Source organism: Molossus molossus, unplaced genomic scaffold (genome assembly GCF_014108415.1).
Source record: "Molossus molossus isolate mMolMol1 unplaced genomic scaffold, mMolMol1.p scaffold_m16_p_4, whole genome shotgun sequence".
Classification (NCBI taxonomy): domain Eukaryota; kingdom Metazoa; phylum Chordata; class Mammalia; order Chiroptera; family Molossidae; genus Molossus; species Molossus molossus.
Window position 1 is genome coordinate 126,080,739 of NW_023425377.1, and position 60,948 is coordinate 126,141,686.

Sequence of the window (60,948 nt, forward strand, 5' to 3'; positions counted from 1 at the left end):
GGGGGCCTGAGAGGTGGACCATGAGTAGGCGGCACAGACTCCGACAGCCTGGACGGAATCAGAGGGGCCAGGAGAGAGAAGTCCTCTGAATGGGGCTGACGTTGCGCTCGAGTCCACAAAGTCCAGTCCCCAACCCTCTACCGTGAGTCTAAGGTGAGCGCTGGGATGGGACTGAGGCCCAGCTAACCCTGTCACCTGGGGTACTGTGCCACAGAGGGGAAGGGACAACCTTCTGATGGTGCTGGGGTGGGACTGAGGCCCAGCTAATCCTGTCACCTGGGGTACTGTCCCACAGAAGGGAAGGAGCGACCTTCTGACGGTGCTGGGGTGGGACTGAGGCCCCGCTAACCCTGTCACCTGGGGAACTGTCCCACAGAAGGGAAGGAGCGACCTTCTGACGGTGCTGGGGTTTGGAGAGATCACTCTTCATCCTTCCTTTCTTCACAGCGATCAGAAACACAAAACAAGAGTCCCCACAACTGAAAGACCGGAGCTGCTCTACCTGAAGAACTAGCTCAGACGCGTTTTCTCCAGCCAGCCTACCTTCAGAAAGGGACAGCGAGGAAAGACTGACCACGCTGGCTTTGCTTGGGCCCTGCAGGCAGACAGGGGGACTGATGTGACAAGTCTTCCCTTCTGCTGGCTTCTCAAGGGCTCAGCGTCTAGCCAGTGCCATCCCGTCCTTGTCGCCAAACCTGGGGTGAGGAAATACCCCCTTCCCACACTGCCCGTGTGGCAGTAAAACTGATTCCACGGATTGACCTCCAGCTGTAGGACATCCCTGCTGGTTCCTGCCTGTGTATGCAGTGGGTGGGCCGAGTGCCATCCAACCAGACGGGACGGCGCCACAACAGCGAGGAGACGTTGACAACTCAGACCATTCCTCTTTCGTATCCTCTAGGGACCGACCCAGACCAAGGAACCACTTCCCTGCAGAAACTCTGGGGTACTTACCAATATTTCATTCCCTGTACCACCCCAGTCCTCAGGGCAAACAACCTAAAAATCTAGGCATCCAAAGACTTTAGGAAACTGTCAAGAAACTGGACTTAATGTCCAGAAACATTCCCGATGGCCCTTACAGAAACCTGGACCGCTCCCGTAGAAGCATGGTTAAGCCGTTTGGAAAAGCGTTTGGCTGCCCTGTGCCTACTGGCGTCTCAACCTCCCCTTCTTGGGTTCAGTGAACAATGCAGGGACTTAACGTCATATACAACCAGCTACATACAGGAATACTGGTATACCTGGAGGGTAGCAACAAGAGGTAAAACGGGCATGGCCTCGCTCCCCCACAGGCCTTGCCATCCCTCAGACCAGCAGACGGACGGACGTCAGTGTTTGTGGAGGAAAGCACACGCTGTGGTCTCGCTCAGAAGGCCCTGATGAGATGCTAACCCCACACAGTGCCATCAAGATAAAAATTACTTTGGATTCACAGGAGCCGCACCAAGTGAGACCCAGATCGCTACTCCCAGGGTGACTGGAAGACCCACCCTAAGGTGACCATAAATAAGGACCCCCTGGGCCAAGTCCCAGGCCCAGAAGCCACTGCAGTCACGAAGCAGACAGCTTTACCCAAGATCACAGGTCAGGAAACTTCACTTCCACCTCCTTTCTCCCCCTACTGGGTCTCCCTATGCTCAGAGGGAAATAAAAGAGGGGAAACCTTCCTTCTACCAGCCCTTCCATTCAGTAAAGGCTGACTACAGCCTGCTGTCTCCGTCAGGTCCAGAGAATGGATGTATGACAGGGTGTGGCATCCTGGACCAAGGAAAGAGCATCACTCTTTGTCTCCTTTAGGTGAATCAGTTGGACCCAAAAAGATGTCTTTAGGAGCTCAAGGGTTGTCTCTGCTCAGGCAGCCATTAGAAGGGACTGTCCCCTGCACTAAACACAGGTGCGGGCCGGGGCCTTTCCTAGGTGCTTCCAAGGCGATGCTTAAACCACACCTTGTGGTTTGATTCCACAGGGAGCATCCTCAAGTCTCTCACAAAGGTCATAGCACAAACCCTTATGGTATGGACACTTGCCAAATCACTAGGTGTTACATCTGGCTCACAAACCACTCTTGTGTAACCGTGGGTAGCTCAGTGGCTCCCTAATTGATTGCCAAAGACTAAACATTACATATGAGTCAACCAAAAATCCAGACTGAGTCAGGTAACCAAACCAAGCCTGCTAGCTGCTAAGGCCTAACTGCAAGGCGTAGAGTCCCCCCCATGGCGGGTGTTTCACAATCTGTACAGTTCCTACACACTGACAGGCATACAAGGAAGACGAAGATATGCAGATGCCAACTCAACAGGCGACAAGATGCACCAGTCCCCAACCTGGTGGGTCACAGGTTCCTTTCTGATCTTATCCACAAACAATACTGGCCTTTTCATCCCATGTGATGATAAGGTATATAAAGGGTTCCCACCTGGGAGGTCAGGACACTCAGATTCCTGACACCCTGTCATCAGGTACTCCGCCTTAATGCCAGCCAAACCACAAACCTGGGCTCCTTTGTTCTTACAGCAGTGCCACATAAACACACCAGGCAAGATGCTACAGGGAGCTGCTTGTGTGTCACAATCCTAAGTCCTTTTCAGTATCGAGGTCCCTTGGCCCAGGCTTGGGAGCTTATCAGTTGGAAAAGGCAATTCTAAGTCTTTCCAGAGGAACAGAACACAAGTTCGATATCACCGTGCAGACCCTGGGAGCCCTTCAATCGGAAGTAAACAGTGTATCCTCTGCTGTACTCCAGCATTGCCCCACCTGGACACGGGGACAGCCTGAGGAGGAGGAAGCAGGGGGAGGAATGCTGTCTCTACGTTCATCTCCCGGGACAGAGTGCTAATCTGCACCCTGCACCCTCTGAAGGACAAGATAAATACTCTCCATCCGATAAATGAGCCCAGCCATTCTACTGCACTGACCTGTTCCCAGGATGGAAGATGGATTTCACAGGATATGGGGAAATGTGCTCAGATGTGTGGTTTTCTGTTTACTCATTCTCATTCTCAACTATGTTCTTCTCTCCCTTTGCAGATCCTTGGCCACTCGGCCACTAACACAATCCTCTGTCCACAGACACCAATGCAGCTGTTATGTGAAGCGTCTGGGGAAGTTTCAGGCAAGGGAAATGAAGGAGTTCAGAGCATTTCACTCCAATCCATGCCATGCTGGCAGACTGACTAGTTTGAGTTCAACTAGGGAAACAGCAGGTGCACGGCAGGCACACTGACCTTTCTTTCTCTTCCTGAAATGAGGAGATGAGGAGATGAAGTGCCCTCCTTGGACCAGGAGGCACGGAAACATTCTTATCACCAGGGTTGAGGAATCAAGATGAGAGATCTGTACAAACCAAGCTTGTGAAACAAACCATCTCGTTCCACAATGTACCACTAGCAGCCCAAGGCCCTGGGTCTTGCTTGTTTGCCTATAGCCCAGAAGAATGTAAGCTTTCTGCTCAGGTCATCTCTTTGGGTCTGAGCGCTCTGGGGAAGGTTCCCACGTACATGTCAATGATAAACCAACTCACATGCTCTTCTGTTCGCCAGTCTCCTGTCGTTTTAATTCTGGGGACCCAAACAGGGTGGTGGGGTTTCTGCGGCCTACAGTGGCTAAGCCCTTTGTTTCTGGATACGCTTGCCCTCCTGGGGTCAGGTGGCCAACTCCAGGCCTACTCTCCAATCCAGGAGCAAAGGTCTGTCCTCTGCCCCTTCGAAGCTTGAGCAATTGCACCTCTTTAAAAAACCATGAAACAGCCCTGGCCGGTTTGGCTCAGCGGTTAGAGTGTTGGCCTGCGGTCCGGAGAGACCCGGGTTCGGTTCCCGCTAAGGGCACGTACTTCGGTTGCAGTTTGTCCCCGGCCCTGGTTGGTCGTGCGGGTGGCAGCCACTCGATGTGTCCCTTCACGTCGATGTTTCTCTATCTCTCTCTCTCTCTCCCTCCCACTCTATCTGAACAAAAAAATGGAAAAAAAAATGTCCTCGGGTGAGGATAAAAAACAAACAAACAAAAAAAAAAAAACCATGAAACAGGGTGAGGGCTGGGTGAGCGGGTCAGCTGTGGAGGAGCTTCTCCACCAGGAGCTGGCCTGGCTCTGGCGCAGGCACTGTGGCCTTGGGGTGAGGCGCCTCCCCTGGTGAATTCCTCTTAAGCCCCCTCGGTGTGGCTGCCACTCGGTTGCTCTACCGTGCTCCATCACCTTCTCCACACTTGCACACTGAAGAATGCAACGTCCTAACAAACTTACTTGAGGAATGTCACAAAAACCACAGCATTCTGAAATTTTGGGGGCATTGCAATCATCTTGATCGGAATATAAGAAAATGCTTGAAGAATGAGAACGTGGAAAAGAGGACCAAGAGCAGGCAGTGTGCCGATGCAATGAGAAAGAGACTTCATAATCCTCCAGAGCAGTGGTTCTCAACCTTCCTAATGCCACGAACCTTAATAATGTTCCTCAAGTTGTGGTGACCCCCAACCATAAAATTATTTTTGTTGCTACTTCATAACTGTAAATTTTGCTAGTTATGAATTATAATGTAAATATCTGACATGCAGGATGTATTTTCATTGTTACAAATTGAACAGAATTAGAGCACTAATCACAAAAACAATATGTAATTATATATTGTGAAATATTTATTTCTAACTACAAATAAATGAAATTTTATCTTGAAGCATGGTGTGACATGGGTAACAGTATTAATATAAAAACAGTAAACAGTAAGTTTGCGACAGTATGCATAAAAAGCCAACATCAGTGTGAAGGTTGAAATTGCTTCTTTCTCACCAGATCAGAAATTCTTAGGGCAGTCTTTGCAAGGGCACAACAAAGATCATCTTCCACAACAAGTCTACTTCTGCATTTAGACTTGATTACCAACAAGCTGGAAAACCCTGTTTCACAAAGATATGTTGTTGGAAATGGAAGAAGCTGCAACACAGGCTCAGACAGAACAGGCTATGACTGCAAACACTTGATCCAGAATTTTGTAACTGGCATTGTAGAGAAATCAGTTCTCGCCGTATCGCTGTTAATAAGTTCAATGAACTCCTCTTGTGCTGTCTCAGAAACATCTTCAACTTTGACTGTGAATGGGCTTCTGGCGAGTGCAAGTGGGGTGTCAGGTAGATTTGGAAAGTACAGTGAAATTTCGTCTGCAAGCATGTGCAAGTGTTCTTTCACAAAAATTATCATTGTCATCCTTTTCTCTGGTTCAATGTCATGTTCCTCAAAGAAAGCAGATAAGGTAGGCAACATGTAAATTTTATTTTCATCCAATTATTTTTGCCAAAGCTGAAGTTTCATTTGGAATGATCGGATCTTTTCAGACAAATCGAGGCATGTTGCATTTGGTCCTTGCAGTGATAAATTTAACTCATTCAAGATGGCAAAGATGTCAACCAAGTAAGCTATTTTCTGCAGTTCACTTTTATCGCTGAAAAGTGCTTCGAACTGCGGTCTTGCTTTCTAATTTAAAAACATTTTGAGTTCATCACGAAGCTCAAAAACACGTTTTAAAACTTTTCCTGTCAACAACCATCTCACTTCAGTGTGAAATAGCAGAGCATTGTTCGGCGCATCCAACTCGTTGCACAGTTGCGAAAACAGTCAACTGTTTAAAGTGTTTGCCTTTACAAAATTGACAGAATTTATGACGCTTTTCATAACTTCTTGTAACTCTTGTGGCAGTGTCTTCATTGCTAATATTTGCTGATGAATCATACAGTGAGTTCCGATAACTTTTGGTGACTCATTCAGTACCAAACGTTGAAATGCAGATCCACATCCTAGCATAGCTGGAGCACCATCTGTGCAAACACCACAAACCTTTTCCCAAGAGATCTTATGCTCTTTCAGAAATGAACCAACTGTGTCAAATACATCATGTGCAGTAGTAGTTGTTTCAAGAGGTTTGCAAAAAAGAAACTCATTGTGCAGTAGTAGTTGTTTCAAGAGGTTTGCAAAAAAGAAACTCATCTTTAAAGTCGCCATCATTGATATACCTCACGTAAACCAGTAACTGTGGACAGTTTGCAATGTCTGTAGATTCATCAAGCTGGATGCTAAATATTGGAAGTGGAGTAGATTTAATTTCCTGGATTACCTGATCAAGAATATCAGCAGACATGTCATCTATTCTTCTGCGGACAGTGTCGTTAGATAAGGAAATTGCACTCAATTTCGTAACAAATTCGTCTCCGATCATAACTCGAACAATGTCTTTGGCTGCAGGCTGGTGATTCTAAGTGCCACCAAATATGAAGCATCAACGGCTGCTACGTTTTGTTTGTGGTACTTGACACCAGTGTCATGTCTGGCTTTCTTGAGTCCATCAGCTTTGCTTCTAAAATAGTTGGTATCCTTGACGGCAAAGCTTGGATGCTTGCTATCAAAATGGCGTTTTAGTTTGTTTGGCTTCATAGATTCAGCTGATAGAACTTCACAACAAATAACACATTGCGGTTTCTCAATTCCTGATGCAATTATTGAGGTAAATTCACATCAACCACAGCTGAATATAAAAAGACCGGATCAGCATCCAGATTAAGTTTCCATGGTACAGATATAATTTTTTTTTTTTTTTGCAGTAGTTGATTTTACAGTACGTGATTTTACATTTACCCAGTAATTATAATTCATGACGTGTGGTTTTACCTCCAATACTGCTGCTTTCAACACCGTAGCTGCTTTTAACAGAGAAGCTGCTTTCTACACAGTAACTGCTCTCTACACATATGTGACTGGTCCACATAAATACATTATGGTGCCAACCCTGTCACATACACCTGTATTTGTACCAGGTGGATGTGATGTGGTTGGCGCGATGATGTCATCATGCCGGGTACTTGTGTGTGGGTGTATCTGTATGTGGGCAGACCCACCTGGAGACAGACAGAGGATAAGTGTCTCGGTTCCTAAGACCATCCGAAATGTGTTTTCAGAAATATGGGTTTTCCCATGGTCTTAGGTGACCCCTGTGAAAGGGTGGAACCACCCCAAAGGGGTCGCTACCCACAGGTTGAGAACCACTGCTCTAGAGGAATCTGAAACATAATTCAGTTTTCACTGGATGCCTTGGTTAACAGAAAGGGTCCTATCTCCCTTGGTCTCCAGAATCTTTTGACTAGCCAGGGACCCCGAGAAACCGAGCGGCGGGGAAGCAGGAAACCCCGGACGGAGAATACTTGCCGGGCAGGGCCTGCAGGATTCGGTTCCTTTAGCAACACACCTGGCTTTCAGCAGGTTTCTTTCCTCTGCCTCCAACCAGTTAACATTCGAGTAACCTGACTCCCTCAATAAAACAACTATTAAAATGTATAATAAAAACAAAACAAACAAAAACTACCATCAAACAGGTGCGACCTGCCCACAGCGCTGAACCGTCCTGAACCCCAGGCACCGAGCCCGGAGCGCCGGCTGGGGGAGGGGAGGCGCCGGGCGGCCAGAAGGGGCGTGACGGCGACTTCCGGGCCGGCCAGAGCACGTCTTCCAGGGATACCTGAGCGGGCAGCTCCCCGCCCCGAGGCCGCACGCGGACGGGCGGACCCGCTGGCCGGGTAGCTGGGTGGCGGCCGCCGAGCCCGTCGCGCTACCTGTCGGCGGTCACGGAGGCAGCGGGCAGGGGCGGCGCCTGCGCGCGGGCGGGGGCGGGACGGGCCCAGCCCACTTCCGGGGCGGGGCACGCGCATGCGTAGGCGGCGGCCTGAGTCCGCTTTCTGGCCGCGGGAAGGCGGAAGTGCGCGACCTGCGGCGTCTCCAGCAGCCGGAGCTGGTGCGCGATGGAGCCGGGCGCGGCGGCGGGCGGCGGCCCGGACGGACCCCGGGCGCGGCGAGGCCTGGGCGACGCCGAGAGGCCGCAGCAGAACCACCAGGTGCGGCCGCAGGCCGCGGCGGACCGGCTGCCCAAGCACTCGTACTGGCTGGACCTCTGGCTGTTCGTGCTGGTGGACCTGGTGCTGTTCCTGCTCGTGTACCTGTGGCCGTGGTGAGCGCTCCTCCCGGCGCCGGGCCGTCGGCGCCTGGGGCTCTGCCTCCGGGGACCCGCCGCGGGAAGGGAGGGAGGGAGCTCGGGCGGGCAGGAGAGGGCCGCGGGACGGAGGCGAACCGGGGACCCTGGAGCAGAGAAGCGGGGAGCCAAGGAGGCGCCTGTGGAAGAAGAGCGTGCGCTCATGTAGAAATCCACCTGCTCCCTGGACTTGGGTCTTCTCTCCGTCACCCCTTAGGAATTGGCTGGCACTCCCCACCCACCGTTGCCCACGTTTTGGCAAAGATTTTGGCGTAAGGTCCTACCGGTGGCCCCTTTGTCTCTGGTTTCTTGGTTCTGTGGCACCTTGGAAGGGAGAGGGGTGAGTGGGCAAATGGAAGAGTTGGGTATTTTGATAAAATCCTCCGTGGTATCATTTGTAAACAGAGAGTTTCCACTGTTCTCCACTTCCCCTTCTTTTTTGGTAAAGAAATAACTCAAGTATAGTGATTTATTGATTTTTTTTTTTTTTTTTTTTGGTAATGACCTGAATTTTCAGCTCTGGGTAGAAAACAAGCTTTTTGATGAATAGTGCAGGCTGTTTTGTTGTTGTTGTTCTTATCAATGTCAGTTGTTAGGAATAGGCAAGTCACTGAGATCTTCAATTTCAGAAGTTGGTGTCAAGTGATATTATAGGAAGAAGAAGGAAACACTGCTGACAAATACTCGGTTTTTACAGATGGACTGCCTGATGCCTACATTAAGAAGTTGGCTTATGGACTGGATTCTGAACGTGAATACTTCTTGAACAAAGAAGATAGACAGGATTGTTCCACAGAAGAATTTCAAACTCTAAAGGACCTTCTTTCCTTTTACACATTCGTTACTCTTTTGGGGACTAGATTAAATGGGTAATGATCTCACCCATTCACAGCTAAGTTCTTAAAACTAGACTCTTTGATTCATGTGTAAAATCTTTTTCAAACAGCTGATGGCTTCACAGGAGCTGAATTAAAATATTTATACAGAAAAGTTTAGTGTATTCATTAAGAACTACAGTAATGTCTTTCCTTTAATATTTTAACGGTTGGTCAGAGTTTAGTGTGATGCATATAATATGGTGAATCAATAAGGTGAAGTTTCTAAAATTAAATTACTCAAAAGCAAGGGAAGGATTTTGAGAAAAGGACTGAAAAGTTATACAGAAAATGCAGGTCTACAAAGTAGAATCCAATTTACTTTTTAGACGAAGAGGGTCTCTGCGGCTGCCAGGTTCATAGGGTCTTGGGGAAGTGTACAGTATCCAGTATTGTATTGTTACTGGGGCTGCCTTAAGAATACTTGTGGCCAAAATACGTTTATTTTTATAATTTCTATAACTTAAACTGCTTCAGCAAAGTCAGCATATTGACTCATTCCACAAATATTTGAGCACTTTTTCATGAAGCTTGCCACCTGGTTTTGCATGTAAATATGTTAACAAGGTCTGACATTCCAGGAGTGCTCGGTTGGCAGTGAGTCACTAGGTCACACTCCCAGAGTGGCTGCCATCAGCCCTTCAGGAGCTATTCCTTTTATAGAACAGATATTCCTTTATATAAAATGTTAGAAACGGCCTTTGTCAAAATTGGTAACATTTGCTATATGTGAATTGCCTACGTATTTTGGGGATACCCCCCCCCCCCCGTGAATCAGGGCAGAGATCTGGCAAACTGTGTGTCCTCTACCTTTCAGAATGGCACTTAGGGTTATAGTGGAATCTGGGACTGATTTTGGACATTTTTGCTGTCGACTAAGGGAAACAATCATGCCTTCAGGGTACTGTTGCATCTGTCTTAAGAAAACCTTTTGGCAAAGGTTGGAGCATCTAGAGAAACACAACTGGGATTTCCTTGAATATCCAAACATTGTATGAACTGTTTTTGTGCTGCTGGCTAATAATTTTGTCCAATAAAGGTTTATTGTATAGCTAAATTTGGTCTGATTTGCACTTGCGGTTGGGACAGGATTAACAGTTCTCAGATAGCTTTCTTAATGTTAAGTCACACACAGAGACTTATCCATACTACCTTTCTGAGCCTAAAACCAGCCTATGACCGACCACAACCGCGGGATAGTCTGAGCACTTCTGGCGCAGGGAAGACGGGGGGCTGTGTTCAGGCTGTGAACACAAATGTGGCAGTTGGGGGCTGACGCCCCTGGGTGCCGAATGAAAAACTGCACTTGCCACGGAGCTGCCCCTCGCACGGTGACTGCTCACAGTGCCCACACTGGTAAATGGGACACCAGGAAAAGCCGGCACACTTGCTGTGACAAAAACAAAGACACCAAAAGAGTAACAGCGATGTGATTTTAACCTGGTAGATGTCACAAGCTTTATTTCTTATAGGTAAAGTGAGTGTTGTAAGAATCATTTGAAAAGAACTGGCTGAGTAGCAATTGTGAGGAAGTCTAGTGGGGTCTTTTTTAAGATGTCAAGCCTGGGGGGTCTGTTTTAAGATGTCAAGTACTCCATGACCCCAGCCCCCAACTGGCACAGGACTCCGTTCAGGGGCCACGGGATGTTTAGCGTCAGTAAGGGTGCTCCGTGTAGACAAGGCTCTGAACAAAAGTCATCAAATATGGCTAAAAGGCCAAATCTGGCCCATGGCCTCTCTTTATAAGGCCTGTGAGCTAAGAATTATTTTTACATCTTAAGATGATGGAAAAGAGATTGACTATTTCCTGACATATAAAAATGGTATGAAATCTCGTTTCAATGTCGGGCCGTTTACCTGGCGCACACACCGACCGCCCTGGCAGAGCTGAGCAGCTGTTTCTAGAGACCCTGCGGTCCACGGCCTGCATTACTGACTATCCGGCTCCTCACGGACACTGCCAGCTCCTCTGGGCACTGGGGTTGAACTCTTCAGAGCCTCCTGTGACAGTCTTATGATCAGTGATATTCCAGGTACCCCTGAGCTTTAAACTGGCTTATATTCCTCATAAAATACATAATCCACGTTGGGGGAGAGAAAGCCACAGTTCATGATTGCAAAGAAAAGTCCAACCATATCAACTTAAAGATCAGTTTAATCTAAAAAAAAAAATTTTTTTTGAACAGGAGGAATTGATTTCACATGAAAATAGAACATCTGGAAGACAAGTATTTTGAACATTGCAATTGGTTGCATTATTTCAAAAGTTACCGTAATAAGCTTATAATCAAGAAAACACCTATAAAAATAAATAGGCACCCTAAAAATAAAAACTTTACATGTGAATTATTAGTTACTAAATATGCATTCAAACTATATTCAGAGTATTGGGTCAACAGAAAAGCAATTGGTCAGTTTCTAGTTGTTAGAGCACTGTCACATGACTCGGTGTCTCCACTGCAGAGGACTTGAGCGACAGCCCAACGGGGACATTTCTAGTTGACGTTTGCAGCTCAGTTGTGAGTTGAAAATACAAATGCATGAGACTGCTGTTAAATATCAGGAATTAGTTTAAGTATTTCAAATGATACATTTCAACTGGACATCTTGGCCAAATAGAATAAACAACAAGAAACCTACACAAAGGTCTTTGAAAGCTACTAAAAATACCCAACGCCCATTTTCTAGTATTTTACAATGTTATAAAAGCAGTATTTCTATACACTGGCATTCCAAATACAATTTTACAAAGTTTACAATATTTACAAATGTTTCATACTAAAAGTTATGTTAAAAAATAAGCTTTCTTAAAAGATGAAATTTAATTTAGTTGACATTCAAGTATTTCTAAATTAAGTGAGTAATAATTACTGTTATAGTTTAAAAAGGCTATTAAAAACTTATCTTGGTGGAAGACAACTCTGACTAAGATTTGATAATAGGTGAAGTTAGACTTTTATAAACAATTACTTTGTATTTGTCCAGAAGTATTTTTAATCATTTACATTTAGAATATTTTAATTTATGGAATTGGTCAAAATACTAAATTTAATAGTTTATAGAATTATTAGGTTATAATCTATAAACTATCCATTGATAAATGCAAGAAAAATGTTAATTCTGTAATTGTTAATTCTCCGGCATGGACAAGATAAACGAGCCACAGTTAGTTGACTCGCTCAGCACAGAATGAAGTGACAAGTGATGAAGAAAGGCAGTTAGAGTAACTCATTTCCACACTTGTAAGGTCATCATAATAATGGAAGATCCCTTTACTTTTATTTAAAATAAAGTCCTCTCCATGAACACAGTGAGAAAGGATATTTCATTAAAATCAAACCTTCTAAATGAAAGACAGAAATTTTATCTGGAAACCCAGAAAGATTTTCAGAGCCAAGAATCAGAAAGTCAACAAAATGGGTCGCCAACCTATAGACAGGGAAGAGGCGGGCAGTCAGTGAGGCCACAGTGAGGTTCCCAGGGGGGCACCAGGTCAGTTCCTGACCCTGGATATCAGCAGCCCAACGTAAACAAACCAAAATAAAAACCATTCACATTGCATATAAAATGGGGCGGGGGGGATGTAACAAGACAGAAGCATTATTGTAAAACTACTTTAATTACGTTTGGCTTACCGGGCTGTAGTAGCGTTCATCACTACAACAGTCAAAGGCCGGCTCCACGCTGACAGGCGTTCTGAAGACGAGCAAAACTGAGCTGCTTCTGTTCTGAACTGCAGAAGTGAATTTTAAATCTCTTATCGTTAAGGCTTTCCCCCAAATGCTATCAATCCCATGGGTCGGTGCCTTCTAAGACACTGGAGACCACAGGAAGCTGGCGTTCACAGAAGCCAGAGCGCCACGGCGAAGCGTCCCTGCGTCCCCCACCGCAAAGTGCTTCTTCAGCCCGTCCCGCGTGGCCTGCTCAAACCACACCTCCCTGGCATCGCCCGCTAGCAGTTCACCATCCACACACGAGGGCCACCAGCCACAAGGGACGGCGACAGAGTCCATGTGTATCCAGCTGCAGCACACCCCTCATGTTCTGTTTTTCGAGATATGCCAAGACTACTCAAAGGGATTTCTAAAACATTCAGGAAGTTGATTGTCATGAAATAAAAAATATAGACAGTTAAACTGATGACTTTTAAGATACCATGGCTTGAACTGCATGTGTCACTAGGTTCGGTCAGTCGATTCCTACTGTTTAATGGCCTCTGGGAATGTAAGGTTCCTGGTGTGGTCCTTTACCTGTCACAATGTATACTAGGCTTGTGTCTTTGCTCAGAAGGGCGGTTTGAACCAAGACTGCTGTGCGACACAGGTCCTAGCCCCCTCTCGCTCTGAGATACCGAATTCTCATCACAGGGGCCGGTGCTCTCCGGACAACAGAGCTTGGGCCGCTGATGGTATTTCAGCCTGTACGTGTCAGTCATGCAGCTGTCGACAGAAAAGTAGGTAGTGAGCGAGACTGGACAGGGAGCACCGGGGTCTACCTCTGGTTGGCACAACACAGCGACCACTGAGCCCGCGCCGGCCTGGAGCCCGCTGGCCACTGCGCTGGCCGGGCAGTCCCGGGTGGCACCCACGGGCTCTCTCCCCGGGGGCGTCCCCCGGAGCCCCTGGTCCTCCTTCCGAGCGGCCGCTGCTGCACCCGGCTCGGGGGCGCCCGCACCCTGCTTCGGAAGGTCAGCAGAGGTGGCCCCGGGCGGCTCTGGCAGCCCCACACCAGCTGCCGGGCCGCGGTTCCCGGCCTGTGGCACGCTGCCCCTGGCGTACTGTTTTGGTGGCAGAGGGGGCGGGAGGTCCTGGCAAACGGGCTTCGGCAGCTGACCACCGTCGGCCCTGCCCGGGGCCCGCGCCCCACGCTCGCTGGGCGGCGAGCTCTCGGGGTAACACTGTTCCACGGCAGGGCGCGGCGGGGGGCGGGGGGCGGTGCTGGGCTTCACCCCCCTAGTTCTCACGTGTGGGGGCCACACTGAGGCTGGCGAGGCGACATCATCACTGTTCGGTCTCATTCCAGGGGCAGAACCATCATCCGCGTGGAAAAGTAAAGCTGTTCTCTCAGAATTTCCCACACTCGCCCTCTCAGAGGATTTGCATCCGCTTGAGTTTTCAGGTTTCTGTCCATCGGACTGGTGGGCCTGCTCCCCAGCCGTGCGGTCCCTGAGCACTGGCGGCCTGGGCACAGGGAGTGCCTTTCCACTGGGGTCCCGTCCATGGCACCTGGAGGAGGCAACGGAACAACGCTGCAGCCCGCGTGCAGACGGGCACAACTGGGGGATACCCCGGGCTCCCCCTCGACCCCCCCAATGTGCAGGTTAGGCTGTTCTGCTGACATGACAACAGGAACGCAGTAGGTGGGTCATTAGCATCACACTCCCCTCTCCCACCCTCACGCAGAACACAGGCCTGCTTCCCAGACCACCGTCACCAATGCAAGTGTGGTTAGGAAAACAAAGTTCAACCAGCAAACCCGGAAATTACAGTCATTTGTGATCAAATGTAGCACAGACTTCAGCAAACACTTGAAAACATGTCCCAACTGACATGACCAAGTTCACAGTAACGGAGGTACTTTGATTTTGACACATAAGGATGCTATCCTCATTTAAGATCAAGTAGTTAACCAAGATTACAGCCCTGGCCAGTTTGGCTCAGCTGTTGGAGCGTCAGCATGCGGACCAGAGAGTCCTGGGTTCCCGGGTTTGGTTCCCACTAGGGGCACATACCAAAAAAAAAAAAAAACAAGAAAAAGATTACATCTGTTTAGGTAATAGTGAACCTCTAAGGTGAGGATAAAAGCTATCCCATGGCAAAGTTCCTCCTCGTCTGCTGACTGTCACCATGGGACTTGCCCAGAACCCCTTAGACTGGAGGGAAGGGACTGAGCTTTGCTAGAGACAAGACCAATTTCAGGTTTCAGCTCCATTGCTGCGGCCAAATCACTTCATCTCAGTCCCCGCTTCTCCTTTGGTAAAACGCCATCTACTTGGTGCGACCGCTGCGGCAGACCCTCTCCCGGGCCAGCCTCCCCCAGCCTCCCCCAGCGGCCCCAGCGGAGGGGCCCCAGTGCCCTGCAGACCCTGCTCCAAGAGTCATGTGTATCTGGGCCATTCTGGTAAACAAAGAATTCCTCTAGTGTGTGCATTTAAGAGAAAATATTTTAATATTTCCAAACATCTTGTATTACCTTTTAGTCAAAGCATTTTTTATTTGTAGATGTGGTTCTGGGCAGAACTCAGGAGATTCACAGCCCACTTCCAAGTTCTTAACTTCTTTTCTACAGCCTGAGCAGAGGAGGGAGAAAAACAGTTATTTCCGTTCTCCCGATGAACAAACACACACTAACCCTTCAAGACTCAGAGGCCCTGTCCTGACCTTCATGCAGAACGCAGGCCCTTCCCCGGCTGCTGCACCTGCAAGAGTACGGCTCCCGGATAATGCCGCTCCCGGGCCTGGGTCCCCTTAGAGGAGCCACAGGCTGAGGAAGCAGCCGGCAGCCTGCCCTTGAAGACAGAGGGCTCAGTGAAGCCCGGGGTCACTACCGATTGGCTGGTAACTTTAGCAAGACTCTGACCCCTTTCGATGTCCGCTTCCACGCTTGGTGATGAGGAAACGCCTGCTCCCCCCCCCCGCAGGCGCGCTGGGAGCAGCCCCTGGATCATGACGTGCAGAATGTGACGCCACCGCTGCCCAGCCGCCGTCCACTGACTGCGACTCACGGAGTAAGAAGTGGAAAATCATTCTACTTAATCTCCGCAGCGGAACACCATTTGTACTCGAAAAGGTGGTGAACTTTGGTTATTCAGACTTGGTTATTTGGCAGAAATTTTCTTGAAAATTAAAGAAGAGAACACGCGACTTCAAGAAAAACAGCCGGCCCTGTTCAGCACCAATGAAGAAATTCAAGCCTTCAGATGAAAGTGAGAATTTCGGAATACTTGTATCCACCACGACGAGTTCTGCAGCTTCCCAATAATTATAAAGACTTTCTGCTTAAGTCTGTGGTGACATTAACAAACAGTATTTTTAAAAAGATATGTAAAGTCTTCCAACAACTGGAAGACTTACATAATTTAGCAAACCAGCATTTCCCAGATGAGGATGCGTGGATGTTATAAAATCACGCGTGAGTGAAGCACATCTTCTTTAAATGAATAAGTATTTCCGTTTTAATGCCTAACACAGCAAACAGGGATAGATGCTGCTACAGAGACAAAAGGTTCGAGCTCCTCAACACTCTCTACTAGTGTGGTGATAGGTTAAAATGGTTGACACCACTGTTCTCGCTGATTAAACAATGGCCTTCTTCCTCAAGTCTCTGCCGCAGCTTCTGTGACACAGGCCCGTCTCGATGCCCAAGGGAGGCAGGGGACCTGGCCGTGCACACAGCTGGCAGGTGACAGCAGTCACACCAAGCGGGCTCCACTCTGAGGGCAGGGCTCCCCCACCTCCCGAGTCTCAGCCCCTGACCTAAGGTCACCACACGGCGCCCCGACGAGGCTGGGCACGGGTCTGAACACCAGGCCCCACGGTGCACTGTGATGGGCTGATGCCCACAGCAGGTGACACAGTACACGGCATGGCTTCACTTTTCAATGACTCGCCTATGTCTGTGCAGTTCTAGTGCGTTTTCGTGTGTTCTCCGTACGTTAGAGGACCTCGCCATCATTCATGTGTCTGTCTCCGCTCATTCTCCTGCACACCAAATCGAATTGAAGATTGAAAAAAAACAACCAAAGGTGTTAAAGCAGTAACTTTATTATTTTAAGCAGTAACAGGGAACTCTATTGTAGATGCCCTTTATCCCTTTATCTTCTGGAGAATATATATATGTGTTTCATACCACACATATATATACTTAATATGTTTTTGTTGATTTTTAGAGAGAGAGGAAGGGAGAGGGAAGAGACAAACATCGATGGGAGAGAAACATCGATGGGAGAGAAACATCGATGGGACAGAAACATGGATGGGCTGCCTCAAAGCAGGAGCCCAGGCATGTGCTGACTGGGAATCAAACTGGTGGCCTCTCCCTGCATGGGACGACGCTCAATCCACTAAGCCACACCGGCTGGGCCCTTCTGGGTATGTTTTTAAACACTACCCTGTCACTCAAAATTCAAGTGGAATCCATAGTTGATCAAAACAGCTACCCTACCAATTAAGTTGATCAAAACAGCTAAATATTACCCTACCAATTAAGTTGATCAAAACAGCTAAATATTACCCTACCAATAAAAATCCGCATTTGATTTTGATCAGGTTCTGCAGGTTCAGGTTCTGCAGGTTCAATCTGAAGCAATTTCCGAGAGAGAACTGTTTAACACACACGAGAACTTCACCCTGGGGAAGCCCAGCGGGGCACCACAGCCCAGCGCCCACTCGCTGAGGATGAACGTACGCGCCCTGGACCGCAGCGAGCGCTCCGCGGTGTGCTGGGCTCCGCTCCCCCACAGCCCGGCGCAGCACCTCACACACAGGACAGTCAGGACAGTCTGCAGAGTGGAAACAACTGCGTGAAAAACAAACCGTTCTCCTTCGTCAACGTCAAGCACCCCCACCTCCGTCCAGATCACGGATCCAGGGCCAGGTAAGTGGAACTGAGACAGATTCCTCTTACCTTCCCACCTATTCCGTCCCCGAGTGCCATGCTAACAGTCTCAAATAAACGGCAGGACAATGGGCCCGACCCGGTCTTAGCTGCTCATCAGCATGACACACTGCCTGAGGCTTAAAAACGAAGCCCCTCTCTTGACAGTTACTTTATGACTAAAAAAAAAAGAAAAATGTAATGTCAAAAAGAACCTTGATAATTTTCCAATCTTTAAAGCCTGAAAAATTGGTAAGTTGAAATTACATTATAATGTTCCAACCACTTTGATTTTAACTTCAGAATATTTTACTTTTTAACCTACCCATAATTTCAGACGTACTATACCCACAAACACAAGAAAAAAAGACTGAATTCGTCAAGACTCCTCCCCTCTCGTTGCAGCACCCACACGACGGGCAGCAGGGGGCAGCAGAAGCCCTGAGTGCGTCTGGGACGCAAGGCGACGGCGACCGCAGGCCTTCAGCCCAGTGGTTCTGCTTCGGAATTCCAGCGGACTTAAAATAGATGTGTTACTTTGCTCTTCTGCTGACACAGACATCCAAGTGTCTTTACGGGAATTTTGGCTCCAGGGTCTTTGCAAATCTAAAATAGGCTTCTTTTAACACTTGGCACAGAAGATACCTCAACGTCAAGGTAGGAAGCTTTAATTAATAATTTGCATGTTGTATATGAAAAAAAACCCAACAGTCAAAAATTAAAATATATACTTCATCTGAAAAGATGACCTAGGTTTCAAACAGACTTAAGGAGCAATACCACCGAGACAGTGGTGGAGACAATGTAACCCTCACTCTGTCGGGCAGGGAGACTTCAGAAGGTAAGAGTGACACTACAATTACAAAGCCTGAACACTCAAGGGCAATGCTATAATTAGCGATCAGACTTATAATAAGACATGTAAATAAAATCTGAATACTAGAAAAATCACAGAACTTTCGCTGGGTAACTATTTCTGGCTAAATCTACCAAGCACCAGAAGGACTGTATACTTCAACCATACTCCAAGGTAACTAAATTCCTTATGATACGAAACAAAAAGACAGGAATCATTAACTCTTCTCACTGGAATTGCAATTTAAAGAAAAAGCAATGATGCTATTTTGCTACAAATTAAATTTCAATACTGAAAGCTTATGGTTTTAAAAAACTATGTAGGTGCCTGGCTGGTGTGGCTCAGTGGATTGAGCACCATCCCATGGACTGAGGGGTCTCGGTTCAATTCCCAGTCAGGGCACATGCCTGGGTTGCAGGCTCGATCCCCAGTAGGGGGTGTGCAGGAGGCAGCTGATCGATGTTTTTCTCTCACATCAATGTTTCTATCTCTCTCCCTAAAAAAAAAAATCAATTAAAACGTATTGTTAAAAAAACACAGAACTACATAGGTGACCCTGTGGCGTGGGCCACAGCAACAGAGGAGAAAGTGTCAGCGCACCGAGCTGTCTGTGAAACTCGGAGAAAATGAATTCAGTGCACACAGGAAGAAATCAGCTGCTAAAAGTGCCTCTTTCAATAGATACACTATAATTTTAAATGAATCCACTCTGCAGTTTGCCAAAAAAAAAAAACCCCAAAAAACCAAGAACCTTGGAGAAAATAAACAGGGACATTCACAAACTCGACCAACTAAATGTTTCCATTCACTAAGTCTAGGATTTAACAATATTAAGGGTAGCCTATTTCACTCAACGAAGTGGAGATACAGACTGTGTGGCAAGAACTTCAGGGAGTGGACAGACTTTCTGATTGACCTCTCACTCCTACATTCCGAGCTCCGGTTCCCGGCTTGACCGAGTCCTGACGCCCACCGGCAGCTGAGGCTGGGCCACACACTGCATAGCCCCCAAAGCAATGGCAAACGCTTTGAAGACCTAACAGCCTTCTGTGAGGTGTGATGTATAAGGTGGGACATCCTGACATGCGGAGCTCAGCAGATAACCTCAGCTCACAGAGAGCCCACCCAGTGCGGACGCTGCACGAGCACAGCCCCCCGGGAAGGAGGCCCGCACCTGGGTCCCTCCCGAGCCCGTCTCTGTCCGGTTTCTTCTCCCTCTCCCTCCAGACCTCGCTCCGCAGTCCTGGCCCTGCCTCTCCCGCCCCCTCCGGCCGGCACACTTCCTCCCCCAGGACACAGACGCAAACCCAGCCTGGCTTCCTTCCCTCCTCTGGGCGCTGCCCTTGGCCAACTGCAGCAAAGGCTGGGGACGAGCTGAACCCATGTCTCCCTTCCCTTCCCTTCCCTTCTGTTCTACTGTGAGACAAATCAGCTTTTATTTGAAAACAGTTTTAGAAAGTTCAGGAAAGCTGGAAGACTGAAACTAGCGTTTATACAGTTCTTTGGAAAACCTGTCCTTTCCCAGTTCACCTGCGAGGAACCCTCCTCCTGTGGGTTTCCCGAGCCACGCGAGTCAGGCCGAGCAACCCTCCGAGCTCACCCCGTGTCCCCTGGCTTCCCCCGTGTCCCCCAACACTGCCCTTCCTGTTTCCTAACTGGCACTTCTTAGTCCTGCTTCGGCGTAACCTGTGACCGCGTCCTCCTGGAAGCTCCCACGTTCTGCGTCCCCGTGACCCCCTCGCCCGCTGTTTCCTCAGCCTTCCCAGCTGCCCCTGGTGCCTGCCCGGCGTGGCTCCTTCTCCCTGTCCGGGCTCCGTCAGCAAACCCATGTTCCTGCCTTTGTCTACGTTTTGCCCTGAAATCTCTGGTTCTCCCGAGTGATACGGTTCAGTCTCTGTCATTCAATTCCCATGGATGCTGATGATTTGCAAATACATGATCTCTCCTGAGCTCTCAACATACCTCCCCCACCGCCTAACAAGCCCACGGCCCTGGCCCGGGGGAGGGGCACACACCACAGATCAGGAACACGGACGAGGGCAGAGACAGGTAGGCCGACGGTGGGCCCCGAGTGTATTAAATAAGAAATGGCTGTAACAGGTGCAATCTATGTGGGTAAATAGAAGGTGGGTTACAGAAAACCACAGCAACATTGCTCTTCACACCCACCAGGACGGCAATGACAAGAAACCTGGAGGACAGTAGTGCTGGGAGAGCACCGGGTCGGGCGGACGCGTAGCCGCGCCCTGCGGGTGGTGCTGCGAACCGTGCAGCTGCCCTGCCGGTTTCTCAGGAGGTCGACAGAACGGCCACAGGAACCAGCCGCTGCGCTGGCGGGGAAATGCTCAGAACTGAAGCAGGGATTCTCAGGTGCTGCCCCCAATGTTCACAGGAGCACTGTTCCCAGGCCCAAAGGTGCAAATGCCCCCACACCCCGGGGCTGGATGGATAAACAAAACACATCGCACAAGGAATACTATTCAGCCTTCCAGTGTGCTCGGGGGTAAGCCAGCTGCAAAGCCACGGCTCGTTCGACTCCACTTAGCGGAAGTCCCGAGACGAGTCAAGTCCGGAGACAGAAAGCGCGAGGCTGGCTGAGAGGGCTGGGGTGTGATGGGACAGCTTCGGGAGGGGTGAAGAGACGGGATGGCGGTGGGCACGGCCGCACAGCAGTGCGAGTGTGCTAGATGCCACCGAGCTGTCACTCAGAAGCGATTGGAATGGCACACTGGACGTGTATCTTCCCACCATGAGAATCATTTTAGGTGGGCCGCCTTCCAAGGGGAGCGCACCACGACTCCCGCGCACGCAGCGCTGGCCACGGGTCCCCGCGGCCCTGTGTTTGTGGCTCTCAGGAAGCCAGATCATTGCGCCGAGCCCTGAACTTGCAGCCATTGTTCAAGCTCACCAACCTCTGCCGCTGGTCGGAGGCCAGCCCTTCCCTGCTTCCTGTGATACTTGCTTACCAGACTTTTATCAGATTTGTCAAACAGGCGAGACATTTTATGTGGGAAAGGAAGGCTATTTCCTTAATAACAGTGTTCCCTTCTGATATTATACCCTTTGATGAAAACAAAATGATTTAGCACTTAAGCATGTTCAGAGCCTGCAGCCTGAACAAATCCCCATAAAAGCCTTAAGGATGATGAAGACTAAAAACGAACTTTAAAATGTGATTTTCATGGCTACTTTTTATTTTGAAAAATTAAATCCCTTCTAATCCTCTGAATTTTAAATGTCAACACTGTCCGGGACTCAACCTCCATAATCCCCGCTCATGGTTTCCCTGCCTCTGCCCAGGTGCTCCAGGTGCTCCCTCGCACAGCTCCCCCGGATTCCGCACTCGCCCGAACCCTACTGTCCACGGCTTCCGGGCTGCCTCCCGCTGCTCAGAGGACACCTGTGCAACGCCAGCCGCGGCCTCCGGGCTACTTCCGGCTGCTCAGAGGACACCTGTGCAACGCCAGCCACGGCCTCGGGCTGCTCTGAGGACACCTGTGCAACACCAGCCACAGCTTCCGGCTGCTCAGAGGACACCTGTGCAACGCCAGCCACGGCCTCGGGCTGCTCAGAGGACACCTGTGCAATGCCAGCCACGGCCTCGGGCTGCTCTGAGGACACCTGTGCAACACCAGCCACAGCTTCCGGCTGCTCAGAGGACACCTGTGCAATGCCAGCCACGGCCTCGGGCTGCTCAGAGGACACCTGTGCAACGCCAGCCACGGCCTCGGGCTGCTCAGAGGACACCTGTGCAACGCCAGCCACAGCTTCCGGCTGCTCAGAGGACACCTGTGCAACGCCAGCCGTGGCCTCGGGCTGCTTTTCCCTGCTCAGAGGACACCTGTGCAACGCCAGCCGTGGCCTCGGGCTGCTTTTCCCTGCTCAGAGGACACCTGTGCAACACCAGCCACGCCTCCAGCTCTGAAGGCGTCCTCCGCCCTGTGGTAGACTCCGGGGCTTCCAGGCACCTGTGACCTGGCCCTTCCCGCCCTCTGGGAGAGCAGGCCTGGCTGACAGGCCCACTGTGGCCCGTGAGATGAGAGGGGCTGGACCACTCCTGGACTGAAGTTGTAAGAACACACACGTGCTTCTCCGTGCCGGTTCCCCCCACCCCCCACACTGTCGTGATCAGAGGAGCATCAGTGTGCATGGGGCCCAGCAGCTGGGTCCTGCGTGATTATCAGGGAGACAGCGGCACACGGACCGCGAACAAGAAACAGACCGTGTTATGACCCTGGGATTTTCGGTCGTTACCTGGCCTGTCCTGCGTGACACCTCCCCTCTTGCCACCCCTGAAACAGCCCCTCCCCGCCTTCCACAGGCTCCGAGAATGAGCCCCACCAATTCCGCCCTCATCACTCTGCAGCGATGGGGCTCTCTGGGCTTCTTCACTCGTATCACCACAGTATAACACAACCAAATAACGTACCTTCTAGGTGGCTTTTACTCTGTTGGGAGGTACAGTTCACATGTTCCACGTTTCCGTTGCTTGTCTTGATCTGGTCACTGGAAAACAGAGCAAAACACACACCCGACACATCAGCCATCCTGACGTGCTCTCAGCTTACTCTGAGCCAGAGGAACACGTGTTAACCACATGTGGCAGGTGCTGTGCTAGGGGCCTGACGTCAATCTACGTCTCGTTTCACCACAGCTCACAAGCAGCCGTCACCTTCAGTTTACACAGAACAAGGCGTGAAAGACAAACGCATTGCCCAATGGCTGAGATGCAAGCTTACCTGGTTACCAGTCCTGACTTCCCACTACCTGAGCCCCTCCCCTGCAAAAGGCTGGACTCACCCTGCCACACAGCACGGTGCCCTGACTGTTCTTGTGAAACACAACCAGCCAATCTGCGCAAATCTGGTTTTTAAATAATGAAGGTGGTAAAACACCAGTTGATGTTGGATTGAGATGCTTCAGATGGATTAAAAATAGAAATGGCGCTACGCTGACCTAAGGACTGACAGGCGGCGAGCGTGCTGAAGAGCACGCCGGGCTCTGCTAACAGTGACACAGCACATCCGGGTGAACTGAGCACTTACCCAGGGGCTCTGCTAACAGTGACACAGCACATTTGCAGTGAACTGAGCACCGACCCAGGGGCTCCGCTAACAGTGACACAGCACACTCGGGGTGAACTGAGCACCGACCCAGGGACTCCGCTAACAGTGACACAGCACATTTGCAGTGAACTGAGCATCGACCCAGGGGCTCTACTAACAGTGACACAGCACATCCGGGTGAACTGAGCACCGACCCAGGGGCTCTGCTAACAGTGACACAGCACACTCGGGGTGAACTGAGCACCGACCCAGGGACTCCGCTAACAGTGACACAGCACATTTGCAGTGAACTGAGCATCGACCCAGGGGCTCTACTAACAGTGACACAGCACATCCGGGTGAACTGAGCACCGACCCAGGGGCTCTGCTAACAGTGACACAGCACATCTGGGTGAACTGAGCACCGACCCAGGGGCTCCGCTAACAGTGACACAGCACATTTGCAGTGAACTGAGCCGACCTAGGGGTTCGACTGCACGCTCTTCATTTGCTGAAGGAAAACTGTCTCCCACAGAAGTGGGAGTGAGTGTAAAATAATCCCATTTCTCAGGTACTGACGTGGGAGATGGCAAAGTGAGCACTGAATAGACTGAAGAATGAAACAACTAGTTTCGTGACTGGGAGGTGACCAATGTAAATCTATGCTCTGAGCCCTATAGCATACATCAATACTTCTCAGTGTCAACACTGATAATGTATTTCTGTACTTTGCAATTTCCTAAACAGCTGTATTTTTTCTGAAATTGAGAAATAACTATTAAAAATAGAGACTTGAGCCCTGGCCAGTGTGGCCCATTGGTCAGGGTGGCAGCCCAATCAAAGGGTCTCAGGTTCCAGTCCAAGTCGAGGGCATGTACCTGGGTCGCAGGATCGATCCCAGGCCCCAGTTGGAGCACCTCCGAGAGGCAGCCAATCGATGTCTCTCTCTCTCTCTCTTTCCCCCCTCTACCCCATCCCCCCCTTCCGTTCGCTCTAAAAACCAATGGAAAAATACCCTTGGGTGAGAATTAACAAAACAGAAACGTGAATATCCTAGGTTTCATTACTCTGAGCTCAAGCTCTTTCCGTTACATTTAACTGACCCCAAACTTTGAAAATCACTTCCTACAGTGAACAAGAGGGCCTGCTGGGGTGTGCTACCTGAGGGACGCCGCGTCCCTGGCGCCACTGCCCTCGACACCAGGGGAGTCCAGGCCGGCAGAGCCGGTACTGACGCGATCGCTGCTCTCGTAGCCGGACTCGGGCCTCTGCGCCTCCCTGGGGCCTCTGCTTCTCTCCGCTCCTTGTCCCTCCCGTTCCAGGGAGCTCCTGCTTCCCAGTTCCTGCCTCATCTCCTCCTCGTATATGGTCATCAAGCCCTTCTGCGTCGGGCTCCCGTGGGGCCAGCTGGGAAAGCCCCGCCCTCTGCTGCCCTGGGGCGTGCCGCCGACACTGGGCTTATGTCTCGGACTGTGCTGCTGCTTCTCACTGTCGCTGAAAACGCTGTCGACGTTTAAGGTTTCTCTCATGGGCTTCCAGCCTCGGCTCCGGCTCCGGCTGCTGCCATCGTGGCTGCTTGCTTTACCCCGAGAGTCGTGGCTGCTGTCTGTGTCGTACCCAGTGCCGCCGTCGCTCCGCGCTCTGCCGGCCCCCTGCTCCCCCGGAGCCGGCGCCGGCGGTCGACTGGGACTCGGCACCTGGGCAGCAGCTCGGCCCTGCTGGGCCAGTGGCTCGTGTCTGCGCGGCCCCTTCCCCTGACCGTGGGACGCAGGGGGATTGCCATGTTGTCTGAAGCCATTCGGGGCAGGAGGTGATCCAGGCTTCAAAGGCGGGGGGTCTCCATCGGGGGCACCTTTAGAAACACATCAGTGAGTGAAGGCACACACGGACCACATGGACCGCTCTGCAGAGCCGCCTTCTACCTGGCCTGGGAAGACTGTGACGCCTAAGAGGGGTGGCGATGGAGCCACACCGTGCTCTGCCCTATGCTAAGGAGAAGCGCTGGCTGAGTAAATGCCTATACGCTGATTTTTAAAAACAATCTCTGAGGTCGATCACAGTTTTTTAAAAAGCGGTATTCCATCTCCTTTATGATTAATGAAAATCATAACAATAAGAGCACTTTCTACCTCTCGCACTGGCGGGACATCCAAGCCCGTGAGGCAGGAAGTTCCGCGAGTGTGAGGACGAGACATGTCCTGCAGAGGGAGCCAGGTGGTCTGGGCACAGGTCAGAGGCCCGAGCCACAGACACGCCGAACCCGGAACTTCACGCTGCGGTCACAACACAAAGTGCGCAGGTACGCGTGAGAGGGCGTCACTGCAGCGAAAAGCTTCAATCAGCGTCTGACGTCTGTGGTCTCAGGTAAACCCTGGTATGTCCACAGGAAGAGTCGGGAGCCCTCGGACGGGGCCAGGCCCACAGTGACTGGGACATGATGACCGGGGCCAGGGGGACGGGCAGGGCTCCGAGCTCGTCATTTATTTTGTGACCTTCCTCACAAGCTGAATGCACCACAGGAGTGAACTACAATTAATTTTAATTACAAAATTAAATAAATTAACTTTAATTCTTTTAGCTTTTAGTCAAAAGTTAAAACAGCAAAGCAAACACAAGTTTTCTGGGCTAGATGAATTAAGAAGGAGGAAATGCTACATCTAAAGATTTTATTGGTGTATTAGACAAATCATATTAAGGTGTATAGTATGTAAACAAGTACATATACTAAATATATTTTGACTGTACTAACGTTGTAGGATTTGGTGTTCAGATTAAGTCTCAGCAGCCCCTTTGCAGATGAACCCTGCAAGGCTCAACTCACCTCTGTGTCGACCCGAATCTCTTCGTGAGGACAGTAGGTTTTTCTGATCAAGGGCTTTCAACGCACATTCCCTGGAGAGGTCTTTGATTCTTTCCCTTTGATCACTGTAACTTGACTTAACTGTAAAAGAAAAACCAGTCTTACAATAATGAAGCAGATCATTTTTTTAATTGCTCCATAAAAATACAAACTGAAATATTTAAGATGCTCTATATTAAAAACAAAATACACATTAAAGTATGCAATCAACTCATTTTTTATGTTTAACTAAAACAAGTCAGTGTGATGTACCCCAGCACTGGAGATGCACATTATCTTTTACACCTTCTGTAAAGTGTTTACAGCGAGTATAAAGGGAGAAACATGACCCTCTACTGAAATGATAAGAGCTAAAGGTCAGTGATGGTTCCTACGTGTCTCGACTCACTTCATTCTCGGAGGTGAGCACAACCACTGTCTCCACTGTGCAACACCAGGAGACAGAGAGAAAAACCTGCCAAGGTCACATAACTGGTGAGGTTGAGCATAGACCCAGGCCGTCTGTTTGTAGTGTCTGTGTTCTTAAACACATACACAGATCCTGGGCCTAAAACGAGGTTTCTCTAGAAAACCAGGTAATGGCCCTGGCTGGTTTCTCAGTGGTTAGAGCTTTGGCCCAAGGACTGAAGGGTCTCGAGTTTCACTACCTGTCAAGGGCATGTACCTGGGTCACAGGTTTGATCCTGGCCCTGGGTGGGATCATGCAGGAGGCAACCCATCGATGTGTCTCTCTCACATCGATGTTTCCCTCTCTCTCCCCCTCCCTCTCTTTCACTCTATATAAAAATTAATAAAAAAATATCCTTGGGTAAGGATTAACAAACAAACAAAAAAGAAAAACTGATAATGGCTTAATCTAAAAACATCAACAATACACAAGCGGGAAAAGGTGTATTTCCATTGACAATATCTACAAGCAGTTATGGTTTTCCTTTGTTGATGACAATTATTAATTCTGAACCTCACCACCCGATTATGGGTTACCTTACGCTTAGACATAATTCCACTGATACAGTAGAAAGCTGCTGACACATCACCCTGAGCACCCCGAGTGGAGTGTGGGGCTCTGAGCCTCGGCCGCGCCCACGGGGGCACCCCACATGATCCCGTCGCTGGGTGGCAGTAACGAGGGCGGGGGGCCGACCCACGGCAGCAGCTCTGAGCGACCCCTGCACTCACCCGCGGTGTATTAATCCTGCACACAAGCCAGATGACTAGCTCGAGCTTCTGCTCCGCACCCTGAGGACGGAGCCCGCGGTTTCCTGCCACTGTCCAGACCGCCTCTGGCTCTGGTGGCCCGGAGTGCGGGGGAGACGCAGATGCTGGTTGTGAGACTGTCCAGGAGCATTGACAGGTCTCAGGGCCACGCTCGTCAAGGACGGAATTGTTACCTGCTCATCGCGGTCCTTCCCGGTCCCCAGGAATTAGACAGGGAGTGAGGCCCTGGGCACGCGGGGCTCCTCGGGGACAAGGTAACCTGACCATGCGCACACCTGGGCCTGGCCGTCACTTGTCTGCACGCGGCTCCGAGTGCATGACGACGTGCCATCTGTGTGCGGTCTGCCTTTCTCTCTGCTGGGCCCGATCACTGCGTGTTTTCTCTGCAATCACCTGACTTACAAGCTGGAAAGACATCGTCCCTTTCCTTCCTGCTGCTGGGAGATTCTGGTCCACCTCCTCAGGTGTGGACGCTGTGGACAAAGCTGCCTGCACTGGGGTGACACCTGCGCAGGTCTCTGTGGGCTCCCCCAGGGCCCCGCCTCGCTCAGCACCCACACTGCACTGCCAGCAGGAGCCCCCAGCCCTGGGCCTCGCCCTGGTCCCCGCCTCGCTCAGCACCCACACTGCACTGCCAGCAGGAGCCCCCAGCCCTGGGCCTCGCCCTGGTCCCCGCCTCGCTCAGCACCCACACTGCACTGCCAGCAGGAGCCCCCAGCCCCGGGCCTCGCCCTGGGCCCCGCCTCGCTCAGCACCCACACTGCACTGTCAGCAGGAGCCCCCAGCCCCGGGCCTCGCCCTGGGCCCCGCCTCGCTCAGCACCCACACTGCACTGCCAGCAGGAGCCCCCAGCCCCGGGCCTCGCCCTGGGCCCCGCCTCGCTCAGCACCCACACTGCACTGCCAGCAGGAGCCCCAGCCCCGGGCCTCGGGGGGCTCCCCCAGGGCCCCGCCTCACTCAGCACCCACACTGCACTGCCAGCAGGAGCCCCAGCCCCGGGCCTCGCCCTGGGCCCCGCCTCGCTCAGCACCCACACTGCACTGCCAGCAGGAGCCCCAGCCCTGGGCCTCGGGGGGCTCCCCCAGGGCCCCGCCTCGCTCAGCACCCACACTGCACTGCCAGCAGGAGCCCCCAGCCCTGGGCCTCGCCCTGGTCCCCGCCTCGCTCAGCACCCACACTGCACTGCCAGCAGGAGCCCCCAGCCCCGGGCCTCGCCCTGGGCCCCGCCTCGCTCAGCACCCACACTGCACTGCCAGCAGGAGCCCCAGCCCCGGGCCTCGGGGGGCTCCCCCAGGGCCCCGCCTCGCTCAGCACCCACACTGCACTGCCAGCAGGAGCCCCAGCCCCGGGCCTCGCCCTGGGCCCCGCCTCGCTCAGCACCCACACTGCACTGCCAGCAGGAGCCCCAGCCCCGGGCCTCGCCCTGGGCCCCGCCTCGCTCAACACCCACACTGCACTGACAGCAGGAGCCCCCAGCCCCGGGCCTCGGGGGGCTCCCCCAGGGCCCCGCCTCGCTCAGCACCCACACTGCACTGACAGCAGGAGCCCCCAGCCCTGGGCCTCGCCCTGGTCCCCGCCTCGCTCAGCACCCACACTGCACTGACAGCAGGAGCCCCCAGCCCTGGGCCTCGCCCTGGTCCCCGCCTCGCTCAGCACCCACACTGCACTGCCAGCAGGAGCCCCAGCCCCGGGCCTCACCCTGGTCCCCGCCTCGCTCAGCACCCACATTGCACTGCCAGCAGGAGCCCCAGCCCTGGGCCTCGGGGGGCTCCCCCAGGGCCCCGCCTCGCTCAGCACCCACACTGCACTGCCAGCAGGAGCCCCCAGCCCTGGGCCTCGCCCTGGTCCCCGCCTCGCTCAGCACCCACACTGCACTGCCAGCAGGAGCCCCCAGCCCCGGGCCTCGCCCTGGGCCCCGCCTCGCTCAGCACCCACACTGCACTGCCAGCAGGAGCCCAAGCCCCGGGCCTCGGGGGGCTCCCCCAGGGCCCCGCCTCGCTCAGCACCCACACTGCACTGCCAGCAGGAGCCCCAGCCCCGGGCCTCGGGGGGTGGCTCGCGGAGGCGCGGGGCACTACGAGGGGAGGGCTATGAAGACGCACCCAGCATTGGGATGTTCCCAAACTTCATCTTAAACTGAGTTTGAAATGACCCTCAATGTCCACTTTGGATTCAGTCTGTCAGGGTTCCCGGTGTGCTTGTGAGGACGGAACTTACTAACTTGAACAAGGGGAAGAATTACCCATGTTCTCTGCAACAGGCTTCTGATGCGGCCAGCTGACCACCTGCGTGAGCGCGTCCTCGGTGGAGACGGCCGTGCCCTCGGGGTTGGCGTAGAACAGCAGCAGCGGCTGGAAGCGGCAGCGGACGCACTTGGAGACCACGTCCTTCCATCTCGTCCCCACCTTGCAAAACCGCAACAAAAACAAGACAGAACTGTGATCACGTGTTACCTGAAAAGGCCCAGACTGAATTAATTTGCATATTAAAACATGTTTAAGATATTCAGAGGCTAGCAGTTCAACTGTTCATTGTTGTCTATGAGTAACTTTATTTAATAACTAGTCTAAATAAAAATCTTTAAACATTAACATTAAAAAAATGATGGGCAAAATTACACACTCAGTATCAAGATTTAGATTACTGAATTTTAGAAAGCTTTTCACATACATGGGCGATTGATTGGCTTTTGACAAAGATTTCAAGGCAATGTAATGGGGAAATTAAAAGTTGACTCAAGAAATAACTCAAGAAGTGAGGCAGATACGTATCACATGCGTGAAGCTTCAGAGACACTGTGCTCAGGGGTGGAAGGCAGACTCGGGGATCCGTACGGGGAGACCACTCACACAGGGCTGAAGAAGGAGCAGAACTAACCTCCAGTAACATCACTGACCTCCTGGGGCCCGGAGGGGGGGGGCTTGACAGGAACACGCCACAGTTCTGGGGTGATGGGAATGGTCTATGACTGTGGAGGGTGCATCGGTATGTATTCAGTTGTCAAAACTTCACCATACACTTAAAATGGATGCATTTCAATGTCTATAAATTATACCTGTATAAAGTCAATTTTTAAAATAAAGTAAAACCAACGAAGCATTCTAGAACGCTGGCTTCTGCAGAGAAGAAAGGGGCCATGAGAAAGGTCTGAGGAGTCTCTCCAACCACGCGAGTTTCCCTGTTTACCCTCCGCTCCCGGGATGCGGAGATACTTGCAGAACTAGAGTGACTTGAAAGCAAAGCAAACACAACTCGCAGGGTGACTCCACACCCAGTGCCTCCTTCCCTGTGACCATGAGAACCAGGTGCCGGGCCCCTCCGTGCACAGCGCGACAAAGGCCCAGGAGCTCGGGCAGAGCCGACCTTAGAATGTGAACACCAGACTTCGTTCGCTTTATTGAGAACAATTTACAGGAGGTAAAACTACCCGGTACACCGTGCAGATGTGCATCATCACGCACCGCTCACCCCAAACTCCCCGGTCCCCCTCTGCAGGGCCTGGCAGCCGATCTCCACCGCGTTTCTTCCGTTTTAGGTTAAGTGGAATGGCAGCTCGCTTGTTCATGCCTCGCTTCCTGCGTCAGCTAACGTTTCGAGATTGTCCACGCTGCTGCACGCTCAGTAGTTCATTCGTTTGTTGATGAGCAACACGTTCCGCTGTATGGTTGGACCACCATGTGGTTGTCCGCTCTGCTGATGGACATTCGAGTCGTCTCCAGTTGGGGTCATTGGGGATGAAACCACCGCGAGCATTCAAGGAGAAGTCTTGGGTGGACATGTTTTCATGGAGTGACCTGCTAGGCTGTATGATAAGTGCATGTTTACATTTCTAAGCAGCTGACACCCCTTTCAAAGCGGCTGTTCGATGTTGCGTTCCCACAGCCTGAACCAGGGCCGGGCTGCTCCGCACCCCCACCGCGCTTGCGGAGGTTCTTTGGAGCAGTAGCTGTCCCTGCAGCCGAGGCAGGAACCTCACTGAGAGCCGACAGTGCCCGATCACAATGGATGGCTTTTCAAGGGCCATTCACCTGTCTTCTTTGGTGAATTGTCCGACTCTTTTGCCCCTTTTTATTTTTTTATTTATTGATTTTAGAGAGAGAAGAAGGGAGAGGGAGAGAAAGAAACATGGATGAGAGAGATCACCGATTGGTCGCCTCCTGCACGCCCCCCACTGGGGATCGAGCCCCCAACCTGGGCATGTGCCCTGACCAGGAATCGAACCGGCGACCTCTTGGTGCAGGGTCGATGCTCAACCACTGAGCCACACCAGCCGGGCCTTTTGCCCCTTTTTAATTGATTTGTCTTTTTCCTACTGAGTTGTAAGAATTCTTTACATATCTTATTAGATGCGTGTGCTTGGCAAACATCCCCTCCCGGCTGTGACACCTCCCCTCCCAAAAGCATCGCACTGAGGAGCAGACATCTCAGTGAAGTCCAGTTTGTCGGCTACTCTTACGGTCTCTGCTCACTGGCTGTCCTCTGACACACCTCGGTAACAGTCGATCGTAGGCAGTGGTTTTAATATGCTTATCAGGTGCTTCCATCTCTATCATCTTTTGTCTTTCTTTCACAGTGACTCAGTATCAGAGCTGGCCGGGAACTGCCCGCGCAGGCCGAGTTGCTGAGGAAAGCTCCTGAGAGAACAGGTGTGCCCGTCCCTCCGCCTGCTTCCTCCCCACGCCATGTGAGGAGGACAGACGGTGGGGTGGGCACGTCTGTTCAACAACGTTCCTTTGGGGTCCGGGTCAGATTTTCCTACTTTGCATGTTCAGTTATTTTGTATTAAATGCAATTTTGAAATGGCGTATGGAAATTTTATTGCATTTCACATTTCTGGGTGTTGAGCTTTGTTGTGTTGCTTTAAAAAGTGTTGGGCTGTGTTCTGGCCTGTGGTTGGGTGGAACCAGCCTGGTCCTCTGAAGACTTCACTGTGGGTTCTTCTGCCAGGCGGAGCATCTTCAGTCTGGGGACCGTTACCCCACCGGCAGGGTGAAGTCTCCGAGGGCTGCACCGGCGGCCTTGAGTTTCGCAGCGTCCGTCCACTCTTGCTGGTGGGGATGCAAACTGCCCCCGGCCATGCGTGAGTCCGGGGACTGCTCGACCCTGTTGTCCGTGGTTCTGTCCTGGCCTTGGCAGGTGTGCCTGCACGGGGCAGACCACTGAGCAAAGACGCAGGGGACCCTCTCCACCTCTGTAACTTCCCTCCGCGTGACTTTCCTCCTGATCATCCGTCCAGCAAAGGCAGCTCCTGGCTTTGATGAATTCCAGTTTCGGGCTCCTCCGCTCAGTGAGACTGCTGGGCTGGGTCCGGTCCCCTCCCTGCACGACACCTGGAAACGCCCTCTGGGCAGGAAGAGGGACATTGTAGGGCTCACCTCCTTTGTTCCCCTTTTTCTGTTCGGCTGCCTGTTGTCCAGTGTCTAAGAGAGTTGTTTCATCCATTTGGTTTTCTAATTCATAATACAGGAGGGGCTATTTCCATACCAGTTAATCCTTCATGGGCAGAACTCCAATATATGCCAAATATTTGAACTTGCACTGACTTAGTAAATCGCATTGCTGAAAAATGCCTTTTGTCATCTATCAAAATGAAAACAAATGGAATTGTACATCATTTGCTTATAACAACGAGATAATGTGTATTTTTAAACCAGTTCCCCGAGCTGAGAACAGCACCGCTCACCAGTTTTCAAGTGTGGCTAAGTCGGAATTTCCTGTAGAACGTGAACAAAATCCAGGCTGTGCCCTTGCCCCACTGAGTCGAGAAGGCGGGGTCCAGCGTGGAGGTGTTTTAAAAGCTCCAAAGGCAATTGTGATACATGTTCCTTAGTAAGAACTATTATTCACTAGTTTTTTTAATATTGTTACAGAAGTTGAGTGAATTATTTCCCAAAGGATATAATAGGTATACCTAATTCCAAACACCACACACCGCGTGAGAAGACATGACAACAGAAACAAGCAGATTTCTGTCACTAGCTGTACAAAGCAACTGTGAATCACCCACACGAGACAATGCGCCGGGGTCTCGGGCGGAGCACGTGCCACAGCTCCCCGACGCCCCACTGTTCCTGTGCTGACACTCGCTTGTCACCTTTTATTGTTCTAGAGACGCAGTTAGCAGCAACATAAACCAGATTTCAAAAATTAATAAAAGGATTTCACTAATTAACTGTCACTAAATTCGTTTATTACTTTCTGTAAGTATTTACATATATTGCTCATTTTACATCATTCTACCTTGACTTTACCATTGCGTCACTGTCACAGTAGCACGTATCACACGTTTCTCCCTGGGGAGCACGGCCCCGCGAGGCCCGGCCCGCACGCGCTCACCTCCTTGACGTTCGCGTCGTCAAACAGCACCCACTTGGAGGTCTTGGTGTGGAAGGTGAAGGCGCAGTAGTGCCGGCTGGCGTAGCAGATCAGGCCGACGAGGTGCAGTTCGCTGTTTTTGGCATTTTCATCAGTAACCCTGTAAAAAAGCTGTTTAAAAAATTGATAATGTACATTTAGTACTGAATCTTTTAAAAAATGAAGACCAACAATTTGCAGTCATGTGTCTGACTCTCCATAAACATATGTCCCGGGCATACTGCCTAATCCACTATCTGTATGAAGACCCCACTGATCACAGAATCACTGCTCCTAATTGTCCATCGGGGACACTAAATCAACTCACTACTCCGTTCAGTAACACAGTATCTCCAACAACGCAAATCCGGCCCGTTACGCTCATAAAGGCAAGATGTGAGAGAAATCACACGCTTTCCGACCGTTCTCGATTGAGTCACGTTTGAACACGCATCACACACGCCACCTACGAGATGATTCTCTGAGAGCTTTCCTGCAGCGAGAGCCCGCATGAAGGGCTGGCTCAGACAGCGGTGAGCGCACGCGTGGCCGGGGCTGGGGACGAGCCTGGACCGTGAGGCTGCCCAGGGCACGTCCACAGCCACAGTCACATCAGCACCACTGTGGCTGGTGAGACGCCGCGTGAGACCGTCACAGCTGAGCCCACCCCGTCTGTGCCAGGAAAGGCCACCCAGGCGGCCTGACCGGGCTAACTTCACAGTGACAGTGACGTCTGAACGTGACTCCCTTCAGAGAGCAGGTTTAGCTCCGAAGGACCAAGCGCAACAGAACAGATGCAGACATGCTGGACAAGCGGGGAAGTACGGGAAGGGGCGGCGGAGCTGAGCTACCCCGGGAAGGTGGAGCTGCGTCGCCAGGTTCCGAACGACGTCGTCGGTGAGGTCGGAGTGCTCGGAATCCCAGACCAGGCCGATGGTGACGATCTCGGGGCAGTTCATGAGGACACGGCGGATTTTTATCTTCTGGCCACAGTTACTCTAAAGGAAAACACAAGAGGTGAGTTTTGGAGTTGCTGAAACAGACAGGACATAGAGAGTACCTGTCACAGTTCACATGATACCGTGACAGTCCTAACATACACTGGTCATTTATTTCTTTAGCATACTAAAATAAACTTCTAATAATTTATCTTAATTACTGATTGAACAGGAAGTTTATTTTAAATCAAAGTGCTTTTCTTTGGTATTTTTCTACATCTGTTAAAACAAGGATTTGGCCTTAAAAAAAATCAGAAATAGAACCCTTGAAATCATTAACAACAGTATATCAGAAAGGAATGATACTATTTTCAAAATTAAAGAAAAAAAAGAAATTAATTTTGTCTTTAGTGCAATGAGAGATTTCAGAACTTTAAAAAGAATTAACAGCCCTGGCCGGTTTGGCTCAGCGGTTAGAGTGTCGGCTTGCGGTCCGGAGAGACCCGGGTTCGGTTCCCGCTAAGGGCATGTACCTCTGTTGCAGTTTGTCCCCGGCCCCGGTTGGGTCGTGTGGGTGGCAGCCACTCAATGTGTCCCTTTCATGTCGATGTTTCTCTCTCTCCCTCCCACTCTATCTGAACAAAATATCAAAGAATGTCCTCAGGTGAGGATAAAAAATAAATAAATAAATAAATAAATAAATAAATAAATAAAAAGAATTAACATATGCTACTTTAAATCCTTCCAGTTTCGTGTCTAAAGAAACAGTGCCGAGATAAACAGCTCACAAGGGATAGTCACTAAAACAACACTGCAGAAGCGAAGTTGCAATGAAGCGCACAGGTAATCACCCCGCGCACAAGTTTCTGGACGTCTGCTGTCACGCAGACCCCCGAGCCCCGCTACTCACAGGGCACTTCCTGCAGTCGTCAGAGGTGTGGGCCGCCTGCAGCAGCTCCGCGAACAGCTCGGGCCTCAGCCGCTCGTGCCTCTCCATCAGCCTCCCAACCTCATTGCTACGAGACAGAACAGCAGTCCCAGGTCGGAGCTGGGAACCTGACAAAGACCTGACCAACTTCGCATGAAAAATACAGAGCTAGCAACCCACGCAGGATCACTTTTTCTGTCTTAAAACACAACTTCTTGTAAAAAAAAAAAAAAAATTAACCATAAATTTCCATAAAGTGAAAAACCATGAAATGTGGCAGGTGTAGGATAAAAAAATCAGGTCAAGAATAAAATAAAATTATACCCGTCTGGAACTGCATGAAGGAGGTAAGATGCTCCATCTAAAGGCAGTTCTAAGTCAAATATTTCTTGTACATTATTACTCAAATTACTGCATAGATTGCTAAGAGGTGTGAATGTAAACTTGGACTGCACAAGAACAGTGCACTGTGGGAAAGGCTCCTCCCGGCCAAGGCTCTCGAGAGCTACTGTTCTCAGCGAGAAGGGCCGTGCTCGGGGATGCAGAAGCCACAGACTACTGCAGCCAGGCTGTGCGTCAGGTGCGCTCGCCGTGTCACCGGGGCCCCGTAGGGCACCTGTGCCGCGGTCTATTCGACTTCCCCTAGAGTCAACTTTCACATGCAGAGCAGTGAGCATCTCTGCACAGATATTCAGACATTTCCAGAGAGAAATGTAACGTGGCTCAAACCCCCTCACTCTAGTGTCCTGCAGCTCGATCAGCTCAACGGCATCAAAAACAGTGTTTTTGTTCAGATGAAAGTGACTGCCCTGCCCTGGCCCGTTTGGCTCAGCGGTTAGAGCATCGGCACGCAGACCGAAGAGTCTTGGGTTTGACTCCTGATCAAGGGCACATGTCTCACTTGCAGGTTTGATCCCCTGCCCTGGTGGGGGTCATGCGGGAGGCGGCCAATCAATGTGTCTCTCTCACATCAGTGTTTCTCTCCCTCCCCCCCTCCCCTGCTTTATCTTAAGAAAGTATCAGGGGAAAAATACCCTCCTGTGAGGAGTAACAGAAAAGAAGAGATTAAAGAGACAAATTACGTAATGCCTGGAACGCAGTAAGCATTCAATAACTGGTACTCAACACTAAGACCAATAGAAAGAGATTACTAGAATTCAAGCCTGGGCTCTGCACTCGGAGAGGAGGACCGGGGAGAGGACGGAGCTGACTCTCGCTGCCGCAGGGACAGCCGCAGGGTGCTCCTCTTTCCCGGGTTTCAAAGAAAACCAAGTCTCGGGGCTCTGAATCTGTGCAGTCTCTCTTTGGTTAAAATCTCCTGCTTTTCATACAAAGTGCACAAAGTGAGCCCGCAAATGACTGAAATTTAGGGAATGTTTCTCGAAATCCACGTTCCCCAACTCCATATATATAAAAAAGATACTAAACACATCCAAATAACCAAATAGTTGTTATTCAATAACGTTTAAGAAATAATGTGCTATATCCAAAAAAGCCAGGAAGTGTAATAATAAATGGAATGGAGGAGCACTTGATATTCACTTTGCACAATGATAAAACATAACGAGCATTTAGTAGCTAATTGGCATACTGGCGTATTCTGATTGAGAATTACTGGCCCATGTTTTGCTTTTGCATCAAAGTATCTGCAAACATTTATGATCTTACTCAAACATTACATCAAGTGTTTATACCCCCCAGTACCTGTTGGGAAATGTTCAAACAATTCCTGTTATGTCCAGTTTGGGACATTCTGGGGTCCCTAGCCAGCACAGCTTCATGGGCAGGCAGAGTGGCGGCAGGCAGACAAGCAAGGCGCCTCCTCATTCCAGCGCACGGCAAGGCCTTAGAGGCCGAGAACCCAGCAGAGGGCTGCGTTCCTTCTGTCCTTCTTTCCTGCTTACCCAGCCTCCACCACCATGCAGGGGCATGCCGGGGTGACAGGGGGCACGGCCGCTAAGATGACACCCAGCCAGAATTAGGGAGTCATCTGCAGGTCCCTGACCATTTGCTTGACATTTATAAAAATGTTCTCATTGATGTTTAGAGAAAGAGGAAGGGGGAGGGAGAGAGAGAAACACTGATGGGCGATCGGAGCACTGACTGGCAGCCTGCCGCTGGGAATCGGCCCAAAGACCAGGCACGGACCTGCAGCCTCCTGGGGCGTGGGGTGAGGGGCAGCCCGGGCCAGGGACGGACCTGCAGCCTCCTGGGGCGTGGGGTGAGGGGCAGCCCGGGCCAGGGACGGACCTGCAGCCTCCTGGGGCGTGGGGTGAGGGGCAGCCCGGGCCAGGGACGGACCTGCAGCCTCCTGGGGCGTGGGGTGAGGGGCAGCCCGGGCCAGGGACGGACCTGCAGCCTCCTGGGGCGTGGGGTGAGGGGCAGCCCGGGCCAGGGACGGACCTGCAGCCTCCTGGGGCGTGGGGTGAGGGGCAGCCCGGGCCAGGGACGGACCTGCAGCCTCCTGGAGCGTGGGGTGAGGGGCAGCCCGGGCCAGGGACGGACCTGCAGCCTCCTGGAGCGTGGGGTGAGGGGCAGCCCGGGCCAGGGACGGACCTGCAGCCTCCTGGGGCGTGGGGTGAGGGGCAGCCCGGGCCAGGGACGGACCTGCAGCCTCCTGGGGCGTGGGGTGAGGGGCAGCCCGGGCCAGGGACGGACCTGCAGCCTCCTGGGGCGTGGGGTGAGGAGCAGCCCGGGCCAGGGACGGACCTGCAGCCTCCTGGGGCGTGGGGTGAGGGGCAGCCCGGGCCAGGGACGGACCTGCAGCCTCCTGGAGCGTGGGGTGAGGGGCAGCCCGGGCCAGGGACGGACCTGCAGCCTCCTGGAGCGTGGGGTGAGGGGCAGCCCGGGCCAGGGACGGACCTGCAGCCTCCTGGGGCGTGGGGTGAGGGGCAGCCCGGGCCAGGGACGGACCTGCAGCCTCCTGGGGCGTGGGGTGAGGGGCAGCCCGGGCCAGGGACGGACCTGCAGCCTCCTGGGGCGTGGGGTGAGGGGCAGCCCGGGCCAGGGACGGACCTGCAGCCTCCTGGGGCGTGGGGTGAGGGGCAGCCCGGGCCAGGGACGGACCTGCAGCCTCCTGGGGCGTGGGGTGAGGGGCAGCCCGGGCCAGGGACGGACCTGCAGCCTCCTGGGGCGTGGGGTGAGGGGCAGCCCGGGCCAGGGACGGACCTGCAGCCTCCTGGAGCGTGGGGTGAGGGGCAGCCCGGGCCAGGGACGGACCTGCAGCCTCCTGGAGCGTGGGTGAGGGGCAGCCCGGGCCAGGGACGGACCTGCAGCCTCCTGGGGCGTGGGGTGAGGGGCAGCCCGGGCCAGGGACGGACCTGCAGCCTCCTGGGGCGTGGGGTGAGGGGCAGCCCGGGCCAGGGACGGACCTGCAGCCTCCTGGGGCGTGGGGTGAGGAGCAGCCCGGGCCAGGGACGGACCTGCAGCCTCCTGGGGCGTGGGGTGAGGGGCAGCCCGGGCCAGGGACGGACCTGCAGCCTCCTGGAGCGTGGGGTGAGGGGCAGCCCGGGCCAGGGACGGACCTGCAGCCTCCTGGAGCGTGGGGTGAGGGGCAGCCCGGGCCAGGGACGGACCTGCAGCCTCCTGGGGCGTGGGGTGAGGGGCAGCCCGGGCCAGGGACGGACCTGCAGCCTCCTGGGGCGTGGGGTGAGGGGCAGCCCGGGCCAGGGACGGACCTGCAGCCTCCTGGGGCGTGGGGTGAGGGGCAGCCCGGGCCAGGGATGGACCTGCAGCCTCCTGGGGCGTGGGGTGAGGGGCAGCCCGGGCCAGGGCTCCTGTCACGTGAGCCCTCCCGCGCAGCTGCAAAAGCTGGCTCTACGTAAACAGGGATGCATTCTAATATTTTGTACATTCCACTAAGTAGCATATGTGTTTTTCTAACTCAGACATATCCAACCAAGACAGACAGCAACTTAGCTGCAGACGGTCGCAGACCTGCGAGTCCCCGACAGAGCGCAGACACCACATGCGCGTCCCCGACAGAGCGCAGACACCACATGCGCGTCCCCGACAGAGCGCAGACACCACATGCGCGGTGTCCTGAGGCGCATGCTCAGTGAGCGTCCCCGACAGAGCAGACACCCACATGCGCGGTGTCATGAGGCGCATGCTCGGTGCGCATCCCCGACAGCGCAGACACCACATGCGCGGTGTCATGAGGCGCATGCTCAGTGCGCGTCCCCGACAGCACAGACACCACATGCGCAGCGTCCTGAGGCGCATGCTCAGTGCGTCCCCGACAGCGCAGACACCACATGCGCGGCGTCCTGAGGCGCATGCTCAGTGCGCGTCCCCGCGCACGACCGCTTTGGTTGAGGCTTTCTGGGCTCTTACCACAGGGCCGTCGTCGAAATGTACCGCACGAGCTCTGTGAAAGGCAGAGGGTCTGATGAAGCCCCGCAGCTACGGCACACACACTGCGGTGAAAACAGATGCTCAATGGGTCCGTCGAGCCGGCCGCGCCCCCGGGGAGAGGCGGCGCCTCACCTGCTCGTAGAGCGTCATGGCGAACTTGCGGTGGGTGACGCAGCTCCGGGAGGTGCACAGGTCTGCGTCGCGGCTGGGCGCGAGGTGGAAGTGGATCCTCTCCAAGATGTTCTCCTGGGGGCAGCAGGGCGTCAGGGAGCCGCCCGGGCACGCGAGGCGGCTCGGCCCACGAGCCTCCCCGCGACCCACGAGCCTCCCCGCGACCCACGAGCCTCCCGCCGCGGTCGGGCCGGGCGCCCGCAGTGTCGGCCTTCTCGCTCGGTCGTCACCGCAGCTACTGCTCCCCGCTCCCCGTTCGCGGCGTTAATTTAAAAAAGTCAACTAGAGAAACATAACGTACTGTATGTTTCAGTAAAGATCTGCAAAACCCTTTTAGAAATCGACTCATGGTGCCGACATCTAGGGCTCAGTGCTGGGGACCCGCTTCGCGTGTTCCTCTCACAGGCGAGAGCAGGTGCGGAGCAGATAGTCCTGCCGGGACGCGGCTAACCCACGGCGCCCCGGCGGGACAGACGCCGGCCCGACCCCCCGCCGGCCCCGACCCCCGCCGGCCCGACCCCCCGCCGGCCCCGACCCCCGCCGGCCCCGAACCCCCGCCGTCGGGACAGACGCCGGCCCGACACCCCCCCCCCGCCCTGACCCCCCCCGCCGTCGGGACAGACGCCGGCCCGACACCCCCCCCCGCCCTGACCCCCCCGCCGCCGGGACAGACGCCGGCCTGACCCCCCGCCGCGAGCGTGCCCCGTGGGAGGCTTCCTGGGGCGGCTCCCGTCGGTGATACGCCCTGGAAGCGGCCTTTGCTGCAACAAACAACCCTCTTCTTGCCGAAGCGTGAGTCCCGGATCCCTCCAACCGGCTGACTGCCGCCTCCTCTGCCCAGGACACGTGAAAACACCCACTTATTCAAGCCTGGAGCTCTAGAGACTCCGTGAACTATCATCCTAGCAGGTATGAGTACATTTCATTTAAGAGAAAGTACTCTATAGATTCCAGTATCGTGTCAAATACATGTGTTTGTATTTTAAGCAATGGGGCAATTATTAAGATGATAAGAGAAGCATATTTCATGACTGTTGTGCTGTTCTGAGACACTGTCACCAACACGTAAGCATGCTAAGCAGGGCGCCCGGTCAAGGGGGTGCTCCACCTGCCCAGGGACAGGCAAGATGCTCACTGAAAACAGTGACAGCAAATGCCAGATAAATTCTACGCACAGTGAGCTCTCCGGAGACCAGAGACCCGACGGGGCTCTGACCTCACACTATTCAGTAGGCATGACCTGGGCTGAACCTGAACAACCGAAAAGGTTTGAATATTTTGGGACCTTGAGCAAAGGCTCAAGGAATGTAACCATCTCTCTAGGAGGGAAAATTCAGGGAGGAAGCAGAGATCATCTGGAGTTTAAGGTGGCAGGAGAGAGTCTGGATTCAAGTCACAGAAATATCAGAAGAGGGAGCATTAGGCTGAAGAAAATCACACAAGCAGGTGCCCTTACAAAGCGGACTGGGAGGGCAAGGCAGCAAGGACACCAGCAAGGGGCTTACCCAGTGCTGCGGGCAGGGCCGAAGGCAGGAAGAAGTGGGGACAGGGGGGCAGTCAGACGGGAGACCCTGCAAGGGCCCCGAGGGGAGAGCTGGCGGAACCTGCTGGCTAGCAGGCCCAGGGGAGCAATGCTGTGTCTTAAACACAGACGGCATGTCTATCCCTGGGATGTTCCAGAAGGTCCTTTCCTGACCAAGGATGCTCCTCTTATCACCCTGGTGGCAACAGTCCCAGAGCCTCCACCTGTCGTGCCTCTTGACCTGCAGTGAAGTGTGTCAGCCCTGCTGCCCGAGAGCTGCCCACATACCCTCTGGGGCCCCGAGAGTCCCTGCCCACCAGGGGCGAGCGCTCCATGGGCCTGTGCACGTGTAGGCCCGCGGGTGGGACGCCGGTTCAAGTGACATCATTTAACTGAATAGACCTTTCTGCTCCAATAACTACATCTAGAAATATTCTAGCAGCCTAACACTCGGTGAGACTTGGAGTAGCATAGAAGTCGAAAGCAGAAGTGCGGGAGGTGCAGACGGCCTTGGCTGAGCGAAAGCCGGCGGCCCGGCTCCCACCCTTCCAGGCTCCTCGTCTGCCAACCTGCACCTGCTGGGGAGCGGGCGCGTCCTTACAAAGCACTCAGCGGCGTCGTCCATGAGGCCCAGCTGGAACCGCTGCTCCGCGCGGAAGCTCTCGGCCAGGGCATGCCGCACCTTGTCCGATGGCAGGGCCTTCTCCCGGCTGTGCTGGAACTGAGCGAACATGGTCTGCGAACCCACAAGCACACCGTGAGTTCAGCGCCAGCCACGGCAGCAATGTCACTGCACGCAGCGACACAGAGCAGCACACGCGGAAACCCATCCTAAGAGCCGTCTCCCTCACATTCACACAGAGCCTGTGGAAACAGTGCCGACCCTCAAAGGGCAGAGTGCGTGAGAACGGGCCACGGAGTGCTTTCGGGTCCCATCCTCAGGCGGTTCCGACTGGGTGGGCCTGAGGTGAGGCCCAGGTTTAAACTCCTCCCCAGCGGACTCTGACACAGGTCTCAGGCAGTTTTCAGCTAAGCTGCTTTGGATCAGAAAGTGCACTACAGGAACTAAAATTACGGTAACCAAAGTAAACATCTGATCACATGAAAATGAGCAGGAACTCAGTGGCTGAACACGTGGGGGAACCTCAGTGCCCGGACCAGGTCTCAGTGCATGAACGAGCTGCTCACGCACTGGCCTCCTGCCCCTGCCTTGGCTCCCGGTCTCTGCTCAGCCCCACAGCCAGGAGACCCAGTCCGGACAGCACGCCTGGTGCCTAGGCATCGCTGCTCGCTTCAGAAGACCCCAGCTTCCTGCCTCACTAGAGAGGAAAAGCCAGTCCTCAAAGTTCCCAGGCCCCGAGACCTGCACCGAGAGCACAGGCCTGCGCCGTGGGCAGGACAGCTCCCTGGCTCTGCAGGGGTCCTGCGGGAGGGCTGCGCTGAGCCCTGGCCTCCCCGGGGGGTGCCAGCCTGGTCAGCTCACTGGCAGCAGCCACTTCCGAGAAGAACCTCGGGACAGACAGAGGCAGGTGGGAGCTTCGGCATCTCCTCCAGGGACCTCCCCTCTTTGCAGCATTCGCCACCTCGTCCCAGACAGATGGGGAAGGCCGGCCCACACTGGGGCCCCCTTCCCCTTACAGGAGTGTAGACAACCCCGCAGGCCGGTTCTAACCACCGCGCCTTCTCCCTGAGCTCACCGCCCAGCACTGTCCCTGCTCACAAAGCAGCTTAGCCGGTCTCTGGGACCTTGTGCCCACGCCCACCTCAGGGCCCCTGCCTCCCGAGTGCTCCAGGTCCGTCACCCTGTCCAGGTCCTAACTGAAAGGTCACTCTCTGAGTGAGGCTTCCTGCTGCTCAGTCTACCCCTCCCTCAGTTATTTCCCTCGTTTGCAGGCTTTATCACCTAACGTGTTTTATACGGTGCTGACTTGCTGTCTCCTCCCCTCGAAAACAGAAGCTCCATGAAAACAGGGGCTTTAGCACTTTTGTTGACTGCTGTTTCCTTAGCAACCAGCATTCAGCAGTAGCTCAAAAAACACCTGTTAAAACTAATCACTTCAAAATAACGTAAATGTTCCCAACAATTTCATGCACTGAGAACAAGAATTTGACTGTCCTTATGTAGAAGTGAGAAATGAAAACATGAACCTGAGCAAGTCCTGCTTTAACAGTTTAAGTATAAATCACTAGACAATAGACTTTGATTACAAATAAGCTAATAAAACATGTCAAAGAAATCGCAGAAAGCAGGAAGTGACATCAGCCATCTGGCGGGACGACCGCAGCCCCCTTCCCGAGCCGAGCTACCTTCAGCGCACAGAATATGCAGGCGTCGCCCTCGCACGCGTGCCCGCTCAGAGCCCGCAGGCTCCTCCGGAAAACGTCCAGCTGCCACAGCACCTGCGGCAGGGGTGACACAGTCAGGGTTTGCTCTCTGTGACAAAACACACTAAGATGTCTTTATTTACTTATATATTTTTTAAATCCTCACCCGAGGATATTTTCCTATTTACCTTCAGAGTGGGGGTGGGGGGAGAGAGAGAGAAACATCAATGTGAGAGGGCCACATCGACTGGCTGTCTCCCGCATGACCCTCCAAGGTACGTGCCCTTGACCGGAAGGAAACCTGTGACTCATTGGTCCGAGGGCCGACGCTCTACCGCTGAGCCAAACCGGCCAGGGCCGGAGACTAGAATGTCTTTGAAACTGCAGACAGCTAACAGCGCCCCTGCTCCCTGGACCCACTCAGACACAACCACTGAGCACAGCAGCAGCAGGGAAGGCCGTGGACAGGGGCATCGGTAAAGGGCAGCTTAGACGTGACCGCCACGGGTTTGCACGGACATGCTGGGACCATGTGGAGCGAGGGAAAACGGGTTCCTCGGGCACGGCCTCCACATGAACAGGACGCTGGTTACTGGACGGAGGACTTGGCAGAGACACGAAAGAGGAAGTGATTATAATACTTGGAACAAACTGAAATCTAGAGAGGAAATACAATTGGACTTGAGACCAGGGTGTAGCAAACAGGGGTCAAGACGGGGTGAGCAAGAAGACAAGTGAGCAGAGGCCTGTGCGCTCAGTGGACCCCAAGGGGCACCTGGCTGGTAACAGGACACAGTGTGGTACGAAGAGTGGTTAAGAAATAACCTAAACGCATTTGCTACAACTATTCAGTCACCATTTGCTGCTAAAATACAAACACAAAGCAGACAGGAAAGACTAGGATTGTTTAAACACATCAGCCTGGTACTTAGCATCCCTCTGAAAGACCCGAAATCTCTACCTTGGGGATAATCGGGCTGCAGAGTTCTCCTGAGGCTCGAACCTGTCAAGTGCTGGGAGCAGGGCTGGGCATCCCTGGCAGGCAAGGGCACCAGCTGCTCTCTGCTGCTGTGATCACCGTTGCAGCAGCTGGGTGGTGAGTGCAATCCGGGGGGGGGGGGGGGGGGGGGGGGGGGGGCAGGAAAACCTGCCACACAATGGTCAGGGTTTCCACAATCCATTACAGAGATGACCAGTGCTCAAAGGAGCCACTACGAGAAGACTAGGCCAAAGCACAGCAGAACCTACTGGCTTCACCTGTGAAAAGGACCAAGGCCCACGCAGAGGTGCAGAGAACCTTTCGGGCACTGGAGAGAAAGTGGTCAACCTGATGTCGTCGATGGGTGAAAACATCTTTCCAAAACAAAATGCAGTTGATTTTTCTTCCAGACAACAAAAGCTGCAAGAACCCGTTGCCGATAGACAGCTTGCACTACTGGAAATGGGGAGAAGTCCTGCTGGCAGAAGTGACCAGGCATGAGGCTGGGACACAGGGAGCTGAGCACCAGGGACGAGAACTACACACATCGTGTAAATGACCTTTGTGGCAGACGTCAATGAAATGTTCATTAAAGAAATACATTCCCGTAGGAACACGCCCTCATCTTCCTCACTGTGTCCACATGGGTCCTCCCTCAGATGTCTAAGCATTCTAGATGTGTTCCTTTACCAAAGGAGTTAATTAACCAATACTTATCTTTCTACTCCAGTTTTCAGGAGGAAAAATAGCTTTGGAAGATATATGAAAAAAAGGGTTTATTTTAAATAAATTCTTCTAAGGGATATTCTAGGGTCAGCAGACTGATATCCCAATATTCTGAGTCCTCCTCGTACAGGATCGGGAAAATCTGCCACTGGTGAACAGAACTGTGCTATACGTAAGAAAGGACATTTATCTAAGACAGAAAAGCGGGTAAACACATACTTGTTAATTATGAGAATTTCTATAAGAACCCAAGCAAAATGGATCAACCTTCAATTTAAAAAAACAAAACAGCGGTGTCCCCGTTCTGAGTCCACAGAAGTGAGTCAAGGCCACAGTGAGGGGTGAGGAAGCTGGAGAACTGGTATTGAAACCCGCATTCTCCTTTCGACCTGAACACCTTGCTTCTCTTTCTGCTATTTATGGGGATTCTACTGAATTTCTTTTTAAATATGTTTATGTGCAGGAGGGAGAGGGGCTTAGATTAGCTGGTTCAAAATAAATTTTATGTATTCTAGAAACATTCTTAATTTACTAACTGATATTATAAATTATTTTTATATCATAGTAATACATAGTTTAGTGAAAAAAATCCCATTTGTTATAATAACCAGAATGCCTAGCCAAAATATGTTTGCCACCATTAGAAGTGATAATAAAAAGACATTGCAGCCCTGGCCATTGTGGCTCAGCAGTTACAGCATCGACCTGCAGACCAAAGAGTCCCGGGTTCAACTCCGGCCAAGGGCACGTACCTCGGTTGCAATTCGTCCCTGGCCCCAGTTGGGGTCAAGCAGGAGGCAGCCAGTCGGTGTCTCTCTCTTCTTTCCTCTCTCCCTCCCACTCTGTCTGAAGATAAATGAAAAAAAAAAAAAAAAAATATATATATATATATATATATATATATCCTAGGGTGAGGACGGAAAAAAAAAAAAGACACTGCAGTCAATAACAACGCTAGTCTCGATGTACAAGTTAAAGAAACATTAACCAGAGCAGCTCAGAAAGGCAGGCTCACAGCAGAGGAGGAGGAGGAGTCGGCCTCACCTGCACCGCGCTGTTCAGGAAGCAGCTGTTCTGCCCGGGCTCGTTGAACAAGCCCACGGTGGGGGCCAGCGACAGCATGCTCCCAGGCTGGTACACTTTCCCCAGGTTGCCGCCGGGCTTCCGTAGGAACTTCACCCATGCCATTTCCAAGCAACTCTGTTGGCATTAAAGCTGAGAATTATACTCTTATGTGGCGTTTCTGATCACAGAGATGACATCGTGAACGGTCCACGTGGATCCCCTGCAGTCTGTTACAATGACGCACGCTTCCCAGTCCATCTCTGCCCTGGTGCTGTCGATTTTGAGGACTTTGTCCAGTAAAAACAGGGTACAGAAACAGTACGTCTGAAAACTAAAAGGGAAGGCTGTTTTAAACAAGGCCTTACAGGTTTTTATATGTGTTGAATTTTAAGAGAGATTTATGTAGCTTAAAAAAAAGATTTTTTTAAACTGATAAAAAAAATAATGTTGACAAACAAATCATTTTCTTTACAGCACAAGCCGTTGTCTTGATGGTCCGAAGAAGGTGTAGCGCTAACTTCCAGCATGATTTCTTTGGTCACTGGTTTTCCTTATGACCTTTGCATTTCTCTCTTTCTCAGGTGAAGTTATCAAAGGCGACTCCATACTTCATCTCCACGTGACCTCAAAGCAACTCTACAACGACAACAAAAAAGGTTTACATAAAGGTAAAGGCCTATCAAGAAAACTTCACTATTTCACCACAAATATTGAGTATATATTTAAATGTTGAATACAGCCTGGCTGGTGTGGCTCAGTGGCTGAGTATCGACCCTGCACTAAGAGGCTGCCGGTTCGATCCCCGGTCAGGGCACATGCCCAGGTTGTGTGCCAGATCCCCAGTGGGGGGCATGCAGGAGGCAGCCAATCGATGTTCTCTCATCGATGTTTCTATCTCTCTCCCTCTCCCTTCCTCTTTCTCTAAAATCAATAAAGAAAAATAAAATGTTGAATATATAATCATAAAAGGATTAGAACTAATGCTCTAAAATATGAAAATAAAAACATGGTCTGTCATTAAAAATATGTAAATATCAATGTGACATCAAACACTGCAGAAAACAACTCGATGGCTGCCTGTGGTGAGGGAGTGGGGAATGTGTGAGAAAGGTGAAGGGATTGAGAGGCACAAACTTTCAGCTAAAAAGTAAGTCCTAGGAGTGACATACAGCATAGGAAATATAATCAATAATAGTGTAGTAACTTATTCGGTGGCAGATGGTTACTAGACTTAACATGATCACTTGTAAGGTACATAAATGTCAGATCACTATGTTGTACATCTGAAACTAATATAATATTGTACATCAGCTATAATTAAAAAATAAAAAATACAATATTTTTGCACATTGACGACAAATAAGTAGCTGCGGTTATTTGGTTCCACTTGTTAAGGGGGTAAAATCTGCACAATACCCAGCATAAAATAGTGCTGCTTTTCAAAATACTTCTGTAGGTGTTACCATGCTACATCATTTTAAAACAAATAAAGTGATTATAAAATAAGAATTTTCAGCCCAGCCGGTGTGGCTCAGTGGTTGAGCGTCGACCCATGCACCAAGAGGTTGCCAGTTTGATTTCCGGTCAGGGCACATGCAGGAGGTGGCTAATCAATGTTCTCTCACTGATGTTTCTCTCTCTTTCTCCCTCTCCCTTCCTCTGTCTCTAAAATCAATAAAGAAAAATTATTTAAAAAAAATTTTTTTTAAATAAGAATTTTCAGCTTTTAAAGTAAAGCAAACAGGTTATAGTTCCCAAACACTGTCAAATAAAATTTAAATGTGAAAACAAAACAAACAAAAAAATCACTACCTATTTTGAGATTTCAATGGTCATATAACAGTTTCATAAAAAAAATATTCTAAAGAAAACTAGAATTAAATTAGATTTCAGGTAGTACTTGGAAGAATACTAACTTTGCTGTCAACACTAAACAGTGTTATTAAAATAAATGCATGTACAGAGACCTCTATTGTTGCATATCCTGCACAGAATCACATCATTTTCCAAGGTCAGTAGATTTTATGTAAATTGATATACATTAAAACTCAGAAGAAACCTTAACTGATAAGCAAATTGTAGTTAATTAAATTTTCCCATCATTTACAAATACAGGCTCCTGGCTAAAAGGACTTTAAATATCCAATTTCTTAATTAAGAACAATAAAGTATTACTTGATTTGTTTAAACAACTGAATTTCCTTCCTGCGTTCATTCATTCATTCAACATTTATTGAGACGTGCACCAAGCCAGGCCCTGGCCTAATGTTATAACGAGAGGCAGGCAATAACACAATGAACAGTAAGCTGCAGCGTGGACTAGAAGAGTCTTGTGCTGGGCACTCACGGAAAACAGTGAAAAGAAAGGAACGGAAGGGAATACAATTGACCTTTGAGCTACTTGGTTTGAACTGGGCAGGTCCACGTATAGTTGGATATTTTTTCAACAAATGTATGGTCGGCCCTCTGTACCCCTGGGTTTTGCACCCGCAGATTCCGAACATGGCTCAAACCCAGTATTTCTGATCCGCAGTTAGGAAGGTGACTGCGGAGGGTCAGCTGTACACTGTAGACTCCACTGTGTAGGAGGAACTGGAGCATCTGCAGATGGTGGTGTCTGTGGGCGCTCTGGAACCAATCCCCCAAGGGAGCTGAGGGGCTGTAATTAGCTTTGGGGGGAGTCAAGAAGCTATACAGGATTGTTTACTTCAGGCAGGGGGCTGGCACCCTTTGCCCTCGCGTTTTTCCAGAGTCAAGCGTATCACATGAGATGTCCGCACTTTCAAATAGGAGTCACTGAGGTTACCACTGAGCCTGGATTTGAAGAGAGGAGAGGCCACCTTGGAGAAGGCCTCGCTCCCACAGGGAACGGCCTGCTTGGCATGTTGGAAGAACATAAGAAGCCTGGGTGGCCCAGTGTGGCCGGGAAATATGAACAAACAGGAGAGGAGGTGAACAGGGAGCATGGGCTTCAAAGCCCTTTGGAAGGACCACGGCTTTACACTCCGGGTGAACATCACTGTCTCTCATTTGCACAAAAAATCGGGACACAGACGGCACAGGTCAGGTCGCTGCCACCAACACCATGCTCACTCAGGTAGTGATGCTCTGAGGGAGAGAGTGAACAGCATCAGTCTCTAAAAGATGAAGTCAGGAGACCTCTGTCCCCAGTCCTGTCATCCGTCACTCACAGCTTCTCGTCTACAACAAGGGGCAGCAACACCAGCCCTGATCGCCACTGGCTTAATATTTCACAGATTATAAAACACTATATTATGTTAGTGGTTTCCTCCTTTTTATTTTAACTCTATGGGTTGCAACCTCCTCTAAAGGGATCTAAATGATTCCGAAACCTTTCATACAAATTAAGTGTTGAACCGATGTAACCATGACTTGACACCATTCAGGGAACTCTGTATTTGTCATGGAGAAACCCTCCTGAACTGACGTTCTCCTAACAGTCCTTCGCTGGGCACCGGGTCTGTACCTGGACTGTGCTCAGGTGTGAGCAACAACCCCACCTCAATGGGCATGCTGGTGAGGGACACTCAACAGGCACTTCAGACAGCCGGCATGACGCTTCCCTTCCTGCGCAAGATGTCCAGGACTCTGTGCCTTGGTCCCCTCCGGCGCAGACCTGCAGCCACACCAAAGCAACAGGCAGCCTAATGAGACAGGACAACCTCGGACAGCGAAGGGCACTGGCTTCCAGAGGGAAGGAACAGCAGCCAGGACAGAGAGAGGGCCCGGCGCTACAGACCGGGGCGCTCTTTCCGGCTATGACTTTGCACCGCTCGGGGCGCCCCTGGCAGAGCATCCCTGCCCTGATGCCAAGGGGCGGGTCAGGAGAGCACAGCACCAGGCGGCCTCAGCACAGCCAGCTCGGGAAGCGGGACGGCACAGGTGCTGCCAGGCCCTGCGCGCTCTGCCTCCCCTGCTCCAGGAAGAGCAGAGGACCAGGCACCTGGGAAGACCAGGCCTCCGGGCGTGCCCACTGAGGTTCTACTGGGAACCAAACCCAGCTGCACCACTCCAAATCCAGCCCGTACTGCCCCACCTCGACTCCCTGAGACCACCCGAAGAAACACCCCAGCACGGCCTGTGCTTTCTCCTTCTCGTGCAAACATTATTGGCTTACACCTCGGCACGCCCAGGAAAAAGACAACCAGGCATGTGCAATACATGCGCAGTGTGACGAGGAGGTAGCCAATGAGCATGCGCAGTGTGAACAGGCAGTAGCCACCAACCATGCGCTGTGTGAACAGGAAGTAGTCACCGAGCATGCGCTGTGTGAACAGGACGTAGCCAGCGAGCATGCGCTGTGTGAACAGGAGGTAGCCAGCGAGAATGCACAATGTGATGGGGCGGGGTGGCCACCGAGCCGCCCGTAGGCAGCAGAAAGAACAGGCCAAGGGACCGCAGTTGAGGTACACAGTGAGCACCCTCAAGTCAGTATGAGGCTTTTTTTTTTTTTTTTTTTTTAACACAACTGAGATTTTTAAAAAGAGGAGCTAACTAGCAAAAGGAATAGAAGGGACCATAATATTACAGAGCAGTGAATTCAGGTCCTACAAAGCATCACAAAGGAATAAGGAGTGGACAGTGCAAACGTTTTCAAATAGCAAAGGGACTGAGAGACACGGATGGAACATAAAGTGTCAATATCCATCTAAAGGGCTCCCTGAAAGAAAGAGGAAAAAGTGAATTGAGGAAATACTTTCAGAAATGATTATTTTTCCAAATTAAAGTCTGAAAAACTCAGAGACGCACAAACACGATAACTCAAAATCCAAATATGATTTGGGGATGTTGGATGGAAACTGAAACCAAGCAAGGAGACAGAGACAGACACAGACCGTGTGTATTCATACAATGGAATATTACTCAGCCATGAAAAGGAATGAAGTGCTTATGGATGAACAACACAGATGAACAAGAAAAACATTTTGCTTTGTGAAAGAATCAAGTCACAACAGACCACATTTTACATGGTTCCATTCATGCAAAATGTCCAGAATAGAGAAATCTAGACATATACTATATTAGTAGTTGCTTACATGGAAAAGTGGGGGCTTCAGAGAGGGGGGGCAAGGGACGACAGCTGAAGGGTACAGTGATTCTTTTTTGAAGAGATGAAAATGTTCTGAAATTGTGGTAATGAATGTACATGTCTGTGAATATACTAAAATCCACTGAATTTCATACCTTTAAACGAGTGAATTGTATAGTATATAAAGTATATTTCAATAAAGATGTTTTTCTTAATTTTAATTTTTTTCCTTTATTGATTTTAGATAGAGAGGAAAAGGCAGAGAGAGAGAGAAACATTGATGAGAGAGAACATCGACTGGCCGCCTCTTGCATTGCCCCCACTGGGGATCAGGCCCACAACCTGGGCATGTGTCCTGACCGGGAATCGAACCAGCAACCTCTTAGTGCATGGATCGACGCTCAACCACTGGGCCACACCAGCCGGACTAAAGTTGCTTTTTAAGAAGACAAGACCACACAGCAGGCTCCAGTTCTCTCTCCTTGGAAAAGCCTGCTTTCAAGGTTTTAGCCTCTGGGGGCTTAGGATGCTGGGAGGATTCCCACCACAGTACCTGGCAAAGTTGATCACTGCCCATACTATGCCACAGTGTGGCTTCTCCTAGACACCTGGCTTCCTTCCGGAAATCCGGAGTTCTGATCTGTCCTCGACAGAGGGTGCCTATGTGACCACCAATAAAAGCATGAGCCTCTAATGAGCTTCCTGGTTGACAACATTTTACGTGTCATTCAGCACTATGCCTTTCTGGAGGAGAGAGTGATCCCAAGTGACTCCCCTGGGAGGAAACTCCTGGAAGCTTGTGCCTGATTTCCGCCAGTCGTCACCTCTTGGTCCTGCTATGTTTGCTGACTCTGCTCTGTGTTCCTCCTCTGTAATCCAGCATGCAGAGCGTCCAACAATACGTGACTGCTCCATTCTCCCAGACCATCAGCAGAACCAGAGTGGGAGAGATCTGGGACACCCCAACACAGAAGGCTTACAACACTGTCATTAAGAGCTACTTTGTTTCTATCAGGCTGGCAAAACTTAAAAGTAACATCCTTAGAGGGGATAAATGGAAACAGGTATTTTGCTTTATTGTTAACTAATAAAAAATATAACTACACTATAATACCTTTGTGGCTATATTGTATCAATCTGGCAACAACTATTAAAATATAAAAGAAGCACACTTCAATCTTTAAAAAAGGAACCAAAACGCCAATATTGGCAATCTATGCCCCTAAAATAAAAGTACTTTGTTGAAATATATTAGGTAAGTGTAGTAGATAAGGAGAAAAAACAGCATCAATGTCCATAAACAGGGACATCATTAACATGACAGGGAGTTTTTCAGTGACAAAGGCAAAATGCACAAATGTAACATGATCCTGTTTTGGTAAAATAATATGTGTGTGAATATATAGATGCTTTCACCTGGCTGGTGTGGCTCAGTGGATTGAGCCTTGTCCCATGCACTGAGAGGTCCCAGCTGGATTCCCAGCCAGGGCACATGCCCAGGTTGCGGACTTGATCCCCAGTAGGGGGCATGCAGGAGGCAGACAATTGATGTTTCTCTCGCATGTTGATGTTTCTATCTCTCACTTCCTCTCTCTCTAAAAAACAAAAACAATAAAAAACATATACTTTCTATGAGCCTCTGAGCAAGGAGCAGCATGTATGTGTCTCATTGAAATGGGGAAGGACAGCCAAGCTGTAAGATAAAAGTGGAAAATACCTGTACTAAAAACCCCTACAGGATGTATACTAATCACATTTATGCAGCCCCTAAGTTATGAGTGTATAAAGACATAAATATAAAATTAAAACAAAAATGATATATGTAAAGGACTATATAGTAAGGAAGATATTAATTGAAGAATAGATGTCCTTTGATACACAAAACCACTGTCACTACATATGGAGGAACTGAAGACTGTATTAGAAAATTTATAAAACAAACACAGAAAATAAGATTAAAGTGATAAGGAAATACTCTACCACCACCAACAATACAGCAAGTTTCAAGTAATTTTCAAAGTTATGCACTTTTTTGCTCAATTTTTTGTGTGTAACAGAGAACTCTGCTGTGGCTTTTCCCTACATACTAGTTTCCCAGGTAACTTGAGACGCTCACAGGGATGTCCCCAGAACACGGAGCATGAGCATTAGAGGCCACTGGCTTCAAGACGTGGCCTCCAGAAGAGCACGATGCCCAAGCGGGCGACCGGACCTTCCCTGCCTGACGGCCCAGACCAGGCTCCTGCCTGGCTGACCTTCGCTCTCGGCTGACGTGACTTCGTCGTCCAGGTGCTCAGAGCAAACACCCTGGTATCATCTTTGACTCCTCTTTCTTACTGAATGAAAACCCAAGAAATAAAGTGAAACCTCGATCAACAAACCCTCTAAGGTCAGTGTTCCTACCAAAGACAACCCGGGCACCAGGGTCCAGGGCCATTCCCTACCGTCGGGCAGCGAGGTCAGGGTCAGAACCAGACTGATGGGAGGCAGGAGGATCTCAGGCCTACAGCAGTTCCATCTGGGAGGAACAGTCTTCGAGGGTCCGAACAGCCTGCCCGCCTAAACACGGACAGGGCCGCCACGAGAGGGGCAGGCGTGGACCGTGCAGGCTGAGAAGTCTAGAAGCAGCCCACGTAGTCTGGGGGCTGCCCTGGCTCTTGACAAGGCCGGAATCCACTCCCTCACACTGACTCAGGCCTCCCACAGTAACTCATTCCACTTCAGTAAAGTCTCCAGCAACACAGCACATCACTCAACTTCTCGGTCGTTAAAAGCATGGCAGCCCCTCATCTGTAATCACAGCCTTTATAAAAGGCTCACAGTTATTATAAGAATCATAAACCGTGGATAAGACACCTAATAAATACCCCACATGCCACAGGCATCCAGGGAATGCAAGCTCATTGTGACAGCAACAACACTCTTTGACGTAAAGTGATCGTTAACGATAGAAACAAACATTGGAATCCAGTAAAGCTGAATTACTTGGTATGTTATATTCCATGTCGCCATCTTTCTCCATTTCCTTAAGCTGATGTGTCAGTCTTGCCTAGAGCCTTCATCCAGATTCAGTGGGGTCAGATAAACTGCACAATAAAGTATCAATTTCTGAATTTTAAAATTTGTTAATAAGTCATTCGTAGTAGAAAATAAGCAATTTCATTGATAGAGCGCTACACTACCTTTAAGGAAGATTGACATGTGGAAACTCTAACTTCCGGAAACTGGGAATGCTTCATTTCGAGTGGATTCACCACCATACTTTAAACATTCATGTGCAGACTGGACAAGAGAAGAACTGAGTTCAAACACTGTAAGGCAACACATCAGGAACTCACGGACAGCAACTCTGAAGCAGTCATGGAAGCAACAGAGAAGATTTAGTTTAGAAAAACTCAGCCCATCAGTAGCCTCCCTTCTGCAGGACGTATGTGCCAACGCCCCAGTGAGTGGACGCCTGAAACCTCGGATGGTGCCGAACCCTGTATATACTATGTTCTTTCCTGTACATACATACCTATGAGAAGGTTTTGTTTGTAAATTAGACACAGTAAGAGACAACCAATAATAACACAGAAAAAGTATACACTGTAAGAAAGTCATGTCGCTGTGTCCTCCCCCCAGCAAACGAGCACCCCTTTTTCCTTCTTCACAATTTCGCAGATAGAAGAGCCCTTCTTACCATAGACCTTAGTGACCTCGGCATACGATACTTTTCTTTCTTTACTAAGAAAACTCGCCTTTCGCGTAAAGGGAGCACTTTGCAGCTTCTCTCCGCGTGTCCGGAGCACCACCACCGCGACTCTGGCGCTTGGGGCCGTTACTGAGTCACAGGCGGGTGAGGGGAACACGCCACTGGCGCCCTGACACCAGGGATGCGAGCCCCCCAAGGGGGCTGGGGGGCTGACCGGGAGGTGTGTCCTGGCGTGGAGACCCGAGTGAGCAGCTGTCACCTGGGGACAGCGACGGACAGCACAAGAGGTCTTCGTGCCACGAGGTACAGTGCACAATTAAAACTTCTGGACTGTTTATGTCTGGAACTTTCCATTTAATATTTTCAGACTAAATAACTCAAATAGTAAGAGCTAAACCACAGATAAGGGGGGACAACTGTCCGTAAAACTTTTCAGAAAAATACAGACATCCTTAATAATAATTTAAATTCATAAATAACATGATGATCCATCCAGCCAAAAAAAAAAATAATGAAAGCAGCCCTGGCCGGTTTGCTCAGTGGTTAGAGCGCTGGCCTGCAGTCCAGAGAGACCCAGGTTCGGTTCCTGCTAAGGGCATGTACCTCAGTTACAGTTTGTCCCCAGCCCTGGTCGGTCGTGCGGGTGGCAGCCACTCGATGTGTCCCTTTCATGCTGATGTTTCTCTCTCTCTTCCTCTCTCTCCCTCCCGCTCTATCTGAACAAAAAATGGAAAAATGTCCTCGGGTGAGGATAAAAATAAATAAATAAATAAATAATGAAAGCAGCTAAAATGTCACCTTGCCCTTCTGTCACCATGTCTGAGTCTCCGCCCGTATGCACTACCATCCCGAGGGGTCCGTTGAGTATTCTCCAGATGCTTTAGATGACAGTGTACGTCATCATCTTCGGGTGCCTTGGCTATTCTGTCTCCCTAGACACGACCCAGCGTAAATCCTTAACCAAAGCACGTGCTCCACTGTCCTTTGCTGGATCAGAAAGTACTTCCCAGGCGCGGTGCGGTCACTGGGACTTGAAAAGGGAATACCGCCGGCCAGTGTGGCTCAGTTGGTTGAGTATGGCCCCATGTACCAAGAGGTCACTGGTCTGCTTCCCAAACCCGGTCAGGGCACATGCTCAGGTTTCAGATCGATCCCCAGTAGGGGGCGTGCAGGAGGCAGCTGATTCATGTTTCTCATTGCTGTTCCTATCTCCCCCTCTTCTTTCCTTTCTCTCTAAAATCAATTAAATAAATAAATAACTATTTAAAAGAAAAGGGAATAGGAAGAGAAGAAGCAGCATCTTGCGCAGGCAAGAGCATAAGAAAAAAGACTATTTTATCTTTAGAATCTCAGTGCAGTTGGGGGAGGTTTGGCAATAGCCAGAGATGGGGCTTAGAAAAGGAAGAACTCATGTATACGAGCACTTTAATGTTGTCTTCCTGATTTTTGAATGCCTAATGCCTAGTGTACAACTACAGGTCAAAAGATGTTTACTGAATAAATTTACTAACTTGGAAAAGCACAAAAGGCAAGTAAAAAACTTCCAAATTCCAAAGGAAAAGGAGTTCTTCAAACTGCTTTCTGTAGGTCTGTATTTGTGAAATAGAAGACTAAGTCATTATTTCCAAATTAATTTAAAACATACCACGACAACTCAGATAAGTGATTTTGTTCATTAACATGGCTAAGATATTCAAATATGCTTTATACTGTGTAACATTTTATTTTCTGATAAATTACAAATACGAATATACAAAGTCACTTTTCTGAAGTGACCCATGTAAAACTAAAATTCTTCGATAGGATGCAATGGTTTCTGGCATTTGTGCGTGTGCCACGGACCCCTCTGGACACCTGATGAAGTCTCAGGACTCCTGGGAATAACGCTGGTTGTTAGAAGTCAGCTCTAACCACAGGCTCCAGTTCTAATCATGGAGCCCAGTTTAGGAACTCATGATAAAAGATACAGGTTAACTTGGAAAAGAACAGATATTTTTTGCCTAAATATTCTATATATGTAGTATTCCTAGTATTAAAAATAAAATACAGCCCTGGCCGGCTTTGCTCAGCGGTTAGAGCATCAGCCTGCGGTCCGGAGAGACCCGGGTTCGGTTCCCGCTGGAGGCACGTATCTCGGTTGCAGTTTGTCCCCGGCCCTGGTTGGGTTGTGCAGGTGGCAGCCACTCGATGTGTCCCTTTCGCGTTGATGTTTCTCTCTCTCTCTTCCTCCCTCTCCCTCCCACACTATCTGAACAAAAAATGGAAGAGTGTCCTTGGGTGAGGATTTAAAAAATAAATAAAATACATAATAACTTGCCAAGATTAGGATTTTACATAAAGTTGAAATAACCTTTGACAATTTTATAGGTTGCATTCATCTTGCTCCTACTATGTGCAAATACTGCAATGCAAAATTCTCTAAAATCATTGCATCGGTACAACATTAATAATAATATACTAACTCAGCATTTACATCATCACTAATTTTTAGCTAGCTCTCCAAAGATGACATAAATGAGCACATTCCTCCCTTATTCCAAGAGCTCCTGAGCAATACTAGGCTAGATAGACAGTCCTTGGGCCCTAGCATATCTAGCATACTTCAAGTTCAAAACACTTCCAGATGCGCCCTGGCTGGTTTGGCTCAGTGGTTAGAGCATTGACCCAGGGACCAAAGAGTCATAGGTTTGATTCCAGTCAAGGGCACCTACCTCGGTTTTGGATTGATCCCTGGTGGTGTAGGAGGCAACCAATTCACGTCTCATCAATGTTTGTTTCTTTTTCCCTCCCTCCCACTCTATTTGAAAATCAATAGAAAAATATCCCCAAGGGAGGATTAAAAAAAAAAACTTGCAGATGCAGTAAAGCTACCTTGCTGCAGGCTGTCTCTGTGGTCTATAATTGAGAAACACCTTATAGTTAAAGCCGTCAAACAACAAGATCTGCTAAGTATTCTAGTAACTAAATGTCTCTGTAGGATAGCTTAATCTACACCTCACACTAGACTTCAAACATATTTTTGGAAAATTGTGGGGTAAAGCAACGTCTTCTGTAGAATGGTAGGTAAGTGAATTTCTTCTAACAGTTCCCGCATGCAAAGTAACTCTGATTTTGACTTTTAAATGTGTATATCACCCTAAAATAGATCAGAATTTTCATAATTTAACTCTGTGCCCTGCTAAAACAAAAACAAACTTTTAAACCATATGATTCCGAAAGTGTACTTCTTGATACCACACAGTGTAAAATAAACATTTATTTGACACTAAATAATATTAAAAGATCTTGAATCATGGTGCATACTAAAATTATAAGTTTTGTGATTTTCTTTCTTTTTTTAGGAAAAGAGTAAACTAAGTAAAAAAAAAAAAAAAAAGGTTCCCCTGCCCCATTAAAATAGCTCTTTTCAAAAACTACTTTTTGTATCTTCTAGAGAAAATAACAATATTAATGGATTCTCTATTAGTATCAAGTTCCATGAATGATATACCATCTACATACATTTATGAAATTATTTTTTCAGGAATAGGGAAAAAGAAAGGTCTGTTCTCAGGCATATATTTTTTTTAACACTGTAGGAAAGAATACACATAACTTACCAGTGAGTTTAATTTGTGAACAAATTTAAATAAATAACTTTCATGGTTTATGAAATTGTCCAAACAGCTAATTTTAAAATCCTCTGAAATGTAAAACTAAAATAAAAATCATGATTTTTCAGGCTATAATTAACTCCTACCTACAGTGAATCAGTCTATTTGGAATTCTTATGACAATGGCAGATAAATCACAAAGTACTTTTGCAAAATAAGTTTTGTTTGTTTAATGTCTCTTTAACAGGACTTAGGATCTTTGCCTAGACCATCATCATGGAACTTGAAAGAAGAGAAAATAAAACTGATAAAACTAACAAGTTAAATATCAATTGAGCCAAAAGTTCATTTTGTGTAAGCACTTGCTACTCCTTTTAACTACTGAGAATCAGCAATGCTTTTTTTTTTTTTTATTAGAGACCAGAACTAAAAGCGAACCAGCCCCGCATCACAAAGAACTTCCTAAGTTTACGGTTAAACATCCCTCAAAAAACAGCCTTGAACATTCCTTGCAAAAAAAGCAAAACCACCACCCACACACGCCCCAGATCAGCAGCGCCGGGCCCGGGCGCCGCGCGCACGCCGAGCCTGCAGGAGGCTCTGCACGGCTCCGTCGCCGCGGCTGCAGGAAACTTTGTAGCGGGACCAGAGCCCAGGACGCGCTCAGGCTGCGGGCTCCGGGCCCTGCCGCGCCACCTGCGCAGGTACTTCCTGTTCCCGGCGCGGTTTGAAATACTTGGGAAATGTCCCATCAGCGGCCGTTTGGAAGCTAAACATTAACTTTGCAAGTGGCTGCTGCCACCCAGCACCACCGGCCCGGGGCTCTCCCGGACCGCTCACCTGTCGTCTCTCGGGAGGGCCGCAGAGCCCAGCGGACCCCGGGAAAAGCAGCTGCCGGGGCCGTGGCCGGGGCAGCCGGCAGGCGCCCGCATCCGCGCCCTGAGCGCCCCCGGGGACTCAGGTCGTCCCGGGCCACCCGCCGCGACCCGGTCAGCGCGGACCCGCCGGCCCGGCCAGGCACCCGCGTCGGCCCGGGAGTGGGGGGCGGACAGAGTCGCGGCGCTGGAGCCTGGTGTCCCAGTCGGGCCCGCGGGGTCGCAGGTCGCTGGATCTCCATCCAGGGACCCGTTCCGGCCACTTACCTGGGCTCGGCCCTGCCTCTCGCTCAGGGCGCCCGCCCGCTGGCCCAGCGCCGCCGACACCGGGCTGACACGCCGACCGCCGCCACCGGCCCGACGCGCGCGGGGAGCAGGAGCGCGGGCAGCCGGACTCCGCCGCCCACGGCGCGACCCTGCGCACGGAGCATGCGCACACGCCGACACCCTCGGGGCCTGTCCGGGCGGTGACACCTGCGATCAACAGGTCCCGGCAGCCCCGCCCCTCTGCCTGCGCTCTCGCCCCGCCTCCTCGGGCTGGCCCCGCCCCGCGCTCCGCGGCCGACCCCGCCCCGCCCCGAGTTCCCGGGTCGGACCCGCGGGGCGGTATTCCCGCGGGGATTCGATGGCGCGCGAGATCCCGCGAGAGCAGGGGCTCGAGCATCTTCCCGAAGGCGGGAGCGGGGCGCTGGGCTCGCCACCGGGGCAGGTGGCCGCAGGTGAGGCCGGCGGTGCCGGCGCGGGGCGGCGCGAGCTCCCCCGCGCCCGTGGTCGTGCCGGCGCCCGGCTCGTTCACGCGGATGTTCCAGCCCGGCGGGGCGGACCCAGCGAGCACGGGGCTTCGGCGGGTGGGGGCACCTGGAAGCAGCGTGTCCCCCGGGCGGCCGGCCCGTGCGCGCGCAGGGGCGCGTGTCCCC

At 51.0% G+C, this 60,948-nt stretch overlaps 1 protein-coding gene across 3 annotated transcripts; it reads right to left on the bottom strand.

The window, feature by feature from the left end:
* Positions 1–12,232: 12,232 nt before the first annotated feature.
* Positions 12,233–60,342, bottom strand: USP53 (ubiquitin specific peptidase 53). 3 transcript variants are annotated; one of them, XM_036241430.1, is made up of 16 exons: positions 54,855–55,098; positions 46,799–47,455; positions 44,032–44,124; positions 42,326–42,460; positions 40,164–40,277; positions 40,011–40,093; positions 35,658–35,763; positions 34,661–34,807; positions 33,792–33,941; positions 29,698–29,860; positions 26,199–26,318; positions 24,539–25,229; positions 22,762–22,838; positions 15,074–15,170; positions 13,845–14,106; positions 13,229–13,320 (listed from the first exon to the last, which is right to left on the bottom strand). In XM_036241430.1, the coding sequence occupies exons 2-16, from the start codon at positions 46,940–46,942 to the stop codon at positions 13,309–13,311; spliced, it is 2,394 nt and encodes a 797-aa protein (XP_036097323.1). In that variant the 5' UTR covers positions 46,943–47,455; positions 54,855–55,098; the 3' UTR covers positions 13,229–13,308. The 3 variants fall into 3 exon arrangements, with proteins under 3 accessions (XP_036097321.1, XP_036097322.1, XP_036097323.1); XM_036241428.1 differs by lacking the exon at positions 54,855–55,098 and adding an exon at positions 60,299–60,342 and having other exon boundaries at positions 12,233–14,106; XM_036241429.1 differs by lacking the exons at positions 35,658–35,763; positions 40,011–40,093; positions 40,164–40,277; positions 42,326–42,460; positions 44,032–44,124 and having other exon boundaries at positions 12,233–14,106.
* Between the last annotated feature and the right edge of the window lie 606 nt (positions 60,343–60,948).

Coding starts and splice junctions, on each gene's coding strand:
- USP53 (XM_036241428.1), bottom strand. CDS start 46,942: ATGGCATGGGTGAAGTTCCTACGGAAGCCCGGCGGCAACCTGGGGAAA. Junction 29,861..33,791: donor ACGACGCGAACGTCAAGGAG/GTGAGCGCGTGC, acceptor CGGTTTTGCAAG/GTGGGGACGAGATGGAAGGA. Junction 15,171..22,761: donor GAGTAAAAGCCACCTAGAAG/GTACGTTATTTG, acceptor TCCTCTGCTCAG/GCTGTAGAAAAGAAGTTAAG.